At 40.6% G+C, this 51218-nt stretch overlaps 1 protein-coding gene and 1 pseudogene across 3 annotated transcripts; one reads left to right on the top strand and one right to left on the bottom strand.

Moving 5' to 3' along the window:
• Positions 1-9438: 9438 nt before the first annotated feature.
• LOC124008941 lies at positions 9439-28675 on the top strand (annotated as a pseudogene).
• A 303-nt stretch (positions 28676-28978) lies between these two features.
• Positions 28979-50101, bottom strand: LOC124008918 (rho guanine nucleotide exchange factor 9-like). Of its 3 annotated transcripts, none has more exons than XM_046320518.1 (11): positions 49898-50101; positions 44366-44545; positions 43387-43476; positions 36242-36460; positions 34660-34839; positions 34172-34404; positions 33709-33838; positions 32900-33031; positions 31368-31611; positions 31214-31282; positions 28979-31113 (listed from the first exon to the last, which is right to left on the bottom strand). In XM_046320518.1, the coding sequence occupies exons 1-11, from the start codon at positions 49916-49918 to the stop codon at positions 30944-30946; spliced, it is 1668 nt and encodes a 555-aa protein (XP_046176474.1). In that variant the 5' UTR covers positions 49919-50101; the 3' UTR covers positions 28979-30943. The 3 variants fall into 3 exon arrangements, with proteins under 3 accessions (XP_046176474.1, XP_046176480.1, XP_046176488.1); XM_046320524.1 differs by lacking the exon at positions 49898-50101 and adding an exon at positions 49477-49607; XM_046320532.1 differs by lacking the exon at positions 43387-43476 and having other exon boundaries at positions 49898-50100.
• Between the last annotated feature and the right edge of the window lie 1117 nt (positions 50102-51218).

Genomic DNA, 51218 nt, shown 5'->3' with positions numbered 1-51218 from the left:
TCTACACACAATACCCAATAATGACAAAGAAAAAACAGGTTTTTATATATTTTTTTCAAATGTATAATAAAAAAAAACGACTGAAATATCACACTTATGTAAGTAGTCAGACCCTTTACTTTCATATCAAATCAAATCAAATGGTATTGGTCACATACGCATGGTCAGCAGATGTTAATGCTAGTGTAGCGAAATGCTTGTGCTTCAAGTTCCAACAAGTAATCTAACAATTCCCAACAACTACCTAATACACACAAATCTAAAGAGGTAAATGAGAATATGTACAAATAAGTATATGGATGAGCGATGGCCGAGCTGCATAGGCAAGGTGCAGTAGATGATATAAAATACAGTATATACATGTGATATGAGTAATGTAAGATAGGTAAACATTATTAAAGTGGCATTATTTAAAGTGGCATTGTTAAAAGTGACTAGTGATCCTAGTGATACTCAGCACTTTGTTGAAGCACCTTTGGCAGTAATTACAACCTCAAGTCTTCTTGAGTATGATGCTACAAGCGTGGCACACCTGTATTTGGGGAGTTTCTCACATTCTTCTCTGCAGATCCTCTGTCAGGTAGGATGGGGAACATCGCTGGACAGATATTTTCAGGTCACTCCAGATATGTTTGATCGGGATCAAGTCTCTAGCTGGGCCATTCAAGGGCATTCAAAAACTTGTCCTGAAGCCACTCCTGCGTTGTCTTGGCTCTGTGCTTAGGGTCGTTGTACTGTTGGAAGGTGAATCTTCACCCCAGTCTGAGGACGTGCGCATTCTGGAGTAGGTTTTCATCAAGAATCTCTCTGTACTTTGCTCCGTTCATCTTTCCCTCGATCCTGACTAGTCTCCCAGTCCCTGACTCTGAAAAACATCCTCACAGCATAATGCTGCCACCACCATGCTTAACCTTAGGGATGCTGCCAGGTTTCCTCTAGAGGTGACGCTTGGCATTCAGGCCAAAGAGTTGAATCTTGGTTTCATCGGACCAGAGAATCTTGTTTCTCATGGTCTGAGAGTCTTTCGGTGCCTTTTGGAAAACTCCAAGCGGGCTGTCATGTGCCTTTTACTGAGAAGTGGCTTCCGTCTGGCCACTCTACCATAAAGGCCTGATTGGTGGATGCTGCACAGATGGTTGTCATTTTGGAAAGTTCTCCCATCTCCACAGAGGAGCTCTGGAGCTCTGTCAGAGTGACCATCAGGTTCTTGGTCACCTCCCTGACTAAGGCCCTTCTCCCCTGATTGCTCAGTTTGTCCGGGCGGCCAACTCTAGGAAGAGTCTTGGTGGTTCCAAACTTCTTCCATTTAAGAATGATGGAGACCACTGTGTTCTTGGGGGCCTTCAATGCTGCAGACATGTATTGATACCCTTCTCCAGATCTGTGCCTGGACACAATCCTGTCTCTGAACTTTACGGACAATTCAAATCAAATTCAAATCAAATTTATTTATATAGCCCTTCGTACGTCAGCTGATATCTCAAAGTGCTGTACAGAAACCCAGCCTAAAACCCCAAACAGCAAACAATGCAGGTGTAAAAGCACGGTGGCTAGGAAAAACTCCCTAGAAAGGCCAAAACCTAGGAAGAAACCTAGAGAGGAACCGGGCTATGTGGGGTGGCCAGTCCTCTTCTGGCTGTGCCGGGTAGAGATTATAACAGAACATGACCAAGATGTTCAAATGTTCATAAATGACCAGCATGGTCAAATAATAATAAGGCAGAACAGTTGAAACTGGAGCAGCAGCACAGTCAGGTGGACTGGGGACAGCAAGGAGCCATCATGTCAGGTAGTCCTGGGGCACGGTCCTAGGGCTCAGGTCCTCCGAGAGAGAGAAAGAAAGAGAGAATTAGAGAGAGCATATGTGGGGTGGCCAGTCCTCTTCCGGCTGTGCCGGGTGGAGATTATAACAGAACGTGGCCAAGATGTTCAAATGTTCATAAATGACCAGCATGGTTGAATAATAGTAAGGCAGAACAGTTGAAACTGGAGCAGGAGCATGGCCAGGTGGACTGGGGACAGCAAGGAGTCCTCATGTCAGGTAGTCCTGGGACATGGTCCTAGGGCCCAGGCCAGTTGAAACTGGAGCAGCAGCATGGCCAGGTGGACTGGGGACAGCAAGGAGTCATCATGTCAGGTAGTCCTGGGGCATGGTTCTAGGGCTCAGGTCCTCCGAGAGAGAGAAAGAAAGAGAGAAGGAGAGAATTAGAGAACGCACACTTAGATTTACACAGGACACCGAATAGGACAGGAGAAGTACTCCAGATAAACAAACTGACCCTAGCCCCCGACACATAAACTACTGCAGCATAAATACTGGAGGCTGAGACAGGAGGGGTCAGGAGACACTGTGGCCCCATCCGAGGACACCCCCGGACAGGGCCAAACAGGAAGGATATAACCCCACCCACTCTGCCAAAGCACAGCCCCCACACCACTAGAGGGAAATCTTCAACCACCAACTTACCATCCTGAGACAAGGCCGAGTATAGCCCACAAAGATCTCCGACACGGTACAACCCAAGGGGGGAAACCCAGACAGGCCGACCACAACAGTGAATCAACCCACCCAGGTGACGCACCCCCCAGGGACGGCACGAGAGAGCCCCAGCAAGCCAGTGACTCAGCCCCCGTAACAGGGTTAGAGGCAGAGAATCCCAGTGGAAAAAGGGGAACCGGCCAGGCAGAGACAGCAAGGGCGGTTCGTTGCTCCAGAGCCTTTCCGTTCACCTTCCCACTCCTGGGCCAGACTACACTCAATCATATGACCCACTGAAGAGATGAGTCTTCAGTAAAGACTTAAAGGTTGAGACCGAGTTTGCGTCTCTGACATGGGTAGGCAGACCGTTCCATAAAAATGGAGCTCTATAGGAGAAAGCCCTGCCTCCAGCTGTTTGCTTAGAAATTCTAGGGACAATTAGGAGGCCTGCGTCTTGTGACCGTAGCGTACGTATAGGTATGTACGGCAGGACCAAATCAGAAAGGTAGGTAGGAGCAAGCCCATGTAATGCTTTGTAGGTTAGCAGTAAAACCTTGAAATCAGCCCTTGCTTTGACAGGAAGCCAGTGTAGAGAGGCTAGCACTGGAGTAATATGATCAAATTTTTTGGTTCTAGTCAGGATTCTAGCAGCCGTATTTAGCACTAACTGAAGTTTATTTAGTGCTTTATCCGGGTAGCCGGAAAATAGAGCATTGCAGTAGTCTAACCTAGAAGTGACAAAAGCATGGATTAATTTTTCTGCATCATTTTTGGACAGAAAGTTTCTGATTTTTGCAATGTTACGTAGATGGAAAAAAGCTGTCCTCGAAATGGTCTTGATGTATTCTTCAAAAGAGAGATCAGGGTCCAGAGTAACGCCGAGGTCCTTCACAGTTTTATTTGAGACGACTGTACAACCATTAAGATTAATTGTCAGATTCAACAGAAGATCTCTTTGTTTCTTCGACCTCATGGCTTGGTTCTTGCTCTGACATGCATTGTCAACTGTGGAACCTATATAGACAGGTGTGTGTCTATATAGGTTAGCTTTCCCCCTTCTGATGGGGGAAAGCTTTCCCCCTTCTGATGACTAGGTGGCGAATCGCATCTCTGCATGTCTGGCAGACATATCAGTGTGGATGACGGATCACCACCTCAAGCTGAACCTCGGCAAGACGGAGCTGCTCTTCCTCCCAGGGAAGGACTGCCCGTTCCATGATCTCGCCATCACGGTTGACAACTCCATTGTGTCCTCCTCTCAGAGCGCTAAGAACCTTGGCGTGATCCTGGACAACACCCTGTCGTTCTCAACTAACATCAAGGCGGTGGCCCGTTCCTGTAGGTTCATGCTCTACAACATCCACAGAGTACGACCCTGCCTCACACAGGAAGCGGCGCAGGTCCTAATCCAGGCACTTGTCATCTCCCGTCTGGATTACTGCAACTCGCTGTTGGCTGGGCTCCCTGCCTGTGCCATTAAACCCCTACAACTCATCCAGAACGCCGCAGCCCGTCTGGTGTTCAACCTTCCCAAGTTCTCTCACGTCACCCCGCTCCTCCGCTCTCTCCACTGGCTTCCAGTTGAAGCTCGCATCCGCTACAAGACCATGGTGCTTGCCTACGGAGCTGTGAGGGGAACGGCACCTCAGTACCTCCAGGCTCTGATCAGGCCCTACACCCAAACAAGGGCACTGCGTTCATCCACCTCTGGCCTGCTCGCCTCCCTACCACTGAGGAAGTACAACTCCCGCTCAGCCCAGTCAAAACTGTTCGCTGCTCTGGCCCCCCAATGGTGGAACAAACTCCCTCACGACGCCAGGACAGCGGAGTCAATCACCACCTTCCGGAGACACCTGAAACCCCACCTCTTTAAGGAATACCTAGGATAGGATAAGTAATCCCTCTCACCCCCCCCTTTAAGATTTAGATGCACTATTGTAAAGTGACTGTTCCACTGGATGTCATAAGGTGAATGCACCAATTTGTAAGTCGCTCTGGATAAGAGCGTCTGCTAAATGACTTAAATGTAAATGTGTGTGTTTTTCCAAATCATGTCCAGTCAATTGAATTTACCACAGGTGGACTACAATCAAGTTGTAGAAATATCTCAAGGATTATCAATCGAAACAGGATGCACCTAAGCTCAATTTCGAGTTTCATAGCAAAGGGTCTGAATACTTATGTAAATAAGGTATTTCTGTATTTTTTAAAATATATATATTTGCTAAAAACCAAATTGACCTGTTTTTGATTTGTCATTTTGGGGTATTGTGTGTAGATTACACACAATACCTCATAATGACAAAGTGAAAACATGTTTTTATAAATGTTTGCAAATTTATTGAAAAATAAATAAAGACATTTATATAAGTATTCACAACCCCAAGTCAATATTTTGTAGGAGCACCTTTGGCAGTGATTACAGCTGTGAGTCTTTGTGGGTAAGTTATCTAAGAGCCTTCCACACCTGCATTTCCACTCAGGAATGTTCACCGACTTCTTGTTAAGGAACTCCAGGGTAGACTTAGACTTGTATTTTAAGTTATTGTCCTGCTGAAATGTGAATTGATCTCCCAGTGACTGGTGGAATGGTTTTCCTCTAGGATTTTGCCTGTGGTTAGCTACATTCAGTTGATTTATTTTTATCCTGAAAAACTCCCCAGTCCTTAACGATTACAAGCATACCTATAACATGATGCAGCCACCATTACGCTTGAAAATATGGAGAGTGATACACAGTAATGTGTTGTATTGGATTTGCCCCAAACATAACACTTTATATTCAGGAAAAAAGTTACAAGTTTAGTGCCTTATTGCAAACAGGAACATTTTTATTCTGTACAGGCTTCCTTCTTTTCACCCTGTCAATTAAAATTGTAGTCATTTATTAGGTGCTATTATCCAGAGCAACTAGGGTAAGTGTATTGCTCAAGGGCACGTCAACCAATTGTTCACCTCTCAGTGAGGATTTGAACTAGCAACCTTTACTGTTATTGACCCAACACTCTAACCTCTAGGCTACCTGCCACCCTAAATTAGGTCAGTATTGTGGAATAACTACAATGATGTCGATCCATCATCAGTTTTCTCCTGTCACAGCCATTAAACTCTGTAACTGTTTTAATAAATCTTCTTCTTAAGGCTAGGGGGCAGTATTTTGACATCCAGATGAAAAGCGTGCCCAAAGTAAACTGCTTGTTACTCAGGCCCAGAAGCTAAGATATAGATTTGGTAGATTTGGATAGAAAACACTCTAATGTTCCTAAAACTGTTAAAATAATGTCTGTGAGTATAACATAACTGATTTGGCAGGTGAAACCCGAGAACAAACCATTCAGGGGGAAAAAATTGAGGTCATAGGATTTTCCAATAGTTTTCTATGGGAAAACCTACTTATTAGGAACCTGGTTGCAGTTCCTATCGCTTCCACTAGATGTCAACAGTCTTTAGAAATTGGTTGATGTTTTCTTTTGAGAAATGAAGAAGTAGTGCTTTTCTTTGTACGTGTCTATCTGAAGGTCCCTAGTCTTTTGTTGAGCTTGAACAGGACCATGTTATTTTTCTTCGGTATTGGAAACAGATTATCCCATCTTAAATTTGATTTACATTTACATTTTAGGATACCTGAGGTTGGATTAGGAACGTCGTTATAAATGTTTGGACAAAGTTTACAGGTAACTTATTAAATACTTTGTTGTCATGTTGGGCGAGTTGGAACCGGTGTATTTCTGAATCAAACGCGCCAAATAAATTGACATTTTGGGGATATAAAGAAGGAATTTATCGAACAAAACGATCATTCATTGTGTCACTGAGACATCTGGGATTGCAACAAGAAGAAGATCTTCAAAAGTAAGGCATTTATTATATCGTTATTTCTGACTTTTGTGTTGCACCTGCCTGGTTGAAAAACGATTTTCATGTGTTTGTCCTCAGATAATCGCATGGTATAATTTCGCCATAAAGCCTTTTTGAAATCTGACACAGCAACTGGATAACAAGAAGCTAAGCTTCATTTTGATGTATTACACTTGTATTTTTGTGAATGTTGAATATTGATTTTTCTGTAGTTTGAATTTGGCACTCGGGACAGTTGGAAAGTTATAAATCATGAAGCGCCTTATGTCAAGAACGCAGACTTTAGAGAAACAACAAATGTCGGTACATATAAGTGTCTTATATCGGCTAAAAGCTTAAATTCTTGTCAATATAACTGCACTGTCCAATTTACAGTAACTATTACTGCGAAAAAAATGCTATGCTATTGTTTGAGGAGAGCTCCTAACAACAAAACACTTTTTTTCATGCGATAGATTTGATAAATTTACCTCTGAGGGTGAAATGTGTACTTACATTCTGAAATCTTGTTCTGATTTATCATCCCAATGGTTCCAGAGATAACATGAAGTGTCGTTTTGTTAGATAAAACCCTTTTACATATCCTAAAGGTCCATATAGTATGCACAATCGATTTTGTATTTCCACTCATTCAATTTGCAAAGAAAGGAATCTGTGAAAATCTCACCCTGAACGTTGTTTCAACGAGTCAAATTACATGTGTATGTATTCCTCAGAGATACTAGAAGGTAACAAGACTTCACTATATCATTAGGGGTGTAGTATATAGTATGTAGGACACCATATTTGGTCAGAGAGCGATGCCTTCATGACACGCCGATGACACGGGCAGTCATCACTTGAACGAATGTATCTTTGTCAAATAAGCACCAATCAGGGTCAAACCAAGCTAGCTAGATAGTCAATGAGCTGGGCTTTACGGGAGTATCCGGAAACCATATATATGTCATAATTTAGCTACTAACCTTGTATGACAGTATACCTTTTCATTTTGAACAGAAATTATTAGAATATTCAGAGTTATGAAGTTATGAAAACTGGTTGTTTTGCAAATGTTGAACTTATAATATGGCTACTAATACTTCGAAAGCTAAATCAAAGTCCAAGTATACAGATTTTACGATATTCTTGCAGAGAAATGTCATATGAATGCGAATGTCTCCTTCACAATTTGCCCAATTGTACCTGGGGACTTCACACTAAAAGTCTTGTAGTTCACTCATTCCTCAAGTTATCTGTCTGAAACTTTGCACATATACCACTGCCACTATCGGAATTACAATCAGAGTGATGGATAGAACTGGTACCGTTCTCTTGCATTTCAAAGATGGTATTTCATTCTACCAGATCTATTGTGTTATATTCTCCTATATTCAGGTGGTACCAAGAATGTGCATATCCTCGCTTTAAGGCCTGATGTACAGTTAGATTTGGGTATGCCATTTAGGCTTTTTTTTTACCTATCTACCAATAGGTTCCCTTCTTTGCGAGGCATTGGAAAACCTCCCTGGTCTTTGTGGTTGAATCTGTGTGGGGTACAGAGATTAGGTAGTTATTCAAAAATCATGTTAAACACTTTTATTGCACACAGTAATAAGTCCATACAACTTATTATGTGATTTGTTAAGCACATTTTTACTCCTGAACTTATTTATGCTTGCCATAACAAAGGGGTTGAATACTTATTAACTTAAGACATTTCATCTTTTCATTTTGAATTCATTTGTACAATTTATAAAAAATATAATTCCACCCTGACATTATGGGGTATTGTGTGTAAGACAGTGACAAACAATCTCAATTGAATCCATTTTAAATTCAGGCTGTAACACAACAAAATGTGGAAGTCAAGCGGTGTGAACACTTTCTGAAGGCACTGTATATATGTTTTACAATCATGTTGAGCCCTAAATAATTTGGCCTTAGACCAACAACCCAGTTTTAGTTTTAGTTGTTGTTGTTGTTTTGTTTTATATTTTATCAGACAGAGGCATTCTAACCCAAAGCATGATGTCTCCTTCACTAAAACATCCCACATCATTATCCCTAGTTATTTAATTTCCCCTACAAGCAGCCTATTGTAATCAGTTCTATGTTTCAAATTCGAAAGGTTTTTGTAGAATTTACATGAAACATGCAATACCAAGGTTAGCTATAAAATTGACCCTCTGTTAGTGCATTTAACATGCACAAACAAAATAACAAATAAATTGTATTTTGTTATTTATTTCAGGTAGACCTTACAGTGAAATGCTTACTTACAGGCTCAAACCAATAATGCAAAAAAATGTATTAGGTGAACAATAGGTAGGTAAAGAAATGAAACAACAGTAAAAAGACAGGCTCTATACAGTAGCAAAGCTATAAAAGTAGCGAGGCTACATACAGACACCGGTTAGCCAGGCTGATTGAGGTAGTATGTACATGTAGATATGGTTGTTGTTCTAGGACTGAGGTTGTTATTTTGGTACACACCGGTATTCTGACACTAAGATATTGAACATTGCGAGGGCTGATGTGACAGATGGCTCATGAAACTCCCTCCACAGCACTTTTCAGCCAGACACAGTTCAACTACAGCTCATCCACGAGTGCTGCTCTGTTTAGAAAAAAATATTCTCATGTGCTGGTCTTTTCTCTGTAAACACAGACAGACAGACAGACAGACAGACAGACAGACAGACAGACAGACAGACAGACAGACAGACAGACACACACACACACACACACACACACACACACACACACACACACACACACACACACACACACACACACACACACACACACACACACACACACACACACACACACACACACACACACACACACACACACACACATGTTCCTCTCTCTCTCTCTCTCTCTCTCTCTCTCTCTCTCTCTCTCTCTCTCTCTCTCTCTCTCTCTCTCTCTCTCTCTCACACACACTTACTCAGTCTCTCTGTCAGACCCACACAATCTGCAGACCCACACACATCTACAGACAAGCATACACACATCTCCCCCTCTCTCTCTTCCCCTCCTTTTTCTCCCTCCCTCCCTCCCTCCCTCCCTCCCTCCCTCCCTCCCTCCCTCCCTCCCTCCCTCCCTCCCTCCCTCCCCCTCCCTCCCTCCCTCCCTCCCTCCTCTCTCTCTCTCTCTCCATCTCCCCTTGTCTGTCAGTGTGATCAATGGCTTGACTTCCTCCTTTTGGTACGGCTGTAGGCTGTATACAAGAACACAGGAATCGCCTGGTGCTGCTCACAGTTTCACAGCAGCAGCAGCCATCAGTGCTACAGACAATTATATCCAGAAAACACGCCGGATTCCCTCTGCAGTCAAGATGAGTGCAGGGGATGTGGTCTGCACTGGCTGGCTCATCAAATCTCCCCCTGAGAAGAAACTAAAGAGATACGTGAGTAGGGGAACAGGCTGGGCGGGTTGCTGGCTTCTGTGCTATTGTGATGCATTATAGCCAAGCAGTATAGTAGTACCAGTTCCTGCTGCAGACAGAACAATGTGTGTGTGTGTGTGTGTGTGTGTGTGTGTGTGTGTGTGTGTGTGTGTGTGTGTGTGTGTGTGTGTGTGTGTGTGTGTGTGTGTGTGTGTGTGTGTGTGTGTGTGTGTGTGTGTGTGTGTGTGTGTGTGTGTGTGTGTGTGTGTGTGTGTGTGTGTGTGTGTGTGTGTGTGTGTGTGTGTGTGTGTGTGTGTGTGTGTGTGTGTTTCTCAGTTAGTGTGTGTGTGTGATTCTCAGTTATCAACACAGCTGCACTGCTATGCCGTTAGTTCACAAGATACTGTTGGTTTTTCTTTTCTGAAATGAAGCTTGCAGAGGCATGTAGAATAATGACCATTGTATGCCTTTTTGTAAATAGTGTTTTCATGCAACCTCACCAGTGTCTTCCTCCTCACTATAGTAGTGGCCATTACATACTGTAGGACATGCTGTTATAACTGCTGGTCATGCTGATGTGAATCATTAATGCACTGTGAAAATAGCATTTTAATCTCCTTCAGTAAATGTATGTGTTTTAAACATATCAAACTGCTTATAAACCATAATGTTTACCATTTTTTACTTTGTTTAGAATTTTATATTTTTTGCAGATGGGTTTACCTCTTAGTAATAATTCAAGTGTATTATACTCTAATGTTAACATGTCTGGATTAGCATGTTTGACCAAAAGTGAACTGGGACAAGTGCCTGGCAATCTGCAATGTTTCTGTAGGGGTCATGTGAGAATGTTGTTGTGTAGGGAGGAAAGGGGGAGGCCACCCATTCTGGGATGTGTGTTGAGACTGTTGGCCTCTCATTCTGTGAAATTTGGGTGTGTATTGCAAAACATGGGAAGTACTGTCGCTGCCAAGCAGTACAGAATGACCCGACAGGCAGAAATGACCAGGCTTTATGATGGCTTTTTGTACTCTGTTTGCACTACAGAGTAGAGAGGAGGATGGCTTTTCTGAAAACTAGCACAGATTAAGGGGGTAATTCACTGGAAAGAGAGTCACTTCAGAAATACTATTTGGTGAGAAATAGTTCAAGGGCTTTGTGGAGGACACAGACAAACCGGAAGAACAAAGTTTCCCTTTGCAAGGACCAGACTAACCATACACAAGAGAAAAGTGTGTGGGCATACATTGGACTCATCACTCCCTACACATAGCAAGTGAAGGCCCAGAGCAGCTAGCTCTTAGAAACACTAATGATGAGACTCAGAGAGTGAAAGTCACAGACAGTTTCAATTCTCCAACACACAGAGGTCACAGCTAGCATTGTCAGTGGCCCATAAGTTAACATACATAAGTACATAAGTTAACCACATTTAAATAAATAAAAAGACAATGCCTGCGTAAGGGAAAACAAAACAAATTAAAGGATCTTGTAACAGGATTCATCCTCCTCTAACGAGGGGTATGAGAGATCGGACCAATATGCAGCGTGGTAAGTGTTCGTCATGTTTTAATGAACAAAGTCACTGAACACGAAAAATACAAAATAACAAATTGAAAGACAGAAAGGAAAACCGAAACATTTCCGTGTGGAACACACAGACACAGAAAACAATCACCCAAGAAACATTGGTGGGAAAAGGCTACCCAAGTATGATTCTCAATCAGAGAACTAACGACACCTGCCTCTGATTGAGAACCATACCAGGCCAAACGCAAAATACAACATAGAAAAACAAACATAGACTGCCCACCCCAACTCATGCCCTGACCATACTAAAACAAAGACAAAACAAAGGAACTAAGGTCAGAACGTGACAGATCTGTAGAGGTAAAATAGTTAAAAGTTTTCATTTTATAAAAAATATCATTGGGAAACATGTTCCAAAAAAAATGGTATGGTTGAAAAACATCACTCTCAATAGAATAGGCCTAGTTTATCTTCCAGCAGAGTTGAGTTCGCACTCAATAAAGCCATTATCACCACAACAAGGAAGTGTTTTTATGCATGATTCTGTAGATGTTTCTAGAGTGTGAGGATATTTCCCGTTAGGGGATGTTGGTATTGTTTTTATTAGTGATCCCCATTAGCTGCAGCCAAGGCAGCAGCTACTCTTCCTGGGGTCCAAACACATTAAGACACTCACATCACAAATAAAACCAAAGATAAAACGGTACATCATATAACATTATTACACTACTACATATCTAGAATACAAAATGTATAACACCACCATACAACAATATTACAATGTACGTGTGCGTAGAGTGCGTGTGCTAGTGTGTGCATGCGTATGCGTGTGTTAATTATTCCCACATCATGCATGTTAAATATGCTTTGACATACTGAACATGTAGCACTGATGATGAACATGAGCTGCCCTACTCTCTGTATCTCTGTCCTCTTTCCTAGCACTGTGTGATGCAAATGAGGATTTACAACTGGTTCACTGTTTATGATTGATTTGAATATGAGTGTGGGCACAACAAGACAGAGTTGTGGTTTCAAACAAACGTTCTGAGCATGTTCATAGCTCTCTTGAAAGATCATCACAAAGATAAACAATATATTCCTGAATTTGGTAGCTGGTGGGTTATAGCACACATTTCCTTTGTCAACTGAGATAAGAATAATAGTGTAACACAGACAACTACAAAAAGTGTTGTTGCCAATATGCTAATACCACTGCCTCTTCAAAACAAATCACATTTCTTCTTTATGATAGGATGTTTCATTAAATGTACTCTCAAAGCTCAAAAACAGCTATGATTTCATTTCAGACCATCCAGTGTTCCATGACAACAGATGTTTGACAGGTAGAATAATGCATGAATCACCTGAATACTGAATGTATTAGTCAAAATGGTATAAAAATATACAACTGCTGCTACAAAGGTGGTATTGGAAATGGCTTTAAATAGTACATGGGTGAAGATTGAAGAACAGACGTAGTAGGCCTATGGAAGTCAGTCATGAATATTTGACAGTTAGTATATAGATGGACATATGACTCATAGCCCATGTGAGTGACCACGAGGTCAAGACCAACATTTTGAAGTACTTCAGTTAGGCCTTATTCCAGTATCAAAATGAAGAGAACCAGCTAAGCATCACATTCTCATAGCATTACTGAAAACAAAAACCCCTCCTATACTAATCGGTATCCATTCTGGCATGAAAAACTTCAGCAGAAAAAGAGGTTGCCTTTTTAATCTCCCCCAATACGGTAGTGACCCACACTGCAGTACAATTAGCTTTTTGTTCGTGTCAGACCTTCTCTTCTACATAGAATTAACTTCCTCTTCTCAGCACTTCTGGGAAACGTTGTTGTCAGTTCCTCACAACAACCGTACCAAAAGCAAGAAAAAGGGTGTTGTCTATAGCTGTGGTAAATTAAGGTTGTGTTGCCAAATGAACGTGGTCAGAAGAGCAGTGGTACATTTTCCATGACTAAAAATGTATGTTCCCCGATGCAATACGTGTGACATAAACTGATTGACACAGGTCACAATGCTGGAAACTACATGAGGATAAAGACAGTGCTTTGTACAAAGAATCTTTAGTCACAGTCAGGGGACATAAAAATAGTTCACATTTTTCTGTATTGAGCTACCATGTTAAAATGTTTCACTGATGGTTCTGTTGATAAACTATGAAATAAACATTGATAGAGAACAGCAACATTCTATGGCTGAGGCCATGGTTGAACCTAAAGTCACATAAAAATACACCAACCATGATTACCAACCAAATATTTCTAAGGTTACTAACCAACTAAGGCAACTAGTCTACATATGTCTGCAGAATAATTGTATTATATTTATTTGTCTATACGTACAAGGTGCAACAGTACAGTATGTTAATCTGCGTAGTTCTCTGTCCCCTAGGCATGGAGGAGACGTTGGTTTGTTCTTCAAAGAGGACGTATGAGTGGGAACCCAGATGTGTTGGAGTACTACCGAAACAAGACCTCAAAGAAGCCCATCCGCACTATCGACCTGAGAGAGTGTGAGGTTCAGATGCAGACGGAGCAATGCCTGGTCAAGAGGGAGTTCCAGAACCAGCACCTCTTTGTTGTCAAGACGTCGTCTCGCATGTTCTACCTGGTGGCCAAGACTGAGGAGGAGATGAACATTTGGGTCAGTCAGATCAGGGAGATCTGTCACTTTGGACCTCTGAGTATGGATGATGGGACAGGTAAGGAACTCGTACAGAGACACAGATAATTGCAGTTACAGTTTAGGCACCTTGGGTGTGAGAAATGCGCTTTACAAATTAAATGAATTATTAGTATAAGTTACAAAATCACATTTATGTGTTCAATTTCAACAAAGAATATAGAGAAACATAGTTTGGTATTCAACCTTTGTTGGAGGCTTTCATCCTATGACAGAGTAGTCATGTAGTGTAAGGGTTTTCCTCCTCCTCTTCATCTGAAGAGGAGAGGAGGGAAGGATCGGAGGACCAATGTACAGCGTGGTAAGTGTTTTTAATAAGAGAAACTCAAACATGAACACACTACAAAACAATAAACGTGGCAAAATTCCCCAAAACAGTCCTATCTGGTGCAGAGAACACAGAGACAGGAAACAACCACCCACAAATACCAACACAAAACAGGCTACCTAAATATGGTTCCCAATCAGAGACAATGACCAACATCTGCCTCTGATTGAGAACCATATCAGGCCAAACATAGAAATAGACAAACAAGATACACAACATAGAATGCCCACCCAGCTCACGTCCTGACCAACACTAAAACAAGGAAAACACACAAGTACCATGGTCAGAACGTGACATGTAGGCATGTTTAAGGAAGGATATATAAATTCAAGACTGAGATAACATACCATTTAGGTGGTAATCTGATGATGACTGGTAAATCAATGAATGGACAATATTAATTTGTCATGTGCAGTTTTGCATTGCATTTAAAGGAGATGTTTCAATCATTACTGCTGCAGGACAAGTGGATTACTGCCTCTAAAGTTTTGGGCCGATAAAGTTATTGGGCTGAAGAAATGTACTTTTGTCACTTATGCAATGACATTGAAATACATACGATTTATTGATGGTAAACAATTTTATGAATAGTATGAGCAGAATATATTTTAATTAACCTTTATTTAACCAGGAAAGGCTCTGGAGGTTATAACCGGTTTTGCAAAGGGACCCTGATGTACAGTGCATTCGGAAAGTATTCAGATTCAATTGTTTTTTACCCTCATAAATCTGAACGCAATACCCCATAATGACAAAGAAAAACGTTTTTTTTTAATACATTTTTGCAAATGTATTAAAAATCAAATGTAAATATTACATTTACATAAGTATTCAGACCCTTTACTCAGTACGTTGTTGAAGCACCTTTGGAATTGATTAAAGCCTCAGGTATTTTGGGGTATGACGCTACAAGCTTGGCACATCTGTATTTGGGGAGTTTCTCCTATTCTTCTTTGCAGATCCTTTCAAGCTTTGTCAGGTTGGATGTGGAGCATCGGCTGCACAGCTATTTTCAGGTCTCTCCAGAGATGCTCGTTCAGGGTTAAAGTCTGGGCTCTGGCTGGGCCACTCAAGGAAATTCAGAGACTTGTCCCAAAGCCACTCCTAGGTTGTCTTGGCTGTGTGTTTAGAGTCGTTGTCCTGTTGGTAGGTGAGGTCCTGAGTGCTCTGGAGAAGGTTTTCATCAAGGATCTCTCTGTACTTTGCTTCGTTCATCTGTCCGTCAATCCTGAGTAGTCTCCAAGTCCCCGCTGCTGAAAAACATCCTCACAGCATGATGCTGCCACGACCATGCTTCACCATAGGGATGGTGCCAGGTTTCCTCCAGATGTGACGCTTGGCATTCAAGCCAAAGAGTTTAATCTTGGTTTCATCAGACCAGAGAATTATGTTTCTCATGGTCTGAGAGTCCTTAAGGTGTCTTTTTGCAAAATCCAAGCAGGCTGTCATGTGCCTTTTACTGAGGAGTGGTTTCCATCTGGCCACTCTACCATAAAGGTCTGAATGGTGGAGTGCTGCAGAGATGGTTGTCATTCTGGAAGATTCTCCCATCTCCACAGAGGAACTCCGTAGCTCTGTCAGAGTCACCTCCTTGACCAAGGCACTTCTCCCTCGATTGCACAGTTTGGCAGATTTGGTGGTTCCAACCTTCTTCCATTGGAGGCCACTGTGTTCTTGGGGACCTTCAATGTTACCCTTTTCCAGATCTCTGCCTTGACACAATTCTGTCACGGAGCTCTATGGACAATTCCCTCGACCTCACGGCTTGGTTTTTGCTCTGCATGCACGGTTATCTGTGAGACCTTTTATAGACCTTTTATAGACATGTGTGTCCCATTCCAAATCATGTCCAATCAATAGAATTTACCAGGTGGACTTTAATCAAGTTGTAGAAACATCTCACGGATCAGTGGCGATTTTAGCATGTATATCTTGGTGGGGCAAACTCCCCACATTGCCAGCAAAGCCACTACACAGCACAACACCACACTTAACAATAAATTAATTGCACTATAATGGTGACAAATGGTGTCAACAAACTGTTAGGGCCTACATAAAGATGTCCCAATCTTTTCAGCACCATGTAGTCACTTATAAGGTGTAGCCTTATCACTGCTACACCTGGCTATTGTCGGAGCCTTTCTGGCAGCGAAACAGTTCATTCAGATTAATTTACAGTCTTTAAAAAAAACATAGCTGATATGACTGATTTGCTTAAACAAATGTGGTTTCTACCGACAACTGATAAGAACAAACTATGGCATAAGGGGACGAGGAGCGGAAATGAGTGAATCCGTCATTTGGATTAAGACATTAATGAGCGAGCTAGGACGAACGTAGTCAATATAAAAAAATGTTCAGCACTTTTGAAATGTACAGCGACAGAATTCAGAACATAGGATAAATAAAGTGGGCATATAAGCAGACAATGAAAGCTCTTACAATATTCAATGATTACATTTCTCTAAAACAGGCTATAGGCTACATGTGTACCACCAAATCAGAATAATAGGCTCAATTATGAGGGGGAAAGGGACTAAACCCTCCTCTAACCCGGACGTTGCTGGACCAATTGTGTGCCGCCTCATGGGTCTCCCGGTCACAGTCGGCTGTGACACAGCCTGGGATCGAACCCGGGGCTGCAGTGGCTCTTTAGCACTCATTGTTTAATTTGTGATTTCCAATTTGTTGTGTAATGCTTATGTCCAATGGCCGATGAGCACTGAAACGTTGTATCTATATTTTCTTATCAAATGACAAGGATTGAAAAGGATTTTGCCACTAGATCGCCGACTTGATGCATGATGATCACTCCTTTCTGAAAGTATGATGTTGACATGATCAGTCTAATCAAAGCTGCGGTAGATATATCTGTGGCCAATGACTTTGAGCCTTCTTGGATGGGCACTTCTAATTTAAGTCTATGGGTGCACCCAAGGGGCTTGAATGTTCAAGCTCTAACCGTACATTTTGCAGTGACGTAGTGTCTCAAGAAAGCAAAAAAGAGATGTTTGTCCGTGGCTTTATTAATTCAATTATTATTATTTTTTACATAATTTGCAGACTGACATTTCACACGTTTTTAATGCCAATATAACATGCAAAACAGGCCCACAAAAATAATTTATTTTTATTTTTTATAGCTAAACAGGTGTGTCTCAAAACAGGTGGGGTTCTGCCCTACCTGCCCTGAATGACACATCACCACTGTCAAGGATGATCAATGAAAACAGGATGCACCTGAGCTCAATTTTGAGTCTAATAGCAAAGGGTCTGAATACTTATGTAAATAAGGTATTTCAGCTGTTATTTGTAATAAATTTGCAAAACTTTTTAAAAAATGTTTCGCATTGTCATTATGGACTATTGTGTGTAGATTGATAAGGATTTTTTTTATGTAATCCATTTTAAAATAAAGCTGTAATGTAACAAAAATGTGGAAAAGGGGAAGGGGTGTGAAAAATGTCCTAATGCACTATACATGCACACTAAATGATAGAAATACAAAGATGTATGCACACACACCACACACAAACTCGCAAGTAGGAATGCACTCACACATGCATACATGCACGCACTCACCTACCTCAATGTTGTAGCAATAATCAAATGATTTTGCAAAGAGATTCTGAGTGTTACAGTTTTTTTCAATCACTTTGATGCATTTTTCTCTAGTGTGTGGTACATTTTTAACCAGTGTGGGGTACAACTCTTCGTACAACAATGTAAACAGATTATCAAAATGACTCATGTTTCAAAACTGATTTTCAGTTGACTAAGTACAGATGTAGGATCTTAATTAATTTGATCACCCTTGATCACCATCTTTCCTACAATGCGGGACATTTAAAACTTGTAGTGTATTTCAGTTTTAAAAAGGCTTCTGAAGTTCTGACTTGATTTTCCCTTATGAAAAATGTATCAACCCCTACAAAGATGTTCATTAATTAAAATCTACATAACAATTCACATTTTCTGTTGCTAAATAATTATATTCCAAATTGTCTCAAATTAAGATCCTACATCTGTACAACAAACAAATTCACAAAGTCACTTGTTCACTGCACCAAATAACTCTTTCAATATTCAAGTATTTTCTTTTCACAATGCAATATACATATTACTTTTTATATGATTGTCTTGTCATTTGTTAACAGTACATTTAACTGTCACTTAATCAAACGTCTCAAAACAGATAACTACTGTACTGAACCAAAACAATACTGTGCCTATTTTACATACACTGAACAAAAATATAAACGCAACTTGTAAAGTGTTGGTCCCATGTTTCATGAGCTGAAATAAAAGACCCCAAAAATGATCCATATGCACAAAAATATTATTTTTCTCAAATTTTGTGGACAAATGTGTTTACATCCCTGTTAGTGACCATTTCTCATTTGTCAAGATAATCCATCCACCTGACAGGTGTGGCATGTCAAGAAGCTAAAATGTGCAGTTTTGTCACACAACACAATGCCATAGATGTCTGAAGTTTTGAGTGGAGTGTCCAATTGGCATGCTGATTGCAGGAATGTCCACCAGAGCTGTTGCCAAAGAATTGAATGTTAATTTCTCTACCATAAACTGCCTCTAACATCGATTTAGAGAATTTGGCAGTATGTCCAACCAGCTCACAAACACAGACCATGTGTAACCAGGCCAGCCCAGGACCACCATATCCAGCTTCTTCCCCTGTGAGAGTGTTTGAGACTAGCCAACTAGCTGATGAAACTGTGGGTTTGCACAACCAAAGAATTTCTGCACAAACTGTCAGAAGCCGTCTTAGGGAAGCTCATCTGCATGTTCGTCGTCCTCACCAGGGTTTTGACCTGACTTCAGTTTGGCGTCGTAACTGACTTCAGTGAGCAAATTCTCATCTTAGATGGCCACTGACACACTGGAGAAGTGTGCTCTTCACGGATGAATCCCAGTTTCAACTGTAACTGGCAGATGGCAGACAGCGTGTATGGCCTCGTGTGGCCGAGCTATTTGCTGATGTCAATGTTGTGAACAGAGTGCTGTGATGGAGGTGGGTTTATGGTATGAGCAGGCATAAGCTACGGACAATGAACACAATTGCATTTTATAGATGGAGATACTGTGATGAGATCCTGAGTCCCATTGTCGTGCCATTCATCCACCACCATCACCTCATGTTTTAGCATGATAATGTACTGCCCCATGTCGCAAGGATCTATACACAATTCCTGGAAGCTGAAAATGTCCCAGTGGTCTGCATACTCACCAGACATTTCACCCATTGAGCATGTTTGGGATGCTCTGGATCAACATGTACAACAGCATGTAACAGTTCCCGCCAATATCCAGCAACTTCGTACAGCCATTGAAGAGGAGTGGGACAACATTCCACATGCCACAATCAACAGCCTGATTAACCTTATGTGAAGGAGATGTGTCTCGCTGCATGAGGCAAATGGCGGTCATACCAAATACTGACTGGTTTTCTGATCCACGCCCTTTCCTTTTTTTAAGGTGTCTGTGACCAACAGATGTATTTCTGTATTCCCAGCCATGTGAAATTCGTACATTAGGGCCTCATTTATTTATTTCAATTGACTGATTTCCTTATATGAACTGCAACTTAATAAAATCTTTGAAATTGTTTCATGTTGCATTTCTATATTTGTTCAGTGTATGTAGCTGAGCACTGTACAAATCTATATTTTTTCATAAATGTATAAATTTACATCAATTTACATTGGAAGGTCAAAACCAAATCATATATGGATGTGGTTGTAAATACTTCAACTAGTGTGCTTCAATAGTACAAAGTGGAAAGTCACTCTATGTGCTACCATTCGGAAATAATCAAATCAAATTGAATCAAAGTGTATTGGTCAAATACATAGTTTAGCAGATGTTATAGCGGGTGCGGCGAAATGCTTGTGTTACTAACTTCTAACAGTGCAGTAAAATGTTTTTTTAAAAGTACACAAGTAAATCAAAAACTAAAATCAAGAAATCAAAAAATGTCAGAACGAATTCAATCAACCTATACAAAATCGGTGACCCCTCCCAGCTACAAGAACATTTCCCAGGACATAGACATATCTGATATGGGCAGAAAGCTTCAATTATTGTTAATTAAAAACTGCACTGTCCAATTTACAGTAGCTATTACAGTGAAAGAATACCAAGCTATTGTTTGAGGCGAGTGCACAGTTATGTAAGACCAGGATGAAGACACGTCAAATTAACAATGGTTTAATAATCCAACAAGGGCAGGCAATAGACAGGTCAAGGCAGGCAGGGGTCAGTGAACCAGAGGTAGGGCAACGGTACCGGACGGCAGGCAGGCTCAGGGTAGGCAGACGTCAATAATCCAGAGGTGGGGCAAAGGTACAGGTCGGCTGTCGGGCTCAGAGTCAGGACATGCAAGGGTCAAAACCAGGAGGGAAAGAAAAAGAGAGACTGGGAAAAGCAGGAGCTGAGAACAAAAATGCTGGACTTGACAAACAAGACAAACTGGCAACAGACAAACAGAGAACACAGGTATAAATACACAGGGGATAATGGGGAAGATGGTCGACACCTGGAGGGGGGTGGTGACAATCACAAAGACAGGTGTGACAAGGTGATATACACCAATAAAGTTTTACTAATTATATTTAATAAAAACTAGTTTGAGATTAACTTCAACATTTTGAAAAGACACCACTTACATCTGAAAAATGTACCAAAGTGACATTTTTTTATATTTTTTTATTACAAACATAGTTAAGCGGTGGACAGAGCTGCAGTAAAATCTGATTTATTTTACCCAATTCTATTACTAGCTATCTTTCTCTGTGAAACTCATAGTGCCATAGACATTACAACTCTCTACAGGCATGGAAGTTCAGCCATGGTGATGCTTGAACAGTTGGAGGTGGAAGCTTGAACACTTAGAAACCATACTCTCTTGCCTTCATGTCTTTTCCACAGCTCTCTCCCTGGTTTGGAGTTAATAAGAGTTGGCAGTTGGAACATTTAGTAAAACATTGTTGTCTGTGTGGAGCAGATAGGGCAGACTACATGATATCCAGACAAAGATAAGAGATTATAGCCCAGAGGAACAGAAGCAAACCCAAGGTTTACACATAACTGGGAAAGATAACACAATGTGAGACATTAAGTCAATGAAATTCTGAACTTGTTGACTATCCATTACACATTTAAAAGAAGTAAATACTAAATGTATGAATGTGAATGTAATTCAATCCACACACTGATAAATCCATTGTGAAAGAAACACACAAGAGATACTGCCACAATTGTTTATTTTTATCTGCTGTTTCGTGTGCTGAAAAAATAAGAAGTTTAGGCTCTGCCTGATGTTACAATATGAGTCTTATAAATACATAACTAATTAGAGCATTCAGTATTCATTTTTCACAGTGTCTGTAGAAATTGACATTGACTGTAGAAATATAAATACACAAATCGTTTATAGATAAAACCCATGTTATCTCCCCCATACTGACACCCGTACTAGGTCTTTATAACTATAATGAACTCAGTTACTGAAAGCCAAGCAGAGATGATTGCCAATGATTAAGTGAAATACTACTTAAGCAACATGTGAATGATGATAACATGGATGTTTCCCCTTATATCCTGACCATATAGATCTCATGCTCCTGTCTGCATGTCTCACTGCTCAACTATAACTATTTTATAAGAAAACAAATAGTTATAGCTGTGTTCCAGTAGTCAGCACCTTGCCTCAAACATTTTCAGTCGAAAACTCAAAAACACAACTATACAGCGCCTTTGGAAATGATCCCTTGACAATTTCCACATTTTGTTACTTTACAGCCTTATACTAAAATTGATTAAATTGTTTCCCCCCTCATCAATCTACACACAATACCCCATAATGACAAAGCAAAAACAGGTTTTTAGACATTTTGAAATATCACATTTACATAAGTATTCAGACCCTTTACTTTGTTGAAGCACCTTTGGCAGCGATTACAGCCTTGAGTCTTCATGGGCATGATGCTACAAGCTTGGCTCACCTGTATTTGGGGAGTTTATCCTATTGTTCTCTGTAGATCCTCTCAATCTCTGTCAGGTTGGATGGGGAGCGTCGCTGCATAGCTATTTTCAGGTCTCTCCAGAGATGTTCAATCAGGTTCAAGTCCGGGCTCCGGCTAGGCCACTCGAGGACATTCAGAGCCTTGTCCCGAAGCCACTCCTGCATTGTCTTGGCTCTGTGCTTAGGGTCGTTGTCCTGTTAGAAGGTGAACATTCACCCCAGTCTGAGCTCCGTTCATCTTTCCCTCGATCCTGACTAGTCTCCCAGTCCCTGTATTTGAAAAACATCTCCACAGCATGATACTGCCACCACCATGCTTCACCATAGGGATGGTATCAGGTTTCCTCCAGACATGATGCTTAGCATTCAGGTGAAAGAGTTCAATCTTGGTTTCCTCAGACCAGAGAATCTTGTTTCTCATGGTCTGAGAGTCTTTTGGCAAACTTTTGGCAAACTCCGAGCAGGCTGTCATGTGCCTTTTACTGAGGAGTGGCTTCCGGCTGGCCACTCTACCATAAAGGCCTGATTGGTGGAGTGCTGCAGAGATGGACATTTTTATTTAAGCCATTTTAGAATAAGGCTGTAAACTAACAAAATGTGGAAACAGTTAAGGGTCTGAGTACTTTCTGAATGCGCTTTAACACAGACACAAAATATGTATTATATATGGTTTGGAGGAGTTAAGAATGGTCTTTCTTTTTTCCATATTTTTCCTGGTCTTTTTTCTTCTCATTCTTATGTTTTATGGTGCTGGTGAGATAATGTTTATATGCATGTCACATGTTTATACAACATACAACATGTTTATACATACACAGGTGATGTGATCATAATGTACCATAGTGGATTTTTTTTTAGCAGAGGGGCTGCTCAGTCTGAATAGCTATATGGTAGGGGCTTTGTTTACGGTAAAGGGGCATGGACAAGAGCAAAAGCATTTGAAGCACTGCTCAAATTCATTCCACTGCCATCTGCTGGAGATCATTGACAACTACGTCTCAGAGGTCACATTTGTCAAGAGACACATCAGGATTCCTGTTTGACTCTGGCCTAATGAATGTAACATCATTCTGAGCCAGCTCAGAACTAATGTAGAAACTATGGATTTCTTCTCTCTTTTCCCTCTATTCCTTATATTCTCTCTCTCTTGCTCTCTCCCCACATATCTGTTTTTTCAGAATCAGAGGAAGGTTTTTCGCACAACCCAACCTCCCAGCAGCCTTCACCTGCTCTCTCCCGAAATATGTCATTCATTTCCAACCATGACTTCATGGCCTATGGCAACAGCAGAGTTGAGATGCCCAGCCTGATGAATCCCAACCATCCAATGGACTACCTCTTCCTCTCACAGTGTGAGACAGGGAGGTTCAGCATCTTTAGGTATGTAGTCTATACTTCTCAAACCTCAAATTGGACACCATATCCACACATTGTTTTAACGATGATAAACGATAAGCACTGTGTTTTCCTTTTTCATTCTTTTTTAGATGTGACAGCTTTTCAAACTCTGAGCGATCTCTGGAACAGAATTCATCAGACGCTACTACAGAAGATGTCTTCTCTTCAACTGATCCTTCTCGGTCTCCCTTTCCCCACACTGGACCATCTCTGTCCCCCTTTCCCCACACTGGACCATCTTCCCCCCCCCCTTCCCCCATATAAGGATGCATGACCCCCCTTTCAGCGCCCCATGTGGCCCCACGTCATCCTCTTCCTCTCCTCGAACTCTCAACCGTACACCCGACATCTTCCAGTTTGATAAGCCATATTCTTCTGCCATATTGGAAGTAACTACTGATGGACTAACTCCCCCTCCTCTGCCCCCCAAGTCTATCCACCTCTCAGAGCACCTTAGTAATGAGGGCTCCCATGGGCCTCTGGATGGGGTTGGGCAGCAGCTCACAGGCCAACCTGCACTCATCCCCCCGGAGGATCTCTCTCTCAGGCCTGCCAGACCACTTCAGAAGAGGTACAGTATATAATCAGCAGAGTCCTTCAGTTGAGGCCCTTCATACCTGGCTCCATGAACTGGTATACATTATACGGTATATGTAATATATACAGTCAGCAGATGTATTGATTCTGACCAATCATGTTTCCAACCACACAGTGTCATTTTGTCTGTTATATAACATCACAACTGCCTTCATCAGTGATATTTCTGTCTAATCTAGAAGACATTGAGGGGAGTGCACTGAGGAGCAGGAACAAAAGGCTCAGTCTTAATTTGGTAAGAACACATGTACATGCAATTGATGGGAACTGATGGGCATTTTCAATACTACAAAATGTTTTGGACATAATGTTGTTGGAAGGTTCATAGCAGGTAATACCTGTTAACTGTCATTTTTTGCTTTCTTGAATGTCAAACAACAATACAGGATTTACAAGTGACTTTTCTACATCATTATAAGCCATGGTCTACTACACATTTCCAAGTTGGTCTGGTCTTGTTGTCTTTTTGCAGCCACATTTCATTGCCACTCAAAGTCCAAACTGCCATGAGGACTCGTACGTGCCCATGGCCTCTCCAACTGTCTGTGTTGGTGAAGATGTATCGGACGGCTACATCCCTATGAGCCCCACTACAATCAGCTTCCTCAAGGCTAATGGCAAAACAGAGGCCCCTCTCGCTCCCACCCCCTTTCCCACTGCAGGTCTACCTGGGGATTTAGAACCACCTCCAATCAACAGGGATCTCAAACCACGCAGGAGAGGTAATGAGCAAAAAGGAAGGAAAAAGTCCTGTCTAAAGGGCTACATAATCTATTCAATCATCGTACTCAGTAGAGGAAGCATAAAAAATGCTTTCATAAGCATGTATTTTTCTGAAAGCAAAGTGAATAAGGTTTTACATTCTATTGAACCTTGTGACTCCCACAAGACCCACTATTGGATACATGTCTTCGTCTGTGAAAGTCTTCTTTCGGGACAGTATTTGCAGCATGGCTCTTTTTGAAATATTGCTATTTCAACACAAATGCCCTTTGTTTGGAGAAAAGTAGACCTGATCATTATTGTCCGATAGAGGATTTGAGGGTTGCTTGCCTCACCTCACCATGTTGTTTCTCTGGTTCGTAGCCCGGCCTCCACCACTGGACCTGAGGGGCCTGTCCACTATCAGAGAATGTCCGACCCATATGCCTCTGATCAGAACCATAACAGAGCCAGGGTGAGTCAGAGATGTAACTATATCCACCCTGAACTCTCAGCTCTCTTTCTGTCCAAATTTTAAAATGAAAAAGGAGGGAAAAATGTATTAATTTGTTTGTGTGTTGATATGTTTGTTTGTGTTAGAAATTCACTGCAAGTCCTACTGGAGAGAAGACAAGGACAACTGGGAATTAAAGGAGACCAAGAAGCCAGCGGCATTCCAACAGTAAAGTTACCTTCTGCATGTATATTGACACCACAAATAGTTATACATATACACTTTCGTTTCCACAATATACAGAGAGAGAGAAAAGTACCCTAGTCACTGTATAGGTAGACTGCTTTCCTCCCCTTCCATGAATAATTCAGCAGTTGTGTCTAAACTCAGAGTTCCAAACTGCCTAAAGCAAAGAAATAAAGGTTTGAGCATCACAATTATTAATTCATGTTTGCAGTACCAAGAAAGGCTTAAAATATGACAATTGATCTTCACCTGAAACTAGCGATACAAATGGAAAGTGTTCAGCATTGGTGGACCGTATGACAACATATTCAGAGATGAATATGAAGTGAGCCTCATTGTAAGTGAGATTACTTTAATTTCAGGAGTCAAGGCCGCTGTTCTTCTCTACAAACGATGGAGCCACCCAGCCGTGGCTTAGGAGATCAAACCTTGACTACCTTTCACTGGATTTCAATTCCGCATCCCCGTCTCCTGTGCAAAAGGTAAGCTTGATTGAATAAATAGAGGTCAAATGGTTGGAATGGGTTTGTCTCCAAAGCAAGACATGGGCTCAATTCAACCATTTAACGACATTAGAAGTGCCTGTCTTTCACTTTGAGCTGCCACTGGCAGCTTTAAGGACTTCAAATTACAGTCATCATCCACTACAATACCCTCTGGTCATTCTAGTGTGTGTGGGTAATTACTTTTTAATTGGAAAATTCCCTTTACAGTAATACAGCTTTGTCTCTGCATGCTTAATTGGTATGCATGATAGTAGATAGATTGGTGTCATACATTTTCATTATTGCTACTATTACCAATCTAGGGGAATAATCTGATATTTGTTGCTTTGCTCACTCTTATCTTTCAATCTCCAATTGAATGTGCCATGCGCCTGTATCTAGGCAACAGGTCCTTGGGTGACTCTTTATCTGTATTCTGTATGTGACATTTTCTTGAAGTGCCACTTTTGCATTGACTTGTATGTTAGATATCAAGCCAAATTATTGGTCTGTCACCATCTGAGCAGGGGTGCAAAATAGGTTTTCATTTAAATAGTATTTGAAAACACACATACTGGTCAGACTTTAAAACAGTGAACAACATACATAAATTGTATCTATCATTTCATTTTGTTTTTGTTTTATTGTCCCATCTTCCATCTGGATTCAATAGTACAGAGGTAAACAATACATTACATTGTGGTTTTGGCTCAAATTCAAGCAAATGTGTGATAAGAATGAAATAGCACTTGCAGGGTGTAGCTGTGTCCATTTCCACGGTAATGAATCAGTCAGCTGCATACTGTGAGACAATAATGTCAGTGACTCATTGTTTTGGTGACAAGTCATTCACTCTCAATCTGAAAAAAACATAGCGAAAGGAATAGTAATGCTTTCCTTCAGTCTGAAGCATAGGGGACATATTACATGCAACTATAAGACTGCATTATATCCACTGAATAACTGACAAAACAGCATCAATTTAAAATAGATTTTCACTTTATGGAAAGGAGAGAAAGGTAATCTATGTACATTTACATTTTAGTCATTTAACAGATGCTCTTTTTTAGAGCAACTTACAGTGAGTGCATACCTTTTAGTACTTTTTCATACTGGTCGCCGTATCAAACCCACAAAGTGCTATGCTCCACAAACTGAGCCGCACGGGACCCAAAATGTAAGACTGGTAGTTCCATTCTGGATGCAGGTTTTGATTGAATAATGTAATTACCATAGTTGACTGTACACCAACTCTGCTGGGATGTCTTCCAGAAGCCCCTCCTTGCTGATGAACACAGGGTGGACTATGTGCAGGTGGATGAGAAGAAGACTCAGGCGCTGCAGAACACTAAGATGGAGTGGAAGGATGTCCGGCAGTCTAAAGTGTAAATCAGGTGGGGAAAAAAACACGACTTTCCATTTCACAAAACAAGTGGAGCAAATGCAACATCACATACAAAATCTGTCTTAAGAGATGGTAATTTACCTCAAAGAGAGCAGCTCTTCTTTCATGTACAAAATAAAAGCACTTTGAAATGCATCAGATATAAACATCTAAGAGAGAAGAAAGTAGACAGTGTTGTCAAAGATAGTTTAAATAACTGGTTTGTGGTTTGGGGGCATCAAAATTCACTGTACAAATATGACATCAAAGTTACACTGCGAATGTCACTTTACCATGCACTGTGTCACAGTGCTGTTTTTGTATTAAATGTTACGCAATAAAAAGGACACTGCTCATTTCTTATTCTTTTGCTGAAACAGATTGTATGGATTCTCAATACACAGGAATTGAAGTATTCTGTTTTTAGATGAACAATGGTCTGAGTATAAGAGTATGTTAAACCAAATGAGCAGGTGTCTAAGTACAGGTGTGTATATAGAAGTGCAAATGTAGAGCTGGAATCCTAAAGACAGAGCCATGCATTAATGCTTCTGCCCTGCACATTGCATTTGTTGTTGTTTTTTAAAGTTCTGATGCCTTGGATTGGCAGCCAGCAGGAAAAGCACAATGCGAGCTTTAATCATGTATATAGGGATTAAACGGAGTGGTATCATTCAAATGAGTCATATGAACCATGGCGAACATCTCAGACCTGATATTGTGCAACAGTACTGTGTTATTACTGTGTAAGAGGGTACCAATGACTCAAACCCAACACCATCTCGATAGGTCAATCTACAGAAGAAAGCGCAAATCACTGTGTGCCTATCCTAAAGTTGGTGAGGGTGGAGAACGCCCTTACAATAAACAGTCTCTTCACAAATGTCGGAAAAGCCATACAGTCTTAACTAGATGTTTCTAAAGATGGAGTTGAACCCATTATTTTAGCACAAGCGGTACCATCTTCAGGCTGTGAGCTGTATTGTTTTGGTGTATGCTTTAACGTGTCCATGTAATGTGTGCAAAGATGCACATCCAAGAATGTTTTCATGCTTTAATAAATCCCTTTTACCTGACATAACAGTACATTTGTTGTCTTTATTAAGTCGTCCACCGCTACAGTAGCAGGCTATACTACATCACGGATTAGTGTAAACAACTGAAAAGCTGTTACACACAGCCAGCAGGCTACCAGGTCTACCACTTCCCTAAGTAGCTAGCTGGGGGCCATAGTGTAATTATACTGTAGCTTATCCTGCATTTGCACAGTTCCAAACATAATTTTACCCATGAAGTTGAATGTCTTCGTATAGTCTTTCAACATACATACCCGCAATAGTCAATAAATGGATTTCTTCACACAATGGTTATTCTTTAATAGTAGATCTTGTACATTATTTATCTTACAAGTTGGTGTGCTTGTCTTTTGGTACATCATGAGGAAAGGATAAGGAGATTGTGATTCTTTGAGGAAATAGTAAATATCAACACCTGGCATTTTAGATCAATTCAATCAGATGTTGGTGTGTATCCATTGCATTGGAGTTTATGTTAATGCACATCTGTTTGCAACAAACATGGTTCATTACAACTTAAGCGATGAAAGAAACAGTCATGTTGACACATTTGGATTTATTCCAAGACATAGTCACAGAATGAATGATAAATCATCCATAATTATTAATAAAAACTAAAAATGAAATAAAAACCACTTAGGAATTCGATATTTAAGCGTTTTTTTTTCATTGTAATGCACTTTATTAAAAATGTATGAATGCTCCATACATAGATCATCAAGATAAACGCCTTAATATTAAAAGTGTTTTTTTCTTTCAATATTACTGCACACTTTCATATTGCACTTTTACACTGTATTTAGTGCAATGTATTAAATCCTAGTTAATTTTTTAGGCATATAAATATCCTTTTAAAAACGGTTTTTACCCTTTAAATATAAATATAGATAACCTGCTTGACCACCAGCCTTCCCTTTGCATTTGTTCAATTCTGGCAAACTTTCTGATTGAAGTTGCCATCATAATGCCTAGAAAACCCCCCGAAACATCCCCCATCTCCTGTTTCATCTAAGCCCGGTGGCAGAAGTGAAGAGTTGAACCTGAAATAACAGGTGTAAAATCAGTCATGTCCTAACATTGTGCTGGCACTATGAAAGCCACCCCAGGAAAATGATTCCCAATATGTTTTTACTGTAGTTTGGCTACATTTTAAACAAAGTGGTATTCTTTTCTTGTCCTAAGCAATAAAGCACTCACTATCAACAATGAACATCACATTAAAATAAATCCAATGGATATGGCTTTAACCATGGTTATTTCCTGGAACTATCGTCAAATTGAATGGTAAGCCTATGTTCGACTCTTATGAGATCGCAATCTTTGTTGGATGACTTGGTTGAAGGGCATTATAGCAGACTCTTCTACCTGAAGAAATCACAGGTGCATCTTATGTAAGTGCAACTATAACCACATAGTATTATACAATAACTGTAAGGTGGTAAAGAAAGTAGTATACTATATGATAGCTGAATATACTGTAATATCAGGTCTCAAACTTCCATCCTGGTTATGTAAAATCAGTGTGAATGACCATTAGGAGAACAACTCAAGATGGTATTCCTATCAGACTGAAGGTCCTAGAGGAAACAACAAGATGTAAAGTATATGAATGAGTCACATTGAAGTTGATGATGTTGATTCTCTTTTCCTTTGACCCGTAAGAATATAATTGCACATAGAATACCTGTATTGGACTTCATGCATTACAAATTAACAAAAATACAATTTTAATAAATCATAACAAAAACAATACAAGATTGATGCATTTGGCCAGCATTTTACATTTTAACAAAAACAAGAAAATAATAGAAGAGAAACCTATAAAATGCCCATTAAGGTCACAGTGAACTGTAGGACACAACCAGATTTGGCATAAAGATCAATGTATGACTAGCGCTTCCTCATTTTTAAATGTGGACACAAAATGAATGTTCAGTATGTTCTTTCTTGAAACCTGTGATTCCCTTTTCCACTCTACAAGGATTAGTAGAGGTCACAAAAACATTCTCACAGTTCAGGAGACAGGAAGGTTTCTCAGGATCCAAAGGTGTGGTTCACTGTGGTAGTTGTGTTGCTAGTAGTCATTGCACTCATACAGGTAAAGTGATTATAACAGTACAGTCATTAATGAGATGCTCACAAGCTAAATGTGTGACAATCCAAATACTCTTGGGTCCAAATACTATTGTGTTCAGATTTCCCTTTAAAAAAAGTCACAATTGAATTAGAATAGTGCTTCTAAAAAAAAATTAGGTGGTCTTTCTAAACTATCTCTTCTCTATTTCCTAAAGGGGGTTAACCTGCTGAAGCTCTGCCAGAAGGGAGACTTGCACCTTTCAGGTTCAGGGAATTCAAATTCTGATTGTTCCATGCTGTCTCCTACCAAGTACTGTCCTGGATTCATGGGGTCCATAGGAGGGGGGTATCCAGGGGGCACAGACTTATGGCCTACAATTTGGGAGGAGAGAGATATTAAGGAGGAGAGAGATGCACTACAGATGGACTAAAAACAGACATTTGGTAAAAACTTGGTTAAGTGTGTATTTACCTTTCTGTTTGGTCATTCTTCGCACTGTCATTGCAGCTTGCCGCTTCTGATACTCTGATATCTCAAACCCTGAAAAATATAAATCAATGCTATTGTTGTTTTCATTTACCATTTTCGTTTGTTGTGCAAATGACCGTTTCATTCACATACGCACCTATTTTTTCATCCTCTTGCACCATCTTGCGTTCCTCATGGAAACCTCTGAGCCAGCGAAGTTTCTCCTCCAGCTTCTTGGCCAGGAAGATGTGGATCTCGTCTGAGTCCTTATTACTCAGCTTGAATGCGTTCTTCACACTCACGTTGAAGTCATCATCCCGCCCGTCTACGGCATCAACTACATTGTACCTGTCCATATTGATGCGGCCCTTGTAGTACAGAATGTCTCGTCGTATCAAGTCCTGAAGGAAAAGGAAGGGAGGGAGGAGTGGAAGGGAAAACTAAGTAGAGAGCCGATTCTAATTGACTTTGAATCATCTACACTAGTGCTTTGAACACTAGCAAGGTACTGCGAAACCCAGATGACAGACAGGAAATGAAAAGGCTTCAATTTCTGGCAGTCAGGAAGAAATAATTGCACCCTATCAATTTCCCTGTGACAGACAGGGGTCCATGCTGTAAGCAGCTGCTCCAGATTCCAGGCATCTCATCCCCATTAGTGATGCTGCTGCTGCTGCGTACTCCTGTATTCCTTTCCCCTCTGAGAGCTTGCGTCACACTTGTCTCAGCTGCCAGCGGTAAACTGTGAGGGACACATCAGCCCTGTGTCCTGTACTGTAAGCCTGTCAGCTACCCCTCACTTCTCTTTGGACATGACGGCCTCTCTTATGTAACAACACTGTTGCCATCCACGTCAGAAGCAGGAATCAATCACAGTTCTGAGGCGATGGAGATCTCAAGCAGAGGTGACTCGGGATGTACAGTATGTCCATCAAGTTCTGTTACTTCAAGGGACATAATATTCTGTACCACAGGGTTCATTCCATTTCAGGAGCTGAATGAAAGAATTGTGTTCCTGACCATTTTCATTTCAAGTTACAAGTTTGTGAGAGCTACCATCATATTTGAATGATTAAGCTTTTATAAAGACTCGTACCTAAACAATGGGATTGATTGTGGGTTAATGAAGAGCTAAGCACTTCATTAATTGAGAATTTCTTAACATGAATGACATTTCAGAATCTCTCAAGACATTTGCATTGAAGAACTTTTTTCTTGAGATGATTCTTTTTTCATAGTTGTAGAGATTTGTGAATATGACTCAAATGTCTTGTTGGTATTGGGGAGTAAATAAGAATTGCTGTCATATAAACTATCCAACAAGCATGTTTGGTCATAAAAACTGCAGTCATACTGTACTAAAGCTCTGTCACCACACTGCTGAGGCTAAGCATTTTCTCTTACAATCCTGTGAGACTTTCTGTTTTCAACAATAAATCATTACCCCTTAGGCACACCAAGCTGGTGACGAGATTTTCTTTTTCAAGCCGTGACCTTCATTCGCCTTGAACCTGGGAGGTACAAACACACCTACTGACTTTGTTGGCACAAACAAATTGCCCAATGGATCACATTTTAGCAAATTCATACTGTGTCTGCAAAAGAGAGGAGTTAACTAAGCACATGGGTGCCCCAAGACTGGTTCCGATCAATGAAATTGTATTTGTGACCCAGATGTGGCCACCTTACCTTTTTACACAGAACCATCTGATGGTCGAACAGGAAGAAGACCCTAGTCTGACTCCGCCCATACGGCTGGTAGATCCATGACATCTCCCCAGTGTAGACCAGCTCTGAACTCCTGTCTAGAATATCATCCCCCTGAAGAGAAATACAAGACGTTCAAATCTTTATAAACAGGATCAATAATGGTCTGTGATACATAGTCATCAAAACTGAATCCTTTTATGCTTATGAAATTAGAAAAGTGGCTGATAAGATACAGGCTGGTAAGACAGGCTTCATCTCATTAACGTTGACTCTTTAGATTAGAATCAAATACAACATTTTTTACTTGACATAATTACAGTACCTCAGTGACTGCGCAACTCTGGAAAAACTCTTCAACTAGGTCAGAGTGACCGGATAACGCTAGCTCTCTCTCATATCAAATACAGGTTCAAGTCTAGCAAAACAGATTCATCCACTTCCTCTTCTCACTCCTGACTAGTTTCATCCTGATGAAACGGAGTGCTTCAAAATGCACTGCATTTGACAAGTCTGTGTTTTCTTATTTCCAAAAGGAGAGATTGGAGAGATATATTTTCCTTTAGAAGAATAAACAGCTTCTTGCCTCTCCAAGCCTTCAAAAAGGCTCTACTTGACAGCTTATCAAAAGATGTGCATTGTAAAATACAAAACTCTTGACCAACACAAACTATTGCAGTAAGCAAAGGAGTGAGTTGCCAGAGCAAACCATTCAACTAAAACAGCTTGGCGTATGTTTGTCCCACAGTGCCTGTTTGTTCCTCATTCCTGTCACTCTGTCTCAGCCCTACCTCCCAGTCCAGCACAGACGCCTGCCACTGTGCTATCTTCTCAATGTTTTCCAGGCGACGCTTCCGCTCGTTAATCTGCTGAGTGACATTCCTCATTACGGCCAGCGCTGCAGCGACATAACGGTAGTCACTACAAGAGGAGGGGATGATGACACAATGTTACAGTGGTGGCGACTTAAGAAAAAGAAGGAATACAAGGCCAACCATAGTACCGTAAATAGTCAGGCATTCAAACCGTGCCACGTCTCTATCATAGACTTCACTTCACAAAATACTTTTAGCTTCGCATCCACGTCTAGGTTCCCTCACACCCTCATGGCACCCTCATGTCGCATACAATTAGCCTGAGAGCATAAAGGACCATTCATTCCAGAAGGATCTTTATCAGTATAAACATCGTTCATCATAACACAGAGGTGAATGTAAATCTTTGATGTTGACATTGAGGCTGAGGGACAGGTACCTGTGCTCCTGGACAGTGTACTTGAGCAGCTCTGCCAGCTGCAGAGGGTACTTGCAGATCTTTTGGACGGGCGTGAGCAGGAAACCGTCAATGGCGATGTCAATCATCTGCTGCACCAGGCGACATGCCTCGAAGAATTGCTGATAGCGGCCATCCTTCATCAGTCGAGAGAGCTCCATGCAGGCATCCACGTGGTTGTTGCAGTACTCCGAATATATCCAAAAGCCATCTTGCTGTAAACAGATAAATGTGTACAGTATGTCTAAAATGCTGAAACAAGCTACACATTTTTGTATTTTTTGGGATTTCCCAACGTTTGCCATCGAAACTAATAACCAAAGGGAACTGCCATCATCAAGGTTCTCAGATGTAAGACAAAGGATGAGAAAATGGGCATGTATGTATGATACACAAGATCTACTCAAATCTATTGTGAGGGATTACATTTAAAAAACACTTGAAATTCTGAGAGATACAAAAATGCTTACATGCTCTAGAAAGCAGGGACCTATTTCACTGAGATGAGGTTCTTCTGTATTGTACTGCTTCTCCAGGTCTCTGACAAAGCCCATTTGAAATCTATAGATATCTTCAATGTTCCCAAATATGACCCTCAACTGGTCGTCGTTGAACATGTCTCTTCTTTTTTTACATTGCCGGAAGTAACCCTGGCGCAGCAAAGAAAATAAGAAAAAATGTTTTAGTTTTGATGCAATATTAGCTATTGCAGGTTGTTTCATGGCATCTGAAAATAATGTTTTAACTGCAGTGCATTTAAACAGTTTTGTCTTAGCATAAAAAAGGCATCAGTGCCAAAGATTGCATCATAGTCATTATTTATTCAAATTCTTCCCAGATAAGACCTGGGGAAAAATAAAAGCAGTGAAAATGGCTACAGCTCTATAAGCAAGAATCTCAGTTAGGTAATTTATCCCCTCTGTGGGAGCTTATTTCTCAGATAACATTTCAAATAATTCAGGAAAAATCATATAGTTTCACACTTAAGAGACCATCACGGTTCAATACACAGTCACCTACACATTACAATTTCCCATGTGATGTTAATTAAACTCTTTTTTTTTCTCTGCATAATTTCCAGATTATGTAATATTTCTGTGGGAACAGAGGGAAAACTGATTTAAAAATTAATAGATCAGATAAGAGCTTTTTGAGTACTTTTTCATGTACTCTACTGGGTGCATTATTTGACAGAGACAGGCGGAGCGTGAAAGATATGGCGTGCTTTTTACAATATACGCAGGGGAAGAGTGCCATGTGATGGGAGGGATACCATTTCTGAGCCCAGCACTTACAGGTCAACACCCCCAGTCATCACTTCTAATCTCTCACTAAAACACTGTAGCCCTGTCACTACTCTTTGGAACACTCATCACCCTCTGCGCGGTCGCTTCCGTTTTTTTTAAGGGGAAATGGAAAGAGAGCATGTGACGCAACTTCCGCTATTGGTTGATAAAAAGGCGACACTTCACCTTAACTCCTCCTCCGCATTTACTGGATTGGTTCAACAGTGCAGAAGAGAACCTCCCCTGACAGTTTTTCTTCTCTCATCAGGACCAGAAAGAAAGGAACACCGCTCAGGTGTTTATTTTACGCCTGCCCTGCTACGTTAGGCTAGAACACAATTGATTGAAGTTTGCCTCTGAGGGACATGGGAAGCACTGTACTGCATAATCTAATCACTGTAGTGTACACACGCTGTTATAGCACTGTGGAGATATTGGATATACAGTTTACTGGGTACTTCGATATATTTAAAGAAACTTCTTCAACCTTCATGCTCATGAAATATCTTATGTTTCATTTTGAATCATCACTACTAACCTGACTTATCATGCTTTGAATAGTAGTTTGATGACGATCCAAAACAAGGTAATTGTCTCTAACCTCTGCCTCACATATGCACTTCAGTCTCTGGAAAATGTCCTCTAGCCAGCCAAGCCTACCTCACATATGTCCTTCAGTCTCTGGAAGATGTCCTCTAGCCAGCCAAGCCTACCTCACATATGTCCTTCAGTCTCTGGAAGATGTCCTCTAGCCAGCCAAGCCTACCTCACATATGTCCTTCAGGTGTTTGATGTAGTGACGCTCTGTGCTCATAATCTCATTGATTATGTTGGCCCTCATCTGGTCTCTGTCCTGGGCGGGCTGGCACAGGCAGTCGCTGCTGCTGGGGCTGGCATCCGCATGGCCGTTCTGGACCTCACTGGGGCTGGGGCTAGCCCCTTCAACTGTCTCTACCGTCGTGCTCTCCTCCTGGTTCACCCACAGCTGAGGACAGCCAAACACAAAATGTCAGCCTGGACAAATATTCAGTAGCATCAACAATCAGGGTTGGGTTGTAAGTATATGATCTAAAATATAATTCAAATACAAAAAAACAACTCCATACTAATTACTTTTTTCTCCCAATTTAAATAAATGTTCAATGCCACTCAGTTTCAGTTTAACACTGTGCATCATAATTAGATTCAACACAACACCTGTTACAAACATACAAGTAAACAAATACACATATACTGGACATCAGGTCTTCATCCCTCTGGTGCACCTGTAAAACAGGTCCCTGTCAAAAAAAGGTTGTCATTGATCTTGAATTGTAGCGAACACATTGCAAGGGGGAAAAGCCTTTACATCGAATAGGTTGAGTTAAAGCAACAGTATGCATCGAAACAAGAAAAGTAAACAAGCATGAAATTGCAAGTTAGGCTGAGTACACCACTGTGACTGCACAATAGAGCTTTAAGCAAGAGCGCTCACACGATGTACGGCAGAGATAGGGGGAATTTAAAAACAGAGTTTTGCTACTGATAAATGGGACAGTTGATAGACCGCACTGTATAATCCCTGTATTTCAACAGTGGCTCCTGAACATCTGTTTCCCATTGAGCCATGTTCAATTGATAGTGATAGACCATGTTATAACTTAACCTAATGAACAATATAAATATACACCACATGCAGTGCCTTAAAAAAATATGAATTCCCCTTGACATATTCCACATTTTGTTGTGTTACAGCCTGAATTCAAAATGGATAACATTTATTTTTTTCCTCACCCATCTACACACGGTACCCCTTAAAACTTCTTAGGGCTACAATCTCGTTAACGGGATCGATATGACAACAGCCAGTGAAAGTGCAGGGCGCCAAATGCAAAACAGAAATCTCATAATTAAAATTCCTCAAACATACATGTATTTAAAACCATTTAAAGGTAATCTTGTTGTTAATCCCACCACAGTGTCCGGTTTCAAATAGGCTTTACAGCGAAAGCACCACAAACGATTATGTTAGGTCACCACCAACTCACAGAAAAACCCAGCCATTTTTCCAGCTAAAGGAGTCAAAAGCACAAAGAGATTAAATGAATCACTAACCTTTGATGATCTTCATCAAATGACACTCATAGGACTGTATGTTTTGTTTGATAAAGTTCATATTTAGATATTTTTTAAACTCAGTATACATTGGTGCGTTACATTCACTCGTTCCAAAAACATCCGGTGATATTGCAGAGAGCCAGATCATTTTACAGAAATACTCATTATAAATGTCGATGAAAATACAATTGTTAGACATGGAAATATAGATATACCACTCCTTAATGCATCCGCTGTGTCAAATTTCAAAAAAACTTTACGGAAAAAGCAAAACATGCAATAATCTGAGATGGCGCTCAGAAAAAAAAACACGATTATCCTCCATGTTGGAGTCAACAGAAATCAGAAATAACATGATTAATATTCCCTTACCTTTGATGATCTTCATCAGAATGCACTCCCAGGAATCCTAGTTCCAAAATAAATGTTTGATTTGTTCAATAATGTCCATTATTTATGTCCAAGTAGCTACTTTTGTTAGGACATTTAGTACACAAATCCAAACACTCGTGCAGGTCCAGCCGAACGGCGGACGAAAACTTCAAAAAGTTATATTACAGGTCGAAGAAACTTGTCAAACTAAGTACAGAATCAATCTTAAGGATGTTGTTATCATAAATCTTCAATAACGTTCCAACCGGAGAATTCCATTGTCTGTAGAAAAGCCATGGAATGCAGGTCGCTATCATGTGAAATGCGCGTGACCAGGACAGACCACTGACTCAAACAGCTCCCATCCGGCCCCACATCACAGTAGAAGCCGCATTCAAGTTTCTAAAGACGGTTGACATCTAGTGGAAGCCTTAGGAAGTGCAACATAACCAATATCCCACTGTGTATTCAATATTCAATTGGGGCTGGGTTGAAAATCGACCAACCTCAGATGTCCCACTTCCTGCTTGGATTTCTTCTCAGGTTTTTGCCTGCCATATGAGTTCTGTTATACTCACAGACATTATTCAAACAGTTTTAGAAACTTCAGAGTGTTTACTATGCATATTTTAGCAACTGAGACTGAGGAGCAGGCCGTTTACTCTGGGCACCTTTCATCCAAGCTACTCAAAGTGAAAACATATTTTAGACATTTTTGCACATTTGTTGAAAATGAAATAGAGAAATATCTAATTTACATACGTATTCAAACCCCTGAGTCAATACTTCGTAGAAGCACCTTTGGCAGTGATTACAGCTTTGAATCGTCTTAGGTGCGTCTGCATCAGCTTTGCACATCTGGATTTTGAGATTTTCTCTCACTCTTCCTTGCAGACTTTCTCAAGCTCTGTTAAGTTTGATGGGGAGTGGCGGTGAACAGCAATCTTCAAGTCTTACCACAGATTTCAATGGGATTCAAGTCTGGCCTTTGGCTGGCCCACTCAAGGACTTTCACATTCTTGTTCTGAAGCCAATCCAGCGTTGCTTTGGCTGTATGCTTAGGGCCATTGTCCTGTTGGATCAAAATGCCTGTGCCCCGGTTTCAGGTAGCTTGCACTCTGAAGCAGGTTCTCATCCAGAATTTGCCTGTATTTGGCCTCATACATTCCTCCCTCTATCCTTACCAGTCTCTCAGTCCCTGCTGCTAAAAAGCTTGTTTTCTCCAGACATAGTGCTTTGCATTCAGGCCAAAAAGTTAAATTCTTTGTCAGACCACAGAATGGTTTGCATTATTTTCCAGTTGCTCAGTTTGGTTGGACTGCCAGATCTAGACGGAGTCTGGGTAGTTCCATATTCTTTCAATTTCCCAATGATGGAAAGCACTGTGCTCTTGGAAACTTTCAACACTCTAGAAATGGTTTTATACACTTCCTCAGATATATGCCTCGACTGACAGTTCCTTGGACTTCATGGTACAGTTTCTGCTCTGACATGCACTGTCAACTGTGAAACCTTACAATGATGTGTGTTTCTTTCTAAATTACGTCCAAACTATTAGATGACGTCTTAAGGATGATCAATGGAAACTGGATGCACCTGAGCTCAATTTGAACTCTCACTGCAAACGGGTGTGAATACTTACAGTATGTAAATTAGATATTTCTGCATTTCATTTTCAAAATATCTGAAACAATTTATAAAAACATGTTTTCACTTGGGTGAAAATTGAATTCAGGCTGTAACACAAGAAAATGTTGAATAAGTCAATGGGTATGAATACGTTCAGAAGGCACTGTAGTTCTGTAAATTAACAGTGTTCATATGTTTACATTGAACACAAATATCAGGACTCAATAGAGCAGGGATGGCAACTGGTCGTGACACGCCTTGTGTAGGCCCACGGATCAATAGTAGAATACACAAAGCGCAATTTAGGAATTTGGTTGTGCATCAGCAGTTTGTCTCTTGTTATCTCAGTCACTGACAGTCACTCCATTAGCCAACGTCAGCATTTAACGCTATCTAAAGATGTACTAATCAAGGTCGATTTGCCAAATTACCAAAAACATTTGCTTAGGGCCCCCATAAGGCTAGGGCTGGCTCTAACTGCATGTGTGTGTATGGATGTAGGTAGGCAGTCCTGCGAGCCACTGCGGCCCCTCAAGATGAGTTCTGATTTTTTGGTGGCCCCCACCCCCATCAAAGTTACCCATCCCTGCACTAGAGTAAATGAGGAACATTCACAGTGAAAACACCCAACTTGTCAAAAACGTGTTTGTTTTTATTCATAAAGTGCTGTGACTATGTCGAGTAGAAAGCTGTAACTGAGGTACAAAGCAAAACCCTTCTATGATGCTGCCGTGGTTACTAAACTGAAAGTGATATGGAATTCCACCTTTTCTTTTTAATTGTCATATTATGGAATTACAGACTAAAGGTGGATCTTTTGGACATGGATTTGGGTGTTCTTGGAAAGAAATTAAGTGTTGGTTAACACACACACAGATAAGAAATAACATTGCATTACAAAAGGGATAAAACCATGAAAAAATGTATATGAAGTCCTTCTACGCAGTATTCATTGTTTGATTACAATCTGATACCTCCTAGTTGAAGGAGTTGCAGGAGTTGTGAGCGCATTTGTGCATCGGTTGCTTGAAGGCATCTCAAAGAATGAACTGTCACTTTGTGTAATCCTCAAAGGGAACTAATTTTAGCATCCTTGCCAGAGAACACATGGTAGGTAGCTGACTCCTAATGCACATCTACATAATCATGATGTTTTTCAGGAGAATACACATTTCAAAGCCAGCCATGACGCAAGTGTGTTGTTAATGGGCACATTGCCATCTAGGATATGAGGGTACTATGTTCCCATAGAATTATCTTACTATGTCTTGTCACACAAAGAAAATCAACACATGAAATGAGATGAGATCAGTGTGTAGATTCAGTCAAATTAATAAAAGATGAGGCTTAAACATTTACTCCAGAAAGTTTTACTCAATCGTCCTGACATATATGATATATGTTTGTTTGCAAATATGAAGTAGTTGTTTAACTTTGATGGTGGTCATTAATGAGACCAGCTACTGTAAGTTAGTTATTGGTGCTGTTTTGTCCTTTATCACTACTTGGGTAACCAAACACACTTTGAGAGACCGCACATAAAGAAGATTGGTATAAAGCATATGCCAATATATGTTACAAACACTAGACCCTGCCTTAATATACATAGAGTCATGGGACCCTTCTGATGTGGCCATACAAGAGTCACAAATGGCCTCTGTTGTAAGTAATCTTTTCCAGACATCTGGTCTCAGTGTGGGCCGGTTCGAAGAGTTAGCCCCCTCAGTTCAAACTTTAGCCCCCTCAGTTTAAGTTTTAAGTTCCTATATTAAAATATCAACAAAAAGTTCAAATGATTGAGTGACAGGTTACCGGGGGGGGGGGGGGGGGATCTGTATCTCCGCTGCGCTGTCAGCACAATGGACAGGGGCGCACTGCAGTGTGTGTAAGGGGGCTATGGAAAGCACAGGGCGGTTAGGTGTGACTCTTTTGGGTTTACATATAAAGCGTGAAAAAACACTTTGTGGTAGGCTAAGTGACCGTGATACGCCTCCGTCTGTAATATATGATTTTGATTTATAAGGTTGGGGGTCAAGTTTACCGTTGAAGCTACTTTACTCTTAGCTAGCTGTAGCTAGCATCCTTCCACAAACACCGCTAGGATAATGGCTCCACCACAGCCACCCCCACTGTTCCTGATGATCTTGGAACAGAGGAGCCATCCCAGGTTAGCCTAGAATCCTGCCCTAGTCGCAAGTTTCCTGTCCCAAAAACATTAATGTAATAGCATCTGGTTCATAGGAAGAGAGTGGCTGAAATACTCAGTTACTGCAGATGCTGCATTTTGTTTCCCAAACAACGCAGACAAAGCCTTCACCCAAGCTGGATATTCTAACTGGAAGAATTCTATTGATAGTACCAAAGGATATGATGCACCACCACCAGCTCCAAGCAAATTACATAGTTAGATAAGTACAAATCTCCAGCAATATCTGGTGGACAGTACAGTAGGCCAGCAGGACTGAGGAGAAGAGACTGAGTGTAAAAGACTGTTCTTCAGCACGAGTCAGAAATGTCGGAACGATTTAGCGAACACAACAGCCAACTGGTGGAGGCCCTGTGTGTCCTTAACCCAGAGAGCAATGACTTTCTAGATCTGAAAAAGGGGAAATCATTGCTGGATCTAAGCAAAACAGATTTAAGAGTGTGCTATTCAGTATTTTTGTTTGCATGCATGAATAACTAGGCTACTACTTTCATCACTAAGTTTGCATTATTTGGGTAAGACAGCTGTATATATGGCTGCATTCACATATGCTGTTTGAAAAGATGAATTGCTCTATCTATCTTGTAGCCTATACTCATTACCAAAACGGCCTAGCCGTAGGGTACTGTCCACTGTGCTTTAACAGCACAGCAGAGATAGGCTACACATTTCAAAATCACTCAATGATCTCATCATTTGAACTTGATGTTTATTGTGGTATAGCATGATTATATACGCAGAATTCAATATAATTCCAATGCAAGAACCCCAAAAGATGTTTCCCCCTCGCCGATTTCAAGTGCCCCCTAAGTCACTTATCCTGGCGATGGGTCTGTCTCAGTGCTTGATGGTCCTCTGTGTACACGGTTTATCTCAGCCTGAGTTCATTGTCCATGGGTGTCTGTTTAGTGCCCACTCTCTCTGTTTCCTTGGACCAGTGAACAAAAGCTGTATGGTAATTCATTGGATTGGTGCAATAATCCAGACATTCTCTTAAGATTTTAGAAAATGTACTGAAAATAACTTCCAACAAATCCAGTCACTCATCAATCCTTGCTCTTTTTCTCCACCTGTTTGATATGCCCTGTCCTCTGCTAAAAGGGTGGTCATACATGTTTCATCATTCAGATCTGAGGTGAATCAGTGCTTCAGTGCTCGCTTTTCAGTTTAGTGAGAGAGAAGATAGTGAGAATAAGAGCGAAAGGAGAATGAAAGATAGAGATTGAGTGGGGAGAGATAGATTAGAGTGTGTGAAAGGGAGTGGAGAGCAAAGCAGAGCCCACCACTCACTTTCAAGGCCAACTTGGAAAAAGTTTCCTACATTTTTCCCAAGTTGGAAATGAACAAATTTCTATTTGTTTGTTTAGATTTTGGTGGAAGCACTTTATCAATTAAGAATTAACAATAGCTATTCTCTATACTTGTTTGAGGTACCATAGTTTAACCTTAATGCCATTACAAGCTTGACACTTGAAGCATGGTGTTGTCGGCAAATGGAAGCAGTAGTATCAAAGCTACAAGATGTTAGATATGGGGTGGTCCAATGTGCGGTGAGATGCTAGTTAAAACAGATGCTTTGAAGTTCTTGCTGAAACTATTAAACGCACCTTGGTAGTTGTGTTTTGGAACCTTGGAGCTGCTATAGGGTTGATATAGAAAACCTGTTTTGTTTGAGGTTGTGGTAGGTGGGGTTCAACCTTTGGAGAGAAAAACATGACATACCTCATTCAGACTCATTTGTAGCAGAGTGAGAAGGCTAGTAGTGATAACCACCAGGTATTAACTCCTCACTTTTCTGATGTCTTCTTGTTTTCACAGTATTTCATTTGGAGACTCGTAAAAATGTTTAGTTGCTGTGAGATTACCATGGCATAATCGTATTTTTATCAATATCAAATCATCATCATCAAAGCCTAAAATATCTGCCTTCAAAACGGGGCAGTCGATCAATAATTATCAATGATAAGGCAGTGTTAAATGAGTAGTGGGGAAGTTACTCTGAAAATGTAGTTTACCAAGCTACCTATTACTTCACACAGGAATAAGTTACGCTATACTAAAGCTACCCTGAAGAAAAATATAGTTTACTTAGCTAAAGTTACTTTGAAAAAATAGTTCACTTCATCCAAACTACTTTGCGAAAAATTATTACATAGATCTGAAATTTCTACAAACTGCAAGAACAGCTCACTCTGGGGTCATACATTAACAGAATTGTTTTTAGCCTATTAAACACAAAAACTATGTTTAAAGTTAGAATTAGGCAGGTCTGATGCCGAAAAAGAAAATAAACTATTGCCCCCCAAAAAGGTAGTGTCTAGTTCCAGTAGTTAGCTACACCGCTACAAGGCAAAAACAACTTTTATTATCTACTGAAAACACTACATAGATTTGAATTTAGTTCAACTACCACCAAGCTACTGCAAAATGTAGTTAAATTACTAGTTGAACTCCGTGTAGTTTACTACTCCCTAACACTGATAATCCATCACACCATTGTGAATAGGTGGTGAACCCTTGTGTACTGGTTGAGAGGCAAGACATGGTGCAGCACAGAATGAGAAAATCGTTGATGGCTCCACTCACCCTCACAAAGCTGGCTGGGAACCATCCTTCTTCATCGTCAATCTGTCCCCACCACCAGTCCTTATTTGATGCATCGAGGACCTTGATTACATCCCCCGCCTTAAATGCCAACTCCCTGTCGGCCATGGTGACATGATCCCATACTGCCTCAGCGCTGACGATGGATCCTCCACTGATCAACTGTGTGGGTGCGGATAGGGGAGAGGAGAGAAGGGAAGTGAGATGGGAAAGAGAAGAGAGGAGAGGGAAAATGGGATATTGGGGTGAGGGGAAAGAGCGAAATGGGGGGGGAAAGGGTGAGAGAGGAGTGTAAGGGCTCATTAGTACTCTAGTTCTCATTCAACTTCTAGCAAAAGGGCAGGAGGGCACTGTCAAGTCTTGGCGATCATTTCTGAGTTTTGAACCAACTTATCTACCTACTCATAGAGTGTGCAAAGCTGTCAAGGCAAAGGGTGGCTACTTTGAAGAATCTAAAATACAGTGGGGCAAAAAAGTATTTAGTCAGCCACCAATTGTGCATGTTCTCCCACTTAAAAAGATGAGAGGCCTGTAATTTTCATCATAGGCAGTACACTTCAACTATGACAGACAAAATTAGAAAACAAATCCAGAAAATCACATTGTAGGATTTTGAATGAATTTATTTGCAAATTATGGTGGAAAATAAGTATTTGGTCACCTAGAAACAAGCAAGATTTCTGGCTCTCACAGACCTGTAACTTCTTCTTTAAGAGGCTCCTCTGTCCGCCACTCGTTACCTGTATTAATGGCACCTGTTTGAACTTGTTATCAGTATAAAAGACACCTGTCCACAACCTCAAACAGTCACACTCCAAACTCCACTATGGCCAAGACCAAAGAGCTGTCAAAGGACACCAGAAACAAAATTGTAGACCTGCACCAGGCTGGGAAGACTGAATCTGCAATAGGTAAGCAGCTTGGTTTGAAGAAATCAACTGTGGGAGCAATTATTAGGAAATGGAAGACATACAAGACCACTGATAATCTCCCTCGATCTGGGGCTTCATGCAAGATCTCACCCCGTGGGGTAAAAATAATCACAAGAACGGTGAGCAACAATCCGAGAACCACATGGGGGGACCTACTGAATGACCTGCAGAGAGCTGGGACCAAAGTAACAAAGCCTACCATCAGTAACACACTACGCCGTCAGGGACTCAAATCCTGCAGTGCCAGACGTGTCCCCCTGCTTAAGCCAGTACATGTCCGGGCCAGTCTGAAGTTTGCTAGAGAGCATTTGGAGGATCCAGAAGAAGATTGGGAGAATGTCATATGGTCAGATGAAACCAAAATATAACTTTTTGGTAAAAACTCAACTCGTTGTGTTTGTAGGACAAAGAATGCTGAGTTGCATCCAAAGAACACCATACCTACTGTGAAGCATGGGGGTGGAAACATCATGCGTTGGGGCTGTTTTTCTGCAAAGGGATCAGGACGACTGATCCGTGTAAAGGAAAGAATGAATGGGGCCGTGTATCGTGAGATTTTGAGTGAAAACCTCCTTCCATCAGCAAGGGCATTGAAGATGAAACGTGGCTGGATCTTTAAGCATGACAATGATCCCAAACACACCGCCCGGGCAACGAAGGAGTGGCTTCGTAAGAAGCATTTCAAGGTCCTGGAGTGGCCTAGCCAGTCTCCAGATCTCAACCCCATAGAAAATCTTTGGAGGGAGTTGAAAGTCTGTGTTGCCCAGCAACAGCCCCAAAACATCACTGCTCTAGAGGAGATCTGCATGGAGGAATGGGCCAAAATACCAGCAACAGTGTGTGAAAACCTTGTGAAGACTTACAGAAAACGACCTCTGTCATTGCCAACAAAGGGTATATAACAAAGTATTGAGATAAACTTTTGTTATTGACCAAATACTTATTTACCACCATATTTTGCAAATAAATTCATTAAAAATCTTACAATGGGAATTTCTGGATTTTTTTCTCATTTTTTCTGTCATAGTTGAAGTGTACTATGATGAAAATTACAGGCCTCTCTCATCTTTTTAAGTGGGAGAACTTGCACAATTGGTGGCTGACTAAATACTCCCCCCCCCCCACTGTATAAACTACATTTTGATTTGTTTAACACTTTTTTTGGTTACTACATGATTCCATATGTGTTATTTCATAGTTGTGATGTCTTCACTATTATTCTACAATGTAGAAAATAGTTTTTAAAAAATCAGAAAAACCCTTGAATGAGTAGGTGTGTCCAAACTTTTGACTGGTATGTAAATATATATACTTTATTTTTTCAACGTATGTTTTAAAATACAAATTTCCAGTATTATGAAGAATTAAACATCTTTGATTCAGTGAGATTAACCTAACAAATGAGGCGTTATAATTAATGCCAAAGTGATAAACAATGGTGGATGACTTCTTCTTTCCCATTTGTTCAGATTTGCTCTAATCTTCTCCAATATTAAATCCACCATAAGTGCCCCGACAAACACAACCAACCAACTAACTAAAAGACACCAAAGTTTCATTCCACCATTGATCATACCACCGATGGACACTGCAATATGATTAAGTATAAGATCGAGTAGTGGGTAGTGATGACTCAGGGATGATACCCTAACAGACACATGCCTATTTGTTTCCACTCTGAGGGAGTACTTCCTTCTGCAAATGATAAATCTTAATCTAGGGTTTAGACATTGAAGTGGGGAGATCTAAAACTACTCAAATGAAGTCTCATGAAGAGGAATGATTGTGTTAATATTTCCCCATCCGTATTGCCACAGTATAAGCCAGGTCAAACAAAACAAATTCAGTTTGATGACCCTATTAATTGTATCACCCACAATGGTTAAAATATTTTATTCCACCTGTGCCACTTTTCATCTTTCCACTCCCTCTCACAAAATGGCCCTGGGTTTGTCGGCAAAATCTGTAATTGGCCTTATTCTGTCTAAAACAGATTTACTGTACATAATTATAGTTTTGGAATTGTTAGTTAGATTACTTGTTGGTTATCACTGCATTGTCGGAACTAGAAGCACAAGCATTTCGCTACACTCGCATTAACATCTGCTAACCATGTGTATGTGACAAATAAAATTTGATTTGATTTGATTTGATTTAATACACTTTTCCCCAGTGTAAAATATACATGTTACATAAGATGATCAGTAGTACACGGTTCAGTCAAACTACTAAGAAAATAAGTTAAATATGCCCAGAAAATAGAAAAATCGACCAAATCTTTTCTTGTCACTAAACTGAACAATCTACAGTATAATGTAAAAAGCTGAATATAAACATAAAGGATAGCCTATTGCTCTAGAGAGCTTTGTGTAGTTGGCTACAGCTTTGTGTAGTTGACTACAGCTTTGTGTAGTTGGCAATAGCTTTGTGTAGTTGGCTAGAGCTTTGTGTAGTTGGCTAGAGCTTTGTGTAGATGGCTGGAATGAAATGCAGGCTAAAGGGAGCCGGAGCACCATATTGAAACAGGGTGCAGGCTGGTAGATACTACATTTGTGCATTGACCCGGATTACACAGCCAAGCTGTTATGGTCAATAAATCCCTAAAACATAGCTGTAGTTGCTCTGCTTGGAATGACTGTTTTTCTCATAATCCCAAAACAAGCAACACACTTTGCCATAATGTGTGTTTTACTCAACAACGTTTCTCTAATATATAATGCAGAGAAAAACCTACCCTCCATTCACATGTTAATGTCATGACCTATTCCAGGTTACAGCGGGCCAACTGACTTTATGTAGGCTATTAACATAATTAACATTTCTTTAAACAAAGATTTATGCAATAGACCACAGGTGCCCTTGTCTGAGCTCTGAAATCCTAATAACATCCTGAGTGAAACAAAAAAAGGTGATAGCCCAAACAATGAGAGATACAACAGAATGAAAACAGACGAGCCCTCACAGTAATATACAAATGAACAAGTCAACATGGTCCCTGATAAATGTGGCAAGAGTGCTCACTCTCCACTATAACTCACAAGCTCAAGAATATAAAGAGCTATTTTTGCTCCACATGCATCTCCATGTGAATGCACCCCTGCCTGCATTAAATATGCACGCCCATGTTTTGATATGAAAACCTACCTTTGGCTTCCTCATAATACAACTAATGAATAATCATGTCGTTTTTTTAAAGGAATGCCTGCATACTGACGGTATTAGTGTTATTACACTACCAAAGCATTGCCTTTTTGCAATACAGCTATTTTATCTCCAGTGAGACTCATTGCATCACCATTTTTTTTTTACTGGGACCCTGCAATATGAACAGCACTGTAAGCATTCCATACAGCAGAGAAACAGTAGGTCTATCTTCAATTAGGTTGCAAACACACACACAACAAAAACATGCAATCATATGCATAGCATCTGTAGACTTGTCACTATGAAAAGGAAAACTGCATTATATTTGGCCTACATTACAAAACATGATGCAAAAATGCATACTATTTAGGCCGACCCACTGGCATTCACTAAAAGCAATGGAAATACAAACATAGGCCTATGTTGCACCACGGGGCCTACAGTGAGATAAAGTAAAAGCATGGAAGAATAGACATAATAACTACTTCAATATCAACGTAAAACCATTCAAACAGGGTCCATTTTTTTTAAAGACAGACAACATTCGATAGTAAATAATAACATTATTAGGCTATATGCTAGTTCGTTTACAGTATGCTAGATGATACTGTTTGTTTGCATTGCGCCCACTAGCTCCAAGACATGACATGTTGGTCAGTACAAAATGTTATCTACACAGCCATTTAGAGCTTACATGCTCAATAATGACATTATTCTAATATATTCTATTCTATTATTAAATCGCGTTCTTTCAATCCTACCAGAACAAGAAGATGATGTGATAAGACCTCATTTATTTCAACCGAGCACCATTGACAAGTAGGCTAATCAACAGAACCCACATGTGTGGGTTTTACATGCCAATAAAAAATATTTACGGAGGAACAGAGGCCAAGGAACCTTTCCTTAAAATCTGTATAACCAATCTGGCGCTCCGTGACTGCCATATTCTACTTGATGGTCGACATGTTAAAGAAAAGGTAAACCACAAACAAGATAAGAAAAAATGGAATATACCAGCGCCATTCATATCGTGATGAGGCCATGTTGAAGCCCTGTGTCCCTCCATAAGAACGCGCATTCGCTCCCACTTCCTTGCCTCCACTGCACGCCGTGCGTGGGCTAAACTTGCGTGCGGGCTGCGATTATCCATACGCACACTGAGGCACAGTATCAGCAACCACTAACCACACAAACATAAGCATCATATACGATGATTACGATCATGCAAAATGTCATTTTCATATCCAAGGTCATAATGTAGTACATGAGCGCAACAAAATGCAATCGGTTAAGGTGCAGATTATTGTACACCAACATTTTGTGTGACTGTTCATAATTTTATCCAAATGCAAGGAAAAATATATAAATCTCTAACTATCTCCTCTTTCACATAATATTGTATTCATGTTTATAACTCTTACAGAATCATCCTCACCATCATCATCCTCATCATCATCAGAGTTTCCACCGTTAGTTCCCTTTCCACTCTGACACCCGTAGTCTGCTAGTTTCCCGATTTGACGATTTGAGTGCCGTTTTGCATTAGCAGGTAGGGTCGTGGCATGCACTAAAATTGTGACGGTAACGTAGCCACTGTAGAATGCTACTGCTGCATCTCTCCCTGCGTAGTGGGGAGCAAAAGCCTGGGCGGTGCTTCATGCATAGAAGAATATACCACAGCCGCAAATTGGGGGCTCATCATTTATTGTTTCTATCTATGCTTTAAAATGGGTGTCCTAACCTCGTGACACTTGCTCATCAAAACATAGTTACAATCACAGCCCTGAAATACTCAACAAAAGGAACATGAACAGACACTGCTTTCGGGTTGCAATAGGTGTTCTATTGGGCTGTGTCAATTTGCAATTCAAATGTCATAATTTCATTATAGGCCTAGGCTACTGTAACAATTGATAATAGTAGGTATTTGTCAAAAGAAATGTTGACACCCACCCACTTGAACCGATCCACAGAAATCATTGAAAGGTCTTAACAGTATGATAATGGCTCCTGTGCACCTGTCACTCCCAATCCCCATGGACTCTGAGCTCCAGTGTTCACTAGACCCATTGCTGTCACTTTTGTAACTCTCAGAAGCATGATGGAGAGAGGTGATTATTAGCACTATCAACCTTGGAAGTCTCAGACTTCCACCAACACAAACTTCAGTTGAAAAAAAACCTCACAAGAATAATAATTCAATTGAACAATAATCCAATAAATTAAATAAGATAAATTAAAGAAACACAGCTCAGGATGAGGAGAAAATATGCTTTAGGCTAATAGGACAAGTGGTTGAGGATAACCAGCAGCTTTGCTGTTCCAACACACCCGCACCGTTCTTTCTACCACTGAGTGACCTGGTGGAACATAGACTAAGTCGTCATGGGGGAGATTCCAGGAGACGAGCGGTAACAGAGCACTGGCCTGGTTGGTTGTGTGGTCTTATCAATGCCAGCAGGTAGACAGGAGTGGTTACTGACTGCCTCAGAGGCAAGCACAAGGGATTTGAATCAGAAGCCAACAATAACTGGGAGCTTGTCTGGAGAGATGAAGAAAGGGGTAACATGGGATGGCTTTAAGAAAAGCACAGACATACAGTATTTAGTCCACAGACAAGACCATTCATTAAATAATTAAATATTAAATAAAAGGGGGGGAAACATTATATTGTTTTGACCTCAATTACTAGGATGCTGTCTGTCTTTGCAACTCATCTAAGTATGGGAAACATTTAATATTAGAATCAGAGGAGT

Source organism: Oncorhynchus gorbuscha, linkage group LG02, assembly GCF_021184085.1.
Source record: "Oncorhynchus gorbuscha isolate QuinsamMale2020 ecotype Even-year linkage group LG02, OgorEven_v1.0, whole genome shotgun sequence".
NCBI classification, from domain to species: domain Eukaryota; kingdom Metazoa; phylum Chordata; class Actinopteri; order Salmoniformes; family Salmonidae; genus Oncorhynchus; species Oncorhynchus gorbuscha.
Note: the sequence above shows the minus strand (reverse complement) of the source record. Positions and strands in the feature narration are given on the sequence as shown.

Coding starts and splice junctions, on each gene's coding strand:
- LOC124008918 (XM_046320518.1), bottom strand. CDS start 49,918: ATGATGATGAGGATGATGATG. Junction 44,546..49,897: donor TGATGATGAGGATGATGATG/GTGAGGATGATT, acceptor GCACCCACACAG/TTGATCAGTGGAGGATCCAT. Junction 36,461..43,386: donor TCCAAAACACAACTACCAAG/GTGCGTTTAATA, acceptor GGCTGTCCTCAG/CTGTGGGTGAACCAGGAGGA.